The 72,089-nt window shown below is 41.1% G+C and overlaps 2 protein-coding genes across 2 annotated transcripts; both read right to left on the bottom strand.

Moving 5' to 3' along the window:
• Positions 1 to 7,799: 7,799 nt before the first annotated feature.
• LOC117517981 (odorant receptor 131-2-like) lies at positions 7,800 to 8,820 on the bottom strand. The gene has a single exon (XM_034179098.1). It carries the CDS (start codon positions 8,742 to 8,744, stop codon positions 7,800 to 7,802), a length of 945 nt encoding a protein of 314 aa, XP_034034989.1. The 5' UTR covers positions 8,745 to 8,820.
• Positions 8,821 to 20,661: 11,841 nt separating this feature from the next.
• ppme1 (protein phosphatase methylesterase 1) lies at positions 20,662 to 60,446 on the bottom strand. Its single transcript, XM_034178710.1, has 14 exons — positions 60,212 to 60,446; positions 44,672 to 44,765; positions 38,718 to 38,810; positions 38,538 to 38,595; positions 31,358 to 31,409; positions 30,802 to 30,956; positions 29,212 to 29,302; positions 24,159 to 24,224; positions 23,953 to 24,073; positions 23,733 to 23,862; positions 23,395 to 23,439; positions 21,554 to 21,618; positions 21,134 to 21,198; positions 20,662 to 20,952 (listed from the first exon to the last, which is right to left on the bottom strand). Exons 1-14 carry the CDS (start codon positions 60,295 to 60,297, stop codon positions 20,949 to 20,951), a joined length of 1,125 nt encoding a protein of 374 aa, XP_034034601.1. The 5' UTR covers positions 60,298 to 60,446; the 3' UTR covers positions 20,662 to 20,948.
• Positions 60,447 to 72,089: the final 11,643 nt, after the last annotated feature.

The raw sequence follows: 72,089 nt of genomic DNA, 5'->3' as shown, positions 1-72,089 counted from the left end.
CAGTAAAAGATCAAGGACCGTGACGTCGCCCGGTATGGCGGAGCCGGGGTCCCACCCTGGAGCCAGGCCTGGGGTTGGGGCTCGCGCGCGAGTGCCTGGTGGTCGGGCCTTAGCCCATGGGGCCCGGCCAGGCTCAGCCCGAAAGAGTGACGTGGGCCTGCCCTCCTGTGGGTTCACCACCTGCAGAGGGGGCCATGGGGGTCAGGTGCAAAGAGGATTGGGTGGCGGTTGAGGGCGGGTGGCCCGGCGGCCCGGTCCATGCTCACAGCCCCTGGCTGTTGGGACGTGGAATGTCACCTCGCTAGGGGGGAAGGAGCCTGAGCTTGTGCGGAAGGTTGAGAGATACCGACTAGAGATAGTCGGGCTCACCTCCACGCACAGCTTGGGCTCTGGTACCCAACTCCTGGAGAGGGGCTGGACGCTTCATTCTGGCGTCGCCCATGGGGAGAGGCGGAGAGCTGGGGTCGCATTCCTTATTGCTCCCCAGCTCAGTCGCCAAGTGTTGGAGTTCACTCCGGTGAACGAGAGGGTCGCGTCCCTACGCCTTCGGGTCGGGGACAGGTCTCTCACCGTTGTCTCGGCCTATGGGCCGAGCGGCAGTGTAGAGTACCCGACCTTCCTGGAGTCCCTGGGAGGGGTACTAGATAGCGCTCCGACTGGGGACTCCATTGTTTTCCTGGGGGATTTCAACACCCACGTGGGCGGCGACAATGAGACCTGGAGGGGGGTGATCGGGAAGCATGGCCTCCCCGATCTGAACCCGAGTGGTGTTCAGTTGTTGGACTTCTGTGCTAGTCACAGTTTGTCCATCACAAACACCATATTTGAGCACAAGGGTGTTCATAAGTGCACGTGGCACCAGGACACCCTGAGCTGGAGGTCGATGATCGACTTTGTAGTCGTATCATCTGACCTTCGGCCACGTGTCTCAGACACTCGAGTGAAGAGAGGGGCAGAGCTGTCGACTGATCACCACCTGGTGGTGAGTTGGATCCGCTGGGAGGGTGGGAAGCCGGTCAGACCTGGCAGGCCCAAACGTATCGTGAGGGTCTGCTGGGAACGATTGGCGGAACCCTCTGTCAGCGAGGTCTTCAACTCCCACCTCCAGAAGAGCTTCTCCCAGATCCCGTGGGAGGTTGGAGACATGGAGTCCGAGTGGACCATGTTCTCCACCTCCATTGTCGATGCGGCTGCTCGTAGCTGTGGTCGCAAGGTCTCTGGTGCCTGTCGCGGAGGCAATCCCCGAACCCGGTGGTGGACACTGGAAGTAAGGGATGCCGTCAAGCTGAAGAAGGAGTCCTACTTATCTTTATTGGTAGGTGAGACCCCAGAGGCAGCTGACAGGTACCAGCAGGCCAATCATGCTGCAGCCCGTGCGGTCGCAGAGGCAAAAACCCGGGTCTGGGAGGAGTTCGGCGAGGCTATGGAGGAGGACTATCGGTCAACCTCGAAGAGATTCTGGCAAACCGTCCAACGCCTCAGGAGGCGGAAGCAGCTCTCCACCAGCACTGTTTATGGTGCGGGTGGGGAGCTGTTGACCCTGACTGGGGATGTTGTCGGGCGGTGGAGGGAGTACTTCGAGGATCTCCTCAATCCCATCGTCACGTCTTCCAAAGAGGAAGCAGAGACTGGGGACTCAGAGGCGGACTCATCCATTACCCAGGCCGAAGTCACCGAGGTGGTTAGAAAGCTCCTCGGTGGCAAGGCTCCTGGGGTGGATGAAATCCGTCCTGAGTACCTTAAGTCTCTGGATGTTGTGGGGCTGTCTTGGCTGACACGCCTCTGCAACATTGCGTGGTGATCGGGGACAGTGCCTCTGGATTGGCAGACCGGGGTGGTGGTCCCTCTGTTTAAGAAGGGGGACCGGAGGGTGTGTTCCAACTATAGGGGGATCACACTCCTCAGCCTCCCCGGTAAGGTCTATTCCAGAGTACTGGAGAGGAGAATTCGACCGATGGTCAAACCTCGGATTCAGGAGGAGCAGTGTGGTTTCCATCCTGGTCGCGGCACACTGGACCAGCTCTACACACTCCATCGGGTGCTCAAGGGTTCATGGGAGTTTGCCCAACCAGTCCACATGTGTTTTGTGGATCTGGAGAAGGCGTTCGACCGTGTCCCTTGGGGCACCCTGTGGGTAGTGCTCTGGGAGTATGGGGTCCGGGGTCCTTTGCTAAGGGCTATCCGGTCCCTGTACGACCACAGCAGGAGTTTGGTTCACATTGCCGGTAGTAAGTCAAACCTGTTTCCAGTGCACGTTGGCCTCCACCAGGGCTGCCCTTTGTCACCGGTTCTTTTCATTATTTTATGGACAGAATTTCTACGCACAGCCAGGGTGTAGAGGAGGTCTGGTTTGGGAACCACAGAATCTCGTCTCTGCTGTTTGCAGACGATGTGGTTCTGTTGGCTTCGTCAAATCAGGACCTTCAGCGTGCGCTGAGAGAGAGAGCTGAGTAGGGGGGCAAAGCTCTCGATTTACCGATTGATCTATGTTCCGATCCTCACCTATGGTCATGAGATTTGTCTCATGACCGAAAGAACAAGATCACGAGTACAAGCGGCCAAGATGGGTTTCCTCTGCAGGGTGGCTGGGCGCTCCCTTAGAGATAGGGTGAGGAGCTCGGTCACTCGGGAGGAGCTCGGAGTCGAGCCGCTGCTCCTCCACGTCGAAAGGAGTCAGTTGAGGTGGCTCGGGCATCTTTTCCGGATGCCCCCTGGACGCCTCGCTGGAGAGGTTTTCCGGGCACGTCCCACTGGGAGGAGGCCCCGGGGAAGACCCAGGACACGCTGGAGGGACTACATCTCTCGGCTGGCTTGGGAACGCCTTGGGGTTCCCCCGGAGGAGCTGGGGGAGGTGTGTGTGGATTGGGAGGTCTGAGCGGCTTTGCTTGAGCTGCTGCCCCCGCGACCCGACTCCGGATAAAGCAGAAGAAAATGGATGGATGGAAGTTTTTTTTATAAACTCAGAACATGAATATGTTTTTGATCACAACAGTAAAGGAACTATTTATAGAACAAGTTTTTTATAAACTCAGAACATGAATATGTTTTTGATCACAATAGTAAAGAAACTATTTATAGAACAAGTTTTTTATACACTCAGAATATGAATATGTTTTTGATTACAATAGTAAAGGAACTATTTATAGAACAAGTTTTTTTTTATAAACTCAGAACATGAATATGTTTTTGATCACAATAGAAAGGAACTATTTTAAAGAACAATTTTTTATAAACTCAGAACATGAATATGTTTTTGATTACAATAGTCAGTCAATTTATATAGCGCCAAATCACAACAAACAGTTGCCCCAAGGCGCTTTATATTGTAAGGCAAGGCCATACAATAATTACGTAAAAACCCCAACGGTCAAAACGACCCCCTGTGAGCAAGCAATTGGCGACAGTGGGAAGGAAAAACTCCCTTTTAACAGGAAGAAACCTCCAGCAGAACCAGGCTCAGCAAGGGGCAGTCTTCTGCTGGGACTGGTTGGGGCTGAGGGAGAGAACCAGGAAAAAGACATGCTGTGGAGGGGAGCAGAGATCAGTCACTAATGATTAAATGCAGAGTGGTGCATACAGAGCAAAAAGAGAAAGAAACACTCAGTGCATCATGGGAACCCCCCAGCAGTCTAAGTCTATAGCAGCATAACTAAGGGATGATTCAGGGTCACCTGATCTAGCCCTAACTATAAGCTTTAGCAAAAAGGAAAGTTTTAAGCCTAATCTTAAAAGTAGAGAGGGTGTCTGTCTCCCTGATCTGAATTGGGAGCTGGTTCCACAGGAGAGGAGCCTGAAAGCTGAAGGCTCTGCCTCCCATTCTACTCTTACAAACCCTAGGAACTACAAGTAAGCCTGCAGTCTGAGAGCGAAGCGCTCTATTGGGGTGATATGGTACTATGAGGTCCCTAAGATAAGATGGGACCTGATTATTCAAAACCTTATAAGTAAGAAGAAGAATTTTAAATTCTATTCTAGAATTAACAGGAAGCCAATGAAGAGAGGCCAATATGGGTGAGATATGCTCTCTCCTTCTAGTCCCCGTTAGTACTCTAGCTGCAGCATTTTGAATTAACTGAAGGCTTTTCAGGGAACTTTTAGGACAACCTGATAATAATGAATTACAATAGTCCAGCCTAGAGAAAATAAATGCATGAATTAGTTTTTCAGCATCACTCTGAGACAAGACCTTTCTAATTTTAGAGATATTGCATAAATGCAAAAAAGCAGTCCTACATATTTGTTTAATATGCGCTTTGAATGACATATCCTGATCAAAAATGACTCCAAGATTTCTCACAGTATTACTAGAGGTCAGGGTAATGCCATCCAGAGTAAGGATCTGGTTAGACACCATGTTTCTAAGATTTGTGGGGCCAAGTACAATAACTTCAGTTTTATCTGAGTTTAAAAGCAGGAAATTAGAGGTCATCCATGTCCTTATGTCTGTAAGACAATCCTGCAGTTTAGCTAATTGGTGTGTGTCCTCTGGCTTCATGGATAGATAAAGCTGGGTATCATCTGCGTAACAGTGAAAATTTAAGAAATGCCGTCTAATAATACTGCCTAAAGGAAGCATGTATAAAGTGAATAAAATTGGTCCTAGCACAGAACCTTGTGGAACTCCATAATTAACCTTAGTCTGTGAAGAAGATTCCCCATTTACATGAACAAATTATAATCTATTAGATAAATATGATTCAAACCACTGCAGTGCCTTTAATACCTATGGCATGCTCTAATCTCTGTAATAAAATTTTATGGTCAACAGTATCAAAAGCAGCACTGAGGTCTAACAGAACAAGCACAGAGATGAGTCCACTGTCTGAGGCCATAAGAAGATCATTTGTAACCTTCACTAATGCTGTTTCTGTACTATGATGAATTCTAAAACCTGACTGAAACTCTTCAAATAGACCATTCCTCTGCAGATGATCAGTTAGCTGTTTTACAACTACCCTTTCAAGAATTTTTGAGAGAAAAGGAAGGTTGGAGATTGGCCTATAATTAACTAAGATAGCTGGGTCAAGTGATGGCTTTTTAAGTAATGGTTTAATTACTGCCACCTTAAAAGCCTGTGGTACATAGCCAATTAATAAAGATAGATTGATCATATTTAAGATCGAAGCATTAAATAATGGTAGGGCTTCCTTGAGCAGCCTGGTAGGAATGGGGTCTAATAGACATGTTGATGGTTTGGATGAAGTAACTAATGAAAATAACTGAGACAGAACAATCTGAGAGAAAGAGTCTAACCAAATACCGGCATCACTGAAAGCAGCCAAAGATAACGATACGTCTTTGGGATGGTTATGAGTAATTTTTTCTCTAATAGTTAAATTTTATTAGCAAAGAAAGTCATGAAGTCATTACTAGTTAAAGTTAAAGGAATACTCGGCTCAATAGAGCTCTGACTCTTTGTCAGCCTGGCTACAGTGCTGAAAAGAAACCTGGGGTTCTTATTTTCTTCAATTAGTGATGAGTAGTAAGATGTCCTAGCTTTACGGAGGGCTTTTTTTATAGAGCAACAGACTTTTTCCAGGCTAAGTGAAGATCTTCTAAATTAGTGAGACGCCATTTCCTCTCCAACTTACAGGTTATCTGCTTTAAGCTGCGAGTTTGTGAGTTATACCATGGAGTCAGGCACTTCTGATTTAAAACTCTCTTTTTCAGAGGAGCTACAGCATCCAAAGTTGTCTTCAATGAGGATGTAAAACTATTGACGAGATACTCTATCTCACTTACAGAGTTTAGGTAGCTACTCTGCACTGTGTTGGTATATGGCATTAGAGAACATAAAGAAGGAATCATATCCTTAAACCTAGTTACAGCGCTTTCTGAAAGACTTCTAGCGTAATGAAACTTATTCCCCACTGCTGGGTAGTCCATCAGAGTAAATGTAAATGTTATTAAGAAATGATCAGACAGAAGGGAGTTTTCAGGGAATACTGTTAAGTCTTCAATTTCCATACCATAAGTCAGAACAAGATCTAAGATATGATTAAAGTGGTGAGTGGACTCATTTACATTTTGAGCAAAGCCAATTGAGTCTAATAATAGATTAAATGCAGTGTTGAGGCTGTCATTCTCAGCATCTGTGTGGATGTTAAAATCGCCCACTATAATTATCTTATCTGAGCTAAGCACTAAGTCAGACAAAAGGTCTGAAAATTCACAGAGAAACTCACAGTAACGACCAGGAGGACGATAGATAACAACAAATAAAACTGGTTTTTGGGACTTCCAATTTGGATGGACAAGACTGAGTCAAGCTTTCAAATGAATTAAAGCTCTGTCTGGGTTTTTGATTAATTAAAAAGCTGGAGTGGAAGATTGCTGCTAATCCTCCGCCTCGGCCCGTGCTACGAGCATTCTGACAGTTAGTGTGACTCGGGGGTGTTGACTCATTTAAACTAACATATTCATCCTGCTGTAACCAGGTTTCTGTAAGGCAGAATAAATCAATATGTTGATCAATTATTATATCATTTACTAAAAGGGACTTAGAAGAGAGAGACCTAATGTTTAATAGAGCACATTTAACTGTTTTAGTCTGTGGTGCAGTTGAAGGTGCTCTATTATTTTTTCTTTTTGAATTTTTATGCTTAAATAGATTTAGAGATTTAGAAATAGAATAGATAGAACCAGGAACCACAATTCTATTATTACACCCATGAGCGCATACATTTTCTCCATGGGTCTGATTCTAAAACACAAAGCTAATTAAAGTATCCAGATCTTTACCCATGTTTAATTGGTTCGTCTTTTTAAGCAATATTTGTTCCATTTTATAACCATCAACTGCTAACAAAGAACAACAAACATTAAATACATAGTAGTGTTTAGAACAAATTTTTATTTACGTAACAGAATGTGCTGGACACTAAAAAAAAAAGTTTTCATGGGGTTAGTGTGTATAGGTAAAATTTAACCGCCTTTTAGCATGAAAGGTTTTTGTTCTACATGTACACATCGTAACCAATGGTAACATAAACTGATAAGTTGTTGCAAGATGTTGATACAAAAATGTTCAAGATTTAAAAACAAAACAAAAAACAATGTTTGTGAAGTCATATTTGATCACAAAAGTGGAATTGCAATGTGTACTTTATTTCAATTTAAGTGAAATGAATTACTAATCCTCAAAAATATTAAATATTAAGTATTGTATGGACATTATTGAGTAGAATCTAAGTGAAATAGGAAATTTAGAACAAACTAAATGAAATAATTTGGAAGTCAAAAAACTTCTAAACCACTTAACTAAATGCTTTACTAAGCTTGAATTAGTCTTGCTATAAAAGTTCCAAGGCATTTAGTCAGTAATACCTGAGTTGGAATTACTTTAAAAAATACATGAAAATTGTTCATCTTTTTTGTTGCCATATTGTGTTAATAACTTCCCTTTTTTCTGCATCTTTTCCCCACATCTGTTTGGGGCAGACATTAGTAATGTGCTCCAAGCTTGATCAGTTGATTGGTTTTTGGGGTAGTGAAAACACTCTACAAGAACTGGAGATCAAACCCACTGTGACCCATCTGTTATTGGACAAACCACTCGAGGATTTATGTGACAGTGGTTATGGTACATCTAACAAAGCTGTAGTGGGCTGAGACATGGGCCCTGAAGGGAGTGCAGGAGAATAGAGTTGTATGTGGTGGAAATGAGAACGAGACAGAGGTGAGGGGTTACAAATTTGAAGAGAATAATAAAAATACATTTATTAAGAACATTTTTAACCAATTAGAACAGAATAAATTCATTGTCTCTCTCTTACCCCCCCCCGGCCACCCACACACACTCATTTCAAATGCTGTGACTTAGGTAATGGACAAACTGCAGTTTTGAGACCAAATGTGAAATAATACTTGAAGACACGCCTGAAGGCATCATCTCGGAGGCCGTATATAAGCGGGCTGAGACATTTAGGAAAAATGAGGAGGCTTAAAAAGAGGATATACTGAACATGAATGGCCTGTATACCGTGTAACGATTTCCAGACACCCTCAGAGTTGATCATATTGAACAGAGTGGTAAGGAGGCACAGGCACAGCTGCAGGAGGTGCAGCAGGATGGTCTTTAAGGCTTTAGCGCCTTTACACCCGACTTTAGACGAGGCTGACTTCACCGTAACTAAGACAGCTATGTATGTATAAATGATAATCATGCTGACTAACACAAAATACAACAATGTCAGTGTACTGTATAAGGTCATGTGACTCTGCAGCATGAACATGGATTGTGTGCTGCAGAAAACCTGCACAGTGAAATGCGTGTGTTTGAGACTGATGAACACGAACAGCTGCACAAGAGCGTCTAAAGAGACCACGGCCCACATGACCCCGATGGCGACACCTGTCCTCCGGGTGGTGGTAACCTCCGAATGCCTCAGCGGGAAACAGATGGCGACATACCTCTCCAAAGACATGATGGTGAGGTTGAGGGGAGACATTTTAACAAAGACGATTGCAAGCAGGGTGAGGAACATGCACATGTAATGGAGCATTGTGACCTTGGCTGCAGCAAATATGTAAAGCAACATGGCCACAACAAGCTGCAAAGAGTCGGTTAAGAGCAAATGGGCGAACAGAACATAACGTGAAGACTCCAGCAGCAGAGGCTTCCTCAGCAAGGCCACCAGCATGACTCCGTTTACGTACAGGAAGAGAAGGCACGGGACTACAGACAGAAAGACTTTGACCGGCGTGTGCAACGGCAGCATCTGGCTCGCTGTTGTGTTGTTCATGATTCAAGGGCTTGTGCAGCATCTGTGAAAGCAGTTCATATAAAACATTAACGTTATGCATTCAATCTACGACTTCATCCTGGATGTTGAAACCTGTCCAGGATGAGACTCCTGCAAGACACCAGTCCAGCAATTCCAAGAGATTTAAATAGTAAAAAAAATAACCTGTCAGAACATTAAAAAAATATCCTCCAAGTGCACAGTAAATGTGTGGCAGCTCTCTTACCTGTATGCAATCAGTGAATTTAAAAACACTTTAAATACATTTATTATTATATCTTTTGCTTTCTGCTTTGTTCCGACCTCATCATCATGAAGCCTCTGTGGGGAAAAAACACATTATGACTCAATCGTTGGCTCATCATCAACTTTTTATATGTGATCTATGCGCTTACATCATCACAAGTCTCCTTCAACAGCCAATCAAAACTCAGCAGATTTAATTTATTTTTTTGTTCATTATCACAGGTTATTAAAAATAAACCAACTTTACATTAAAGGTTATTGTATTCTGAAAATATTAAGTCTAATAATGGTGACCTTGAATTCTTGTTTTATCAAATAAATAAATTGAAATTCATCTGTTTATCTGCATATAGATGGACTATCTACTTTGAGGTTATATAAAAATACAGTGAATTAGAACACACAAATATATTCCTTCTTTACAGCAATCTGAGCACAAAAAAAGCAAAGCTATACAATGACTAGAATGGAATTCAAAAAGCACACACCGACACTAAAATTTGAAAGATTGAAATTCAGGATCAAAGAGAGAAATTTCTACAGGCCTTTGCTCAGGGTCCCTGCTGACAGCTCACTTTCTTTGATCCTGATCACATTCCTTTGATCCTGAACTTAGATCTATTACCTTCATTAAAGGACATTTTTGCTGCCGTTTTGTCTGTCTGTAGGATTGATCATAAACAGAATAACCCTGATCCTGATATGATGCTGTGATTCAGTATTGTAATCAAAATCATAATGAAAGGCAGAATGAGGATCAAAGGAATATGAATAAATGGCATCAGAACAAAGATCAAAGCACAAAGGCAACATCCACCTTTTGATCTGTATCTGCAAAACATTTTATTAATAGGGCAGCACAGTCTTGTTTGAACTCGTGCATGCTATTGTGGGATTTGACCGCTACCGGGGACAGCCTGCCATTGCACAACATAAGTACACAAAATGGTGTACTGTTTTGTTTTTTCGGCTGCAGTCACTGAAGCAGTTACAAAAAGTGCAGTTTTTTTCGGCCCCCAGTGGAGAAGTGAAGATGAGGCAAATGGGAGCAGAGTAGCTCCGTTCTCTCACCTGCAAAATCACCTCGACATGTTTGATCTCTGGGTCATAAACAAACCACAACACATCCGCTTTCCACCGCATTGTCACTTTTTCTTTGCCCTGTAATTTGCCCCAAAACTCAGAGAAAGTGCCATGTTTCTGATGGGGACATACAAGGGCTGTCCCCAGATATACAATTATTGCGTCATATTTTAAGCCTTTAGCGCCAGCCCTCAAACAAGACTGCGCTGCCCAGTTCTTCCTTGACCCAAGACCTCTCTCACCACCAAATCTTCATAAAATCCATTAATTTCATCTTGTTTGTTATTCTACTCACAATCTAACAAACTCACAGGAATGAAAACTCTAACCTTGACAAAGGCAATAAGACGCATGTGCAAAATTGTTTCCCTTTTACTCGTATAGTAAAATATGGTTGAAGTTTTATGTTAAATATTCTGAGTCCCACAGTTGTACCCAGTCGGTCTCTGTGTAGGCCTGGTCCTGGTGCCATCAGGTCTGAGAGGCTAAACAGAGCGGATACTGGTTAGTACTTATATGGGGGACATTTCTGGAAGACCGGGGGTTGTGTCCCTTTCTACAGGTGAAACTGGAGTTCCATCAGGTGCAAAACTTGTACCAAATATCAATGCGGATCCACGCTGGATCCCCTGTGGTGACCCTGAACAAAACAGGAGGTGCTGAAAGGACACCACCCCCACCACCACAAACAATAACATTGCAAGTCCCACAACTGTCTGCCATGCTGTACAACAGAATGGAAATACGGAATGTCTCATTTCTGTGATGTAACCCAGGGAGAAAAACAAAAGGGACGCCAGAGAGAAGACACTATCCCAGCATGCATTGTGCATGCCAACTGTAATTTGTGGATTTACATCAGTTTGCATCTCTTATACTCGTAAAAGCACTTTTTTATTGTCTTATACGGAAGGATCGACTTTTTTTAAAAACTTCATATTGTCTTGCGGTACGTTTGGTGAGTACACATTTCTTTTATTTTTGCTTGACAATTATTTTGGGGGACTTTTTCATACGCCCATTTGATTGAGTGGTGTCGCATTGAAAATCTACTGTTTTTACCCTACCACCATTTCGAGGTTGTTTATGATTGTTTTGCCTTTAGACTAGATCTACAACCCCTGGAAAAATTATGGAATCACCGGCCTCGGAGGATGTTCATTCAGTTGTTTAATTTTGTAGAAAAAAAGCAGATCACAGACATGACACAAAACTAAAGTCAAATGGCAACTTTCTGGCTTTAAGAAACACTATAAGAAATCAAGAAAAAAAGATTGTGGCAGTCAGTAACGGTTACTTTTTTAAACCAAGCAGAGGAAAAAATATGGAATCACTCAATTCTGAGGAAAAAATTATGGAATCACCCTGTAAATTTTCATCCCCAAAACTAACACCTGCATCATATCAGATCTGCTCATTAGTCTGCATCTAAAAAGGAGTGAACACACCTTGGAGAGCTGTTGCACCAAGTGGACTGACATGAATCATGGCTCCAACACGAGAGATGTCAATTGAAACAAAGGAGAGGATTATCAAACTCTTAAAAGAGAGTAAATCATCACGCAATGTTGCAAAAGATGTTGGTTGTTCACAGTCAGTTGTGTCTAAACTCTGGACCAAATACAAACAACATGGGAAGGTTGTTAAAGGCAAACATACTGGTAGACCAAGGAAGACAAAGCGTCAAGACAGAAAATTTAAAGCAATATGTTTCAAAAATCGAAAAATGTACAACAAAACAAATGAGGAACGAATGGGAGGAAACTGGAGTCAACGTCTGTGACCGAACTGTAAGAAACTGCCTAAAGGAAATGGGATTTACATACAGAAAAGCTAAACAAAAGGCATCATTAACACCTAAACAGAAAAAAACAAGGTTACAATGGGCTAAGGAAAAGCAATTGTGGACTGTGGATGACTGGATGAAAGTCATATTCAGTGATGAATCTCGAATCTGCATTGGGCAAGGTGATGATGCTGGAACTTTTGTTTGGTGCCTTTCCAATGAGATTTATAAAGATGACTGCCTGAAAAGAACATGTAAATTTCCACAGTCATTGATGATATTGGGCTGCATGTCAGGTAAAGGCACTGGGGAGATGGCTGTCATTACTTCATCAATAAATGCACAAGTTTATGTTGATATTTTGGACAATTGAAAGGATGTTTGGGGATGATGAAATCATTTTTCAAGATGATAATGCATCTTGCCATAGAGCAAAAACTGCAAAAACATTCCTAGCAAAAAGACACATAGGGTAAATGTCATGGCATAGGGTCAATGTCAATGAGCAGATCTGATTTGATGCAGGTGTTAATTTGGGGGATGAAAATTTACAGGGTGATTCCATAATTTTTTCCTCAGAATTGAGTGATTCCATATTTTTTTCCTCTGCTTGGTCTAAAAAAGTAACCGTTACTGACTGCCACAATCTTTTTTCTTGATTTCTTATTGTGTTTCTTAAAGCCAGAAAGTTGCCATTTGAAATGACTTTAGTTTTGTGTCATGTCTGTGATCTGCTTTTTTTCTACAAAAGTAAACAACTGAATGAACATCCTCTGAGGCCGGTGATTCCATAATTTTTGCCAGGGGTTGTATATTCGATATTTCCCCGTAAAAAACAATTATTGGGGAGTTTTATATTGTCTTGCTTTAAGACTGAATGTTTGTGGACTGAAATGATATTTTAGGGACTATTTGCAATGTAAGTAGGATCTGCATGATCAATGCAGCTGCAGTATGAGTGAATGGATGGAGGCACATGCAAGCCAATATTTAATCACGGGGCAGGGCTGGGGTCGGGGTTACCGCGACGACCCGCTCGCATGCTGGAGCCCGCTGATCTGAGCATGCAAAGCTGTATCTTGCATTCATTGCAGCTTACTTTTGGATGTTGAAACCTGGATGTATAAAACAGTAACATTACTAACACATAAAATCAATTTCAATTGAGAAATAGCTGTATTGCATTCACTCAATGCGCAGGATCGGACTGAAGGTGCTAGCGCTCTGTCTTATCTCTTATGTCACGGCACTGTCCTGGATGTACAACCAGTTTCCGCGGAGGGCCAGATTTTAGCTGCAAATTTGTCATTTTTAAACAAAGATTTCTCTGCTGAATTACAAATTTGGGCTTGCAGATTTTCTTTACTGCATTCACAAAGGTCTTATAAATACATATCAGCTATTTCTTTCTGCAATCTGACCACATTTATTTCAGTGCAGGTCTACTTTAAAATTGCAACCAAAACCCAAAAGATGTGAAAGAAAACAGAAAACCACCATTCAAATGGATGAAACAGACAGAATGGCAAAGACTCAGCCAGTGATCAGCTCCAGGGTGATCAAAGGTCTGAAGTTACCTGTGAGTACTGTAACAATTAGAAGAAGACACCTATGTGAAGCCACGTTGTGGGCAAGAAGCCCCCACAAAATCCTATTGTTGAAAAAAACATGCTGAAGACGTTACAATTTGCCAAACAACACATGACTGGATTAAAGAGAAATGGTGCAACATTTTGTGGACTAAGGAAAGCAAGATTGTTCTTTTTGGGTCTAGGGGCTAGTTTGTCAGACCCCCTAAAACTTAATTCCATCCACAGTACACTTGTGAAGATAGTGAAGCATGGTGGAGCAAGCATCATGATATGGGGATGCTTCTCATATTATGGTGTCGGGCCTTTTTTATCTCATACCAGGGATCATGGCTCAGTTTGAATACATCAAACTACTTGAAGAGGTCATGTTACCTTTATGCCGAAGAGTAAATGCCTTTGAAATGGGTGACATCAAGTGACATCAAAAATGCTGTTTCTGAGGCAAAACCAAGAAATGCAGAGGAAATGTAGGATGTGGTCTAATCGTCCAGACCTGGAACACCTGTTCACAGGTGCCAGAAGCTGGTCAACTCTGTGCAGCACAGATGTGAAGCAGTTCTCAGAAACAGTGGTTACACAACTAAATATATCCAACAGATATATTCAACACCTCTCTGTCCCAAGACAGAGTTCCGTCGTGCCTCAAGACATCAAGGATCATCCCTGTGCCAAAGACCTCTGCACCATCCAGCCTCAACGACTACAGGCCAGTTGCAGTCACCCCTGCTACTAGCTCTTAGCCGTTTTAGCATGGCGGCTTCTCCTGTCTCTCCCGTACTTTTCTGCTCTGGGTGTGAAATGTTTAGTTATTCCTCGGCCTCTTTTAGCAGTAACGGTACATGTAATAAGTGCAGCTTATTCGTAGCTTTGGAGGCCAGGCTGGGCGAATTGGAGGCTCGGCTCCGCACCGTGGAAAATTCTACAGCTAGCCAGGCCCCTGTAGTCGGTGCGGACCAAGGTAGCTTAGCCGCCGTTAGTTCCCCCCTGGCAGACCCCGTGCAGTCGGGAAGGCAGGCTGACTGGGTGACTGTGAGGAGGAAGCGTAGCCCTAAACAGAAGCCCCGTGTACACCGTCAACCCGTTCACATCTCTAACCGTTTTTCCCCACTCGACGATACACTCGCCGAGGATCAAACTCTGGTTATTGGCGACTCTGTTTTGAGAAATGTGAAGTTAGCGACACCAGCAACCATTGTCAATTGTCTTCCGGGGGCCAGAGCAGGCGACATCGAAGGACATTTGAAATTGCTGGCTAAGGATAAGCGTAAATTTGGTAAGATTGTAATTCACGTCGGCAGTAATGACACTCGGTTACGCCAATCGGAGGTCACTAAAATTAACATTGAATCGGTGTGTAACTTTGCAAAAACAATGTCGGACTCTGTTGTTTTCTCTGGGCCCCTCCCCAATCAGACCGGGAGTGACATGTTTAGCCGCATGTTCTCCTTGAATTGCTGGCTGTCTGAGTGGTGTCCAAAAAATGAGGTGGGCTTCATTGATAATTGGCAAAGCTTCTGGGGAAAACCTGGTCTTGTTAGGAGAGACGGCATCCATCCCACTTTAGAGGGAGCAGCTCTCATTTCTAGAAATCTGGCCAATTTTTTGGGATCCTCCAAACTGTGACTGTCTAGCGTTGGGACCAGGAGGCAGAGCTGTGGTCTTATACACCTCTCTGCAGCTTCTCTCCCCCTGCCATCCCCCTATTACCCCCTCCCCGTAGAGACGGTGCCTGCTCCCAGACCACCAATAACTAGCAAAAATCTATTTAAGCATAAAAATTCAAAAAGAAAAAATAATATAGCACCTTCAATTGCACCACAGACTAAAACAGTTAAATGTGGTCTATTAAACATTAGGTCTCTTTCTTCTAAGTCCCTGTTGGTAAATGATATAATAATTGATCAACGTATTGATTTATTCTGCCTAACAGAAACTTGGTTACAGCAGGATGAATATGTTAGTTTAAATGAGTCAACACCCCCGAGTCACACTAACTGTCAGAATGCTCGTAGCACGGGCCGAGGCGGAGGATTAGCAGCAATCTTCCATTCCAGCTTATTAATTAATCAAAAACCTAGACAGAGCTTTAATTCATTTGAAAGTTTGTCTCTTAGTCTTGTCCATCCAAATTGGAAGTCCCAAAAACCAGTTTTATTTGTTATTATCTATCGTCCACCTGGTCGTTACTGTGAGTTTCTCTGTGAATTTTCAGACCTTTTGTCTGACTTAGTGCTTAGCTCAGATAAGATAATTATAGTGGGCGATTTTAACATCCACACAGATGCCGAGAATGACAGCCTCAACACTGCATTTAATCTATTATTAGACTCTATCGGCTTTGCTCAAAAAGTAAATGAGTCCACCCACCACTTTAATCATATTTTAGATCTTGTTCTGACTTATGGTATGGAAATAGAAGACTTAACAGTATTCCCTGAAAACTCCCTTTTGTCTGATCATTTTTTAATAACATTTACATTTACCCTGATGGACTACCCTGCAGTGGGGAATAAGTTTCATTACACTAGAAGTCTTTCAGAAAGCGCTGTAACTAGGTTTAAGGATATGATTCCTTCTTTATGTTCTCTAATGTCATATACCAACACAGAGCAGAGTAGCTACCTAAACTCTGTAAGGGAGTTAGAGTATCTTGTCAATAGTTTTACATCCTCATTGAAGACAACTTTGGATGCTGTAGCTCCTCTGAAAAAGAGAGCTTTAAATCAGAAGTGTCTGACTCCGTGGTATAACTCACAAACTCGTAGCTTAAAGCAGATAACCCGTAAGTTGGAGAGGAAATGGCGTCTCACTAATTTAGAAGATCTTCACTTAGCCTGGAAAAAGAGTTTGTTGCTCTATAAGAAAGCCCTTCGTGAAGCTAGGACATCTTTCTACTCATCACTAATTGAAGAAAATAAGAACAACCCCAGGTTTCTTTTCAGCACTGTAGCCAGGCTGACAAAGAGTCAGAGCTCTATTGAGCTGAGTATTCCATTAACTTTAACTAGTAATGACTTCATGACTTTCTTTGCTAACAAAATTTTGACTATTAGAGAAAAAATTACTCATAACCATCCCAAAGATGTATCGTTATCTTTGGCTGCTTTCAGTGATGCCGGTATTTGGTTAGACTCTTTCTCTCCGATTGTTCTGTCTGAGTTATTTTCATTAGTTACTTCATCCAAACCATCAACATGCTTATTAGACCCCATTCCTGCCAGGCTGCTCAAGGAAGTCCTACCATTATTTAATGCTTCAATCTTAAATATGATCAATCTATCTTTGTTAGTTGGTTATGTACCACAGGCCTTTAAGGTGGCAGTAATTAAACCATTACTTAAAAAGCCATCACTTGACCCAGCTATCTTAGCTAATTATAGGCCAATCTCCAACCTTCCTTTTCTCTCAAAGATTCTTGAGAGGGTAGTTGTAAAACAGCTAACTGATCACCTGCAGAGGAATGGTCTATTTGAAGAGTTTCAGTCAGGTTTTAGAATTCATCATAGTACAGAAACAGCATTAGTGAAGGTTACAAATGATCTTATGGCTTCGGACAGTGGACTTATCTCTGTGCTTGTTCTGTTGGACCTCAGTGCTGCTTTTGATACTGTTGACCATAAAATTTTATTACAGAGATTAGAGCATGTCATAGGTATTAAAGGCATTGCGCTGCGGTGGTTTGAATCATATTTGTCTAATAGATTACAGTTTGTTCATGTAAATGGGGAATCTTCTTCACAGACTAAAGTTAATTATGGAGTTCCACAAGGTTCTGTGCTAGGACCAATTTTATTCACTTTATACATGCTTCCCTTGGGCAGTATTATTAGACGGTATTGCTTAAATTTTCATTGTTACGCAGATGATACCCAGCTTTATCTATCCATGAAGCCAGAGGATACGCACCAATTAGCTAAACTGCAGGATTGTCTTACAGACATAAAGACATGGATGACCTCTAATTTCCTGCTTTTAAACTCAGATAAAACTGAAGTTATTGTACTTGGCCCCACAAATCTTAGAAGCATGGTGTCTAACCAGATCGTTACTCTGGATGGCATTTCCCTGATCTCTAGTAATACTGTGAGAAATCTTGGAGTTATTTTTGATCAGGATATGTCATTCAAAGCGCATATTAAACAAATATGTAGGACTGCCTTTTTGCATTTACGCAATATCTCTAAAATCAGAAAGGTCTTGTCTCAGAGTGATGCTGAAAAACTAATTCATGCATTTGTTTCCTCTAGGCTGGACTATTGTAATTCATTATTATCAGGTTGTCCTAAAAGTTCCCTAAAAAGCCTTCAGTTGGTTCAGAATGCTGCAGCTAGAGTACTGACGGGGACTAGCAGGAGAGAGCATATCTCACCCGTGTTGGCCTCCCTTCATTGGCTTCCTGTTAATGCTAGAATAGAATTTAAAATTCTTCTTCTTACTTATAAGGTTTTGAATAATCAGGTCCCATCTTATCTTAGGGACCTCATAGTACCATATTACCCCATTAGAGCGCTTCGCTCTCAGACTGCGGGCTTACTTGTAGTTCCTAGGGTTTGTAAGAGTAGAATGGGAGGCAGAGCCTTCAGCTTTCAGGCTCCTCTCCTGTGGAACCAGCTCCCAATTCAGATCAGGGAGACAGATACCCTCTCTACTTTTAAGATTAGGCTTAAAACTTTCCTTTTCGCTAAGGCTTATAGTTAGGGCTGGATCGGGTGACCCTGGACCATCCCTTGGTTATGTTGCTTTAGACGTAGACTGTGTTTCATAATTATTGTATGGCCTTGCCTTGCAATGTGGAGCGCCTTGGGGCAACTGTTTGTTGTGATTTGGCGCTATACAAGAAAAAAGTTGATTGATTGACCCCCATCACCACAAAGTGCTTTGAGAGGCTGGTGATGAGGCGCCTGAAGCAGACCATCAATGTGACTGCCGATGAGCATCAGTACACGTACAGGCAAAACTGGTCCACAGCTGATGCCATCTCCACCGTGGGGCATCAGGCCCTCTCCCACACATAGAACAAGGACTCCTATGCAAGGCTGCTGTTCCTGGACTTCACTTCTGCATTCAACACCATCATCCCGCAGAAACTGGTGTCCAAGCTGGCTGAACTAGGAGCCCCCTCAGCACTGTGCAACTGGATCTTGTTAAGTTTGCAGACGATACAGCAGTAATCAGGCTCATTAGCCAAGGGGATGAAACAGCGCACAGGCAAGAAGTGGAGAACCTGACACGGTGGTGCGGAAACAACAACCTCATCCTCAACACCCAGAAGACCAAGGAGATAGTTGTTGACTTCCGTAGGTCAGCGCCCACCATCCACTCCACCCTCTACATCAACGGAGCAGCGGTGGAGAGCGTCTCCTCCATCAGGTATCTTGGAGTCCACCTCTCCAACACTCTCACCTGGCATCAGAGTGACGCGGCTACATGGGCTGCTAGTTGTTGCATTCACAGGGCATCCATCATTTCAAAGCGTCACGGAACATCGTCTCATTTCTGCTTAAAACAGCCTCGTTTCTGCTTAAAATTGACTTTAGAATGATTTAAGAGGTTGTACCTTGTCATCTGATGGTTAATAATCCCATTAATCCATTTGATCGCTTTGGGTGAAGAGTGTCTCAGAGCTCCAAAACGACGCCTGCGCAGTGGAGACAGGGCGGACCAATTTTTTTGGTTTTGGTCTGCGACACCGAGTTAACGACTGCCACCGGTGCAGTTGGTGGTGACATGCTTTGGCTAAAGACGGTCATTGACAACCAGTCAGTTGCTGCGTCTCACTCACACAGTATTCATGTTTATCACGCTACTACTAGTGTACAGTACACTGACTCAACATGGAAACAAGATTCATTTTAAAAATCTGATATTTTCAGTTCATTTGGTATGCAAATGCTGCATGTATTGTTTTTCAGGTCTGAAATGACATATGTAGTTGTTTCTAAGAAACAAAACAAATAAATCCGCCTTCCCTCACCACTTTGTTGGATGTCAAGGATAATTTTTTTTTATTTTTATTTTTTTAAAATGGGGCCTTACGGGAAAGAGTAGTAGAAGCTAGGCTTAGAAAACAGGTGAAGATCTGTGAGCAGCAATATGGTTTCATGCCGAAAAAGAGAACTACAAATGCAATGTTTATAGAGGAGGCCCGAAGGAGTTATATTGTGTGTTTGTGAATTTAGAGAAAGCTTATGACAGGGTGCCATGATTAGAGTTGTGGTATTGTATAAGGAAGTCTGGAGTGGCAGAGACGTATGTGAGGGTAATGCAGGACATGCACAGAGATAGCATGACAGCAGTGAGATGTACTGCAGGAATGACATTCAAAGTGGAGGTGGAATTACACCAGTCCTTTCTTGTTCGCAATTGTGATGGACAGGTTGACGGATGAGATCAGACAGGAGTCTCCATGGATGATGATGTTTGCAGATGACATTGCAGGTTTGAGTCTAGCCTGGAAATGTGAAGACATGCTCTGGAGAGAAGGGGAATGAAAGTCAGCAAGAGCAAGACTGAGTACGCGTGTGAATGAGATGGAGCCCAGTGGAGTAGTGCCGTTAAAAGGAGTAGAGGTGGTGTAAGTAGATGACTAAATCCAGTAGTGACATTACACAAAGTTTACTTGCAGCAACCTTGAGAACGAGCTTTCCGTTTTAATATATTGTGCAAAAATGCTGTTGCATCTTTTATTTAAGTAATGCCCATCTTACGAACACAGAAAAATGGCAGTAATTGAGAAAATTTCTACAAATGATGCAACTAAATTAATTCCTCGAGGACTGTACAGCGGCATTGTTTACACAGTCACACCATGTAATGATCACAACCATTTCAATTCTTTGGAGGATAGCTACTGTTCATCAATAATTCAAATGTTTGCACTGCACATCCCTACAACATAACTGTTAAGTCCTCAGAGGGATAATTAAAAATCGACATTTTATTCCCTGTAGTTCAAAATTATGCAGACAAAAACATATCTGCCAAAAGTTTTGGAAAACTGCAACTTTTTCCCCTCACTGTCAGTTTTCTTCCTGTTGAATCCTGAATTTATCAGTCAGTGAGACAGATAGTTCAAAGAACTTGAAAATAAACCATTGTAGCAAATCCTCTATCAGCTACACTCATGATAAAACACAATATACTAACATTTAAAATGATTATCAAGTCCTTTTAATACACATACCAAATATATAATCATGGATCATTTCTGTTGCTGCATCCATCTTTAATTAATTTGACCATTACAAACACATAGTGAAACTTAAGCAATCACACAAAAACAACATCGCATGAGAAAAATATTACATTTGAGAGATTAAAAAATATATATATAGGATAAGTACAATTAAAGTCCAGTGTCATGAAAAAATAAGGCAAAACTGAAAGTCAAAGACCTACACAATAAAAGCATGATAAGGATGATAATAATAACTCCATCATAACATTGTGTCTGTGAATCTTCATACACATCTATGGCTGCTGGCTGAAACCTGGAAATCAGCTGTGGAAAAATTTCAGAATTACAAAACAAACAAGTCAATATGTATATTTTTTCAGGCCACCATCTTTACCACCACAAGCACTGCATCAGAGTCTAAAACAAAACAATGACAGATAAATTATTTCATGCATTATGAACACTTTGAAAATAAAAAAATCTGCTTTCAATCATTTTTACTTACAAGTATCCTTCCTTATATTCTGTGAATTTGTGTCTGACCATAAACGCTGCTACAGCATCTGCTACCTGGTAAAAGAAGAGAGGAAAAAAAGACTTAATAAAAACAAAACAAAAATCCACCAACAACAAAATTACCAAGAAAGCATTCTCACGCTAAAGACAACCAAATGAACAAACAACTCCAGACATGTGGACAGAACCAGGTTTATTAGATTTTAATGTATGAAATAATAATTAATTATTTAGTAACTTGAAACTATCCTTTCATTAAAAGGTGGTCATACAGCCAATGAAACATGGTAGACCTTCAATCCTGACTGAAAGCGCAAAAAAATACACACAAAAAAAAAAACAAACAGAAGGAAAGCAACGGACACAGCTAATAAACATGGGCAACTAGAGATCTCTGAATAAAGCTTACTTTTTCGGGTGCGTCTTCATGGACAGCATGACCACACTGAGAGAGAACCTGCATCTGAAACTTCCCTGGAGACAAACAGTGAGACTTTGAATCATTGCAACACTAAACAGAAATGAATTAATGAATGAAAACTGTTTATTTCGAACATTTGATACAACAACAATTACAAGACAGATCAGTAAAGGACAACAAAAAAGTTCCTACTGTGTACCCAACATGTCCGAAAAGGGGTAGGGTGAAGCATCAGCTTATTTATCCCTACCCCTTCTTCCCCACAACCAGTAATACCCTTTGCCACATATACACATAGATTCCTACACATCTAAACCGATATTATATATATATATATATATATATATATATATATATATATATATATATATATATATATATATATATATATATATATATATATATATATATATATATATATATATATATATATATATATATATATATATATATATATATATCTATCAACATACACACACACATATATATATACACATACACATATATACACAAACAAATATACACCTACACATACCTACTTACATACAAAATACTATATATTTACAAGCCGAAGCAAAAAACAAAAACACCCTAACCCTCATTACCCTTCCTCCTCCCTATACCTAGAAAACAACATATTTTTGTACCGCTGTTTGAACTGGTTCATGCTTGGACATTGCTTGAGCCCCACTCCCAATCTGTTCCACATCCTCACCCCACAGACAGAAATACAGAAACCTTTTAATGTTGTTCGTGCCCACTGATGCTTTAAATTAAATTTCCCCCTCAGACTGTAATCCCCTGATCTGTTAAAAAAACATTTTTAATATTTGCTGGAAGTAAATTGTTTATTGCTTTATACACGATTTGTACTGTTTGAAAATGAACCAAGTCTGTGAATTTTAAGAATTTGGATTGCAAAAATAGTGGATTTGTATGATCTCTATAGCCAGTATTATGAATAATTCTTATAGCTCTTTTCTGCATTACTGATAGTGATTGTGTTGTACCTTTATAAGTATTACCCCATACCTCTGCACAGTACTGTAAATATGGTAAAACCAGTGAGCAGTAAAGAATGCGGAGTGAGTTGTGGTCCAGAATATGTTTCGCTTTGTTTAGAACTGAAATGCTTCTTGACAGTTTACTTTGTATATGTTTTATGAGTCTTCCAGTTTATCTTATCATCTATTATCACCCCCAGAAACTTATTTTCATGTACCCTTTCAATATCTACCCCCTCAACTTGTAACTGAACCTGTATGTCTGTATTACAATAGCCAAATAACATGTATTTTGTTTTACTTACGTTTAATGATAATTTGTTTGTCAAACCATATTTTCAATTTTCCCATTTCTATACTGATCCTCCTCAGTAACTCCTGCAAATCCCCCCCTGAACAAAAAATGCTTGTGTCATCTGCAAATAATACTAATTTTAATATTTTGGAAACATTGACAATATCATTTATATAAATTAGAAACAGTTTTGGACCCAATACTGACCCCTGTGGGACGGCACAAGCATTGTCCAAGCATGATGATGTATATTCCCCCAACTTCACAAACTGTTTTCTGTTACTTAAGTAGCTTCTCACCCAGTGCAACACCAACCCCCTAATCCCATACTGTTCAAGTTTACTGATTAATGTCATGATTGATTGTATCAAAAGCCTTTTTAAGGTCTATAAATATTCCAACTGAATGTAATTTGTGGTCTATGGCGTTTGTAATCTCCTCAACTGATTCTATTAATGCAAGTGATGTTGAACTAATGGGTGTGATGGAAGAAAAATAAAAATTATGCATTAAAATATTTTGCTCCTCACCTTGCATCTGTCCAATTGTAAGGTCTTTGTCAAGTCTGTCCACTCCTGTACAATGAGACACGATCAGGGTGTGATTTTGCAATGAAACACAAAAATGGGTGGGATCATCCAGCTCTTATGGCTGGGGTCAAACTGTCACACAGTATTTACAGAAAATTATAAAAAACATTTTTGGTGCTTTTACCTGAGTAAATAAATGAAATCAACTATCGTAACAACTTAACTTTTCACAACATATGAAAACTACCCACCTCTTGATGTCACATAAAATGCACCATTTATTTGCCTTTTACAGATTCAACAGCAATGTAAATACAAGTGTCTCAGATGACAATAACCTGCGAGCAGGAGCAGTTTGGGCACAGGGCAGGTGAGAAACAGGGCCGACAGTCCTCTGAACCAGCCTTCCCAGTATTTTTCTGTCTTTGACAGTTCAACTCGCCAGGTGAAGACAGTTTCCTTCTTTAACTGTTTGGAAGAAATCAACCTTTAACATTACTGGTAAGTCTCCCCAACACAAGCTTACACGAGAAGTACTAGAACAAAGAAATAGAAAACCTCTTGGTCGTCTTCCTTAATTTTCTTCTTGTTGGATTCATCCTCCAGTTCCTCATCCTCCTCGATTATTCCTTCACCAATGCTGCGACAGTCACCTGAACTGCTGGTAGGCTCTTCACATCTGGGAATGTCCGACAGCATTGTTGCATGTGTAAATATGTCAACTCTCAAAGTATGAATTAAATAAATAAATAAAGCAGACATACTTTTTCACTTGGCCTCTCATTGAAACTCGTGCTGACTCTAGATTTCGGAGCTGGCCACTTTTCACACTAGAACAACAGGAAATCTTTACAAACAAGCATAGAACTATTACACAAAGGAAACGTCACTGTCTTGGTAATCCAAATGTCTTACGCTGCATTCAGGCCGATAGCAACATAACAGTCACAGCAGAATTACTGTCACCTGCACCAGCAGACTTCAGGCATTGACAACAGAAGTAATAATTTTGCAGTGCTAATTAGATGGCAGTAACATACCTAAGCAACAGCAATTTAGATTTGTGCACATTATACTGCAGGAAACTTTGTATTTGCTTGATTAAGCAAATACAATAAATAATAAGATTTTCTTTCTCTTTTTGCTCTGTATGCATCACTCTGCATTTAATCATTAGTGATTGATCTCTGCTCCCCTCCACAGCATGTCTTTTTCCTGATTCTCTCCCTCAGCCCCAACCAGTCTCAGCAGAAGACTGCCCCTCCCTGAGCCTGGTTCTGCTGGAGGTTTCTTCCTGTTAAAAGGGAGTTTTTCCTTCCCACTGTCACCAAGTGCTTGCTCATAGGGGGTCGTTTTGACCGTTGGGGTTTTTCCGTAATTATTGTATGGCTTTGCCTTACAATATAAAGCGCCTTGGGGCAACTGTTTGTTGTGATTTGGCGCTACATAAATAAAATTGATTTGATTTAATATGCCACTGTCCAGCTTTGAGCACTGTTGACGATAAATCAACACTGCAACAGTTTTCGCAACATAGCTGAAATTTATGCGCTGTTGACAGTATGGACCGTTAAGAGTGGGACCGATCCAGTGCAATATCGAAATCGGCTTCTGATAGCAAGGTAATTCAAGTATCGGAACATGCTGATACAAACGCCAGCATTTTCCAATACTGGAGAGAAGCCACGTCTGTGAATCCTCTCAACTGCTGCATGCCCTCTGCTGTTTACTGCTGAGCATGATGACGCGAGGGGGGAGGGGGGGTTTCTCAGCCGAAGCAGAGCTGTTTCTTATGCATCGCAGCTGAGGGTTTTAAGCTATGGGTAGTGGCAAATTACCGCCCGCCTCAGGTTCAAATTGTTTGTGCCGCAAAGGACGGACTTTCCGAAAAAGAACTACAAATGCGTGCTGGAAAAAAGAAAAAAAATCTGCTGCTTCAGAGTCCTGAGGCGGTGAAACGCTATGAAACAGCAGCTCAGAGCAGAGCGTGAGCCTGGCTGATGATACATTTACAAATTTCCAGTTTATTTTACAGTTGAAAGGCTTTGTTTTTCCAAAAAAAGTTCCAAGTTTGCTCTTAGCAGGAAAACAGTGAGCAAGGGAGTGCGAGTGTGCGCAAGCGACAGAGAGAGAACAAGAGACAGAGAGGAGCAAGCGAGCAGGAGAGGACTTTTTTCCCCCGTCTGCATATATAGTAATGGTAAGTGCCACATTGGCAGAACCATTTATGAACATTAATACACATGTATGCAATTTATTCTTGCAGGACTGAAGGTATGTAGTGCATGAGTGAATGTGGTGTGCATGTGTGACCCCCATCCGCTCTTCCCGATCACCCTACAACATCCTACTCAAAGCCGAGTGACAACTTCTATCAGGAGGGACCGACCACCAAAACAACACAAAGACAGACAAAAATGAAAGACAAGTGGTGAAAGCAATACCTGTGAAGTGAGACATCGAGGAGACGGGGCCCCAACATAAAACATGCCGGAACAAACCACCACACATGAACAAGCAGTGACAGCGACAGTCTGTTGTCTAGTTAGTGAGCATTCATTCCCTAATCTAGGAAACCAGAGTCTTGATCCCCTTGAGAGCACCCAAAACTGAATTGTGGTGTCGGCCACGAACACGTGACCAGCCACACACACAGAGACCGAGATCACAGCTAAATATCCGATCAATACTGTGCCTGGTCGAGCCGCTGCTCCTCCATGTCGAAAGGAGTCAGTTGAGGTGGCTCGGGCATCTTTTCCGGATGCCCCCTGGACGCCTCGCTGGAGAGGTGTTCCGGGCACGTCCCATTGGGAGGAGGCCCCGGGGAAGACCCAGGACACGCTGGAGGGACTACATCTCTCGGCTGGCTTGGGAATGCATTGGGGTTCCCCCGGAGGAGCTGGGGGAGGTGTGTGTGGATCGGGAGGTCTGGGCGGCTTTGCTTGAGCTGCTGCCCCCGTGACCCGACTCCGGATAAAGCGGAAGAAAATGGATGGATGGATACTGTGGCTGGTGTGTTGGGCCAGGATAAAAGTACAGAACCCTACCATAAGACATGGACCACTCCGGGCGTCGGAAGCCATACGGCTGACCGCAAGTGACGACGGAAAAGAGCCCAGGACGCAGGGCCCCAGGAGGAACCAGGCGAGGACTTTTTATTTATTTATTTTTGCTCCAACACTTGTTTTGACAATGTAAATGTATGTTTCAATTGAAACTGAACTGAGAGAGACACAGAGGACTTAACTTTTACTGTAACACTTGCTTTGACAGCGGCACTGCAATTGAGAGAGAGAGAGAGATCTAGGCTTTCATCTTAGATGTACCTTCTGGCACATTGCAGCTGAACTTTCAGGTCTCCTTTTTAAGAAAATCCTCTTCTAAACACTTAATCATGAAGCTGTAAAACTGGGGGTACAAAATGCCCTCATAAAATCAACAATAATGATAATAATAATATTAAAGCAAACAGAGCTCTGGTATTGGAATAGTATCGATAACAGCAGATATCCAAATTCAGGTATCAGGATCGGATTGGAAGTGAAACATGTGGATCGGCGCATCCTTATATATTGTTGCTGTGTACAGTGTGTCAGACCATCTGCTACTCATCATCAACATGTAACTGCAGCATTACAATGGCTGCCAACAGAAATGAAAGCGAAACAGGGTAATTCGTGGCCAAGCAACCCCCACCGGGAGTAACTGAAGCATTCAAGTATAACTTGCACTCATGATCCAGAAAAGGACACACAACGGACATGTACACACACACACACACACACACAGCGCAAATTTTCCCATAGGTTTTTTTTTTTCTCCCAGGTTTGGTGGGCCTCACCGAACCCCCCAGTCCTCCAAATCCAAAGTGAGAGGTGTGGTGGAAGAAAAAAAATGTGTGGTGCTCAGAAATCAAAAAGCTAAACTAAAGTGATATGCTCATTATTTCTGAAATCCTGCCACACTCATGCAAGGCTTGACCATCAGTGGTTAAAAAGTGCTCTTTATAAAATGAGTATTTTTCATATTAACCACCACCCAGAGACACTGGTTGCACTGATGTGGAGCGCAGCAGGAGTTTATAATGTGCTGATGTCAGCTGACTGCTGTAATATCAACAAATAATACTAAGAAGATTATTGTGCTGTCAGATTACTAAAAAATACTCCACAGAAGATTGTGTGAGAGAATATCACAATCACAGCACTGTGGACGCACCAAAATGATTACTGACATGGATACTGAACAGGATTTTTTTGCTGGAGTTACTAACAATATTTCTAGCATGGCCGAAGTTCTTGTTAGCTTGGCAACTCACCAAGCGTGTAGGATAAACACACTGTATTTTGGAATCAGTCAGAGAGAGGTTATATTATATAAATAATGAATGTTTATGAGTTCAATGGTACAAATATTTCATGAGGTGAAAGCCGGAACATATGTTTCAACTCGGCGAACACCAAATTAAATATTCGTTCCATTGATAGAATGTAAAAACATTCATTATTTGTTTTATATAATGGCTAAAATAGATCCTTGTCATTTAATATTATATTAATTTATAAACAGAAAAAGGGACTTACATTTTTGTGCATCACTACTGCTTTGACATCAACAATCTAACACAAACTTTAAATAGGAGTCCAAAAACAATTCTGACGATGTAGTCCGTGATGCCGTGCACTGACTTCACGTACTTCAAAAAACAAAACAAACAAACAAAAACAAACAAACCAAACAAAAAAACTTGGTGTACTTCCTCACTCCAGCAAAAAAAAAAACAAAAAACAACAACAACAAAAACATCAGAAATTTGTCCAGCTTTTCATACCAACTTTTTTGAGAAAAAAAATCACTTCAGCCAGCGAGTTATTAACCAATGGAATATGCTCCCCGCTCACATAGTCACAGCAACTTCAGTTAATGGCTTCAAGAAGCAATTGGATAAAGCTCCGCGGAAGGCGGACGGGTGCTAAGAGCCAGAAGGCTTACTAGCCCGGCTACCGTGAGGGTTTTCCTCCCGGTACAGGTGAATACAGGTGAACTTCATGCCTCCAGACGTCTTACGGCATAGTAGATTTGTTTTTTGTCTGTGTGTTAGAAGAATTAGCACCGTCAATTAGCTCGTTCACATTATCAATCGTCAGCACAACAAACCCTGCCATGTTTAACTAAATGCTGCCCCCACTAGTGTGTGTGGGCAGGGTTCATAGCGTGCAATGGTACAAAACGTATGGAACCAAATTGCACGGTAAATGGAATGAATAATCCACATCACATGACATACAAAGCACCAATCAAATGACAAGGATCCACTCAGCCGTTATATAAACATTGTTCAACAATGATATAATGTACAGCATCCACAGTGTTTCAAGTGGCTCTGTTGTAATAGTGACAGATACCCCACATGGTCATAAAGTGGAGAAAGGTAGCACATGATGATGAGTATCAATTCCGGAATAAATTCCCATCCTGGAGTCACCAGCATAGAAACAACAAGCAAAATACAATAATAACAATAATTTGAGCTTTTAATGGTACATGCTGTGGAGGTGCAGCACTCACAGCCACTGCTGGCCAAGTTTTTCCTCAGTCTTCTCGTTGAAAAAGACACGTGGTTTAGTGTCTGCTGCACACTATCAACTTGTGACTACAACATAACACTCAAAGCTAAAGGTCTGGCAAAATATGGCAAATGCTTCAGTGCTCCTCCTGCTTTTATATGCTAGCAAAAGATAAATCACTGAAGAATATACCCGCATTAAAACTTCCTAATGTTGTAGCACGATCACCAAATATTTAAAAAATGTTCACCTCCATTCGATGGCATTCTCCAGAGATTTAAAGGTCTTTGGGCGACTCCTTAGGAAATTCTGCATACTGTTCAAAGCATCCATTGCAGTACCTGAACACAATTTACAAGCCAATAAATACAGTACATCTAATTATACTGAGTCAAACAACTATGAGTCCTTTTAAAGAAGTCTGCTAACATTACGCTGCCACTTTCAACTTAAACCTTCCATAATAAAAGGTTTTACTGTTTTGACTTTAAAATTATTTTATTGTGAAGCACATTTTGACAAAAAAAAAAAAAAAAAAATGTAATCAGCAGTAGATTTTACATTTTGACTTTTGCTGCTAGCAGCAGAGAAAAAGATTTGTGTTGGAGATGCTTTCGTGAAGCTGCCAAGTTAAAGTGCCAAATGCCTATACAAAATGTGTATTAGTTTAAGCAGAAGTAATTCTCCCTGCATATTATTCTCACTGCAGTTGCTAGCTTGTTTGGTTCACTCTCATGTAAGCAAAAGTGCAGGAAGACAAACTAGAATCCAACCAAAATTTCTGCTGAACATTTGTATGAGCATTATTTTTGTCGATATTACAAGTTTTTTATTTTCTAGAATAAACAATGCAGAAAAACACTTGGGCTGTTGGACATTATAACATTATTATGTAGTTTGTTGAGCAGAGGGTGTGCCATCTGCATTATTTCCAAAGCTGTCAATCACAGCTGGCACTCCCATCACCCCTTGGTCACATTAGGTACAAAAGGCTTAGGCAAAGTGACCAGCTGCCATTAATTTTGAGTGGGCGTTTTACAGCAACAAGTGACAAGACACAGATAGGTACTGTGACAGAAATCAAACCCAGGTCTACATATTGACAGTCCAAATACTATACCACTGAACTGCCAGCTTGTCCGTTTACACATACGGTGCACACGGAAAGTGTTCACAGCGCCTCACATATTTTCTACATTTTGTTATGTTACAGCCTTATTCCAAAATGGATGAAATTTCCCGCCCATCCCCCTCAAAATTCTTCGCACAATACCCCATAATGACAATGTGAAAAAGGTCTGTATGAAATTTTTTACAAATTTATTTAAAAAAAACAAAAAAAAAAAAACTAATCACGTGTACGTAAGTATTCACAGCCTTTGCCATGAAGCTCAAAATTGAGCTCAGGTGTCTCCTGTTTCTACTGACCGTCCTTTAGATGTTACTACAGGCAAATTAGAGCACAAACCAAGCATAAAGCTGCATCAACAAAGTGTACTTATGTACATGTGATTTCTTAGTTTTTTATTTTTTAATACATTTGCAAAAAAAACAAAAAAAAAAAACAAACAAAAAAAAAAAGAAAACTTTTTTTCATGTTGTCATTATGGGGTGTTGTGAGTAGAATTTTGAGGGAAAAAAATGAATTGAATCCATTTTGGAATAAGACAGTAATGTAACAAAATATGGAAAAAGTGAAGTGCTGGGAATACTTTCCGGACACACTGTATAATACAGACTTTATCAATACCAACTGAATTCATAGCTTTTACTAAACTCATTTGTTTCATAATAATAAAGTGAAAATGCAAGTGGAATAATTTAAATTATAAGTGCTTACCCTCTACAACATCAATGACACAGAGGCCCAATAAAGATGGTATATGATTGGCAACGGCTGTGTGAACAGCAATGGCCCCACCCATGCTGTGTCCAATGATCATGATTGGCGGCGGGTTTTCCCCATAGAGTGCCTCCACCACTTTACCAATGTCCCTTGTGAAGAAAGAGAAAGATGTGTTAATCTTCTGATATTAGCTTTTTTTTTTAATTCAGACTGCAGTAGGCTGTTTTTACCAATGTCCATAAAGCAATTTAGAAATAATTCAAAATTTAAAGCTGATTTGCAGTAATGCGGGGAGAATATAAACATCCAAAACACTTTCTTTCAGCTGTAATCAATTGTAAAAGCAAGACAAATGAAGAACTCATTAATACGTGACAAAAGTGAGCGAGGAATCAACATTACCAGATGAGATCATTAACCTCACAGGAAAAGTGTTCTCTGGATTTTCATGTAATGCAAGTCTTCTACAGTGAATCTGTAACTGGCTTTCACACACCTACTGTCTAGATTCATCATCTACTGGATTCCAAGTATGTCTGACAAAACTTACTTGGCCATTGTGTCTGCAGAGAGGTCTTCAGGATTTTTTACTTTGGTGTCACCTGCATGTGATGAGAGACAATAACACCAGTCATTCGATTATACCAAATAATGGAGTTATTCTGTGCCATTCTGGCCAATGTGCTTGCTAATGGGGAAGGAAAAAAAAAATCTCTTGTGCTTTAGATGACGTCTGATGAAATGGCACTATATAAATACATTTAATACACCATTTTCCAGACTATAAGTCACTTTTTTAACTAGTTTGGTAAGTCCTGCAACTTAATACAAGAAAAAAAAAAAGCTGTAGTAGCATCTACATCCACAAGATGGCACCCTCTACATAAATGACAAGTTACTCCTGCATAATAAGATACTGTAATTACCATCCCAGAGCAGAAAATGGCAGTCGTGCACCATTAAGCTGGAGGCCAACTGCTGTAAAAGCAGCAGAAAAGAATAAGAGCACCTTTCTTCGGCTTACAGAAAGAGTGAATTTAATAAATCATGCTCTCAAAGTGAAAGACTTTGTTCTTGGATAAAAAGGGGGACAATAGCCTTTATACAACTCGGCACAACACTTGTTTGGACTGAGTGAGACAACAAGAATGGTAAAGGCAGGACAGCTAGACGGGGCTGCCACAATGAGTTGACTAGTCACAATTACATTGACTATCAAAATAGTCGACGACCAATTTAATAATAGAGGTCATCACTGGCAATGGACCTCATACGTTTGGGAGCATTTTAGCCAAATTAAAGAGGGAAAATGTACAATGCAAAATCTGCAAGGCATAACTAGCATTCCATGGCAGTATAACGGCGATGCACGAGCACCTGAGAAGGAAGCATGTTGTGGCTGATTCAGAAGCTGACAAAGAGGGACAGTTGTCTCAGTAAGCTAACTCAGTAAGCTAACTGGCTAGTTAGCCAATAACATTAATGTCTATAGTGAGCGACATATGTTGATAGCTGTAAACGTTAACATTAATGATGGCGATTTCATTAGCCTTAGCACACACGTTATGTGTTTGCTGGAACGTTATAACAATCAATCAATCAATCAATCCATTTTTTTATATAGCGCCAAATCACAACAAACAGTTGCCCCAAGGCGCTTTATATTGTAAGGCAAGGCCATACAATAATTATGTAAAACCCCAACGGTCAAAACGACCCCCTGTGAGCAAGCACTTGGCTACAGTGGGAAGGAAAAACTCCCTTTTAACAGGAAGAAACCTCCAGCAGAACCAGGCTCAGGGAGGGGCAGTCTTCTGCTGGGACTGGTTGGGGCTGAGGGAGAGAACCAGGAAAAAGACATGCTGTGGAGGGGAGCAGAGATCGATCACTAATGATTAAATGCAGAGTGGTGCATACAGAGCAAAAAGAGAAAGAAACAGTGCATCATGGGAACTCCCCAGCAGTCTACGTCTATAGCAGCATAACTAAGGGATGGTTCAGGGTCACCTGATCCAGCCCTAACTATAAGCTTTAGCAAAAAGGAAAGTTTTAAGCCTAATCTTAAAAGTAGAGAGGGTGTCTGTCTCCCTGATCTGAATTGGGAGCTGGTTCCACAGGAGAGGAGCCTGAAAGCTGAAGGCTCTGCCTCCCATTCTACTCTTACAAACCCTAGGAACTACAAGTAAGCCTGCAGTCTGAGAGCGAAGCGCTCTATTGGGGTGATATGGTACTACGAGGTCCCTAAGATAAGATGGGACCTGATTATTCAAAACCTTATAAGTAAGAAGAAGAATTTTAAATTCTATTCTAGAATTAACAGGAAGCCAATGAAGAGAGGCCAATATGGGTGAGATATGCTCTCTCCTTCTAGTCCCTGTCAGTACTCTAGCTGCAGCATTTTGAATTAACTGAAGGCTTTTTAGGGAACTTTTAGGACAACCTGATAATGAATTACAATAGTCCAGCCTAGAGGAAATAAATGCATGAATTAGTTTTTCAGCATCACTCTGAGACAAGACCTTTCTGATTTTAGAGATATTGCGTAAATGCAAAAAAGCAGTCCTACATATTTGTTTAATATGTGCTTTGAATGACGTATCCTGATCAAAAATGACTCCAAGATTTCTCACAGTATTACTAGAGGTCAGGGTAATGCCATCCACAGTAAGGATCTGGTTAGACACCATGTTTCTAAGATTTGTGGGGCCAAGTACAATAACTTCAGTTTTATCTGAGTTTAAAAGCAGGAAATTAGAGGTCATCCATGTCTTTATGTCTGTAAGACAATCCTGCAGTTTAGCTAATTGGTGTGTGTCCTCTGGCTTCATGGATAGATAAAGCTGGGTATCATCTGCGTAACAATGAAAATTTAAGCAATACCGTCTAATAATACTGCCTAAGGGAAGCATGTATAAAGTGAATAAAATTGGTCCTAGCACAGAACCTTGTGGAACTCCATAATTAACTTTAGTCTGTGAAGAAGATTCCCCATTTACATGAACAAATTGTAATCTATTAGACAAATATGATTCAAACCACCGCAGCGCAGTGCCTTTAATACCTATGGCATGCTCTAATCTCTGTAATAAAATTTTATGGTCAACAGTATCAAAAGCAGCACTGAGGTCTAACAGAACAAGCACAGAGATGAGTCCACTGTCCGAGGCCATAAGAAGATCATTTGTAACCTTCACTAATGCTGTTTCTGTACTATGATGAATTCTAAAACCTGACTGAAACTCTTCAAATAGACCATTCCTCTGCAGATGATCAGTTAGCTGTTTTACAACTACCCTTTCAAGAATTTTTGAGAGAAAAGGAAGGTTGGAGATTGGCCTATAATTAGCTAAGATAGCTGGGTCAAGTGATGGCTTTTTAAGTAATGGTTTAATTACTGCCACCTTAAAAGCCTGTGGTACATAGCCAACTAACAAAGACAGATTGATCATATTTAAGATCGAAGCATTAAATAATGGTAGGGCTTCCTTGAGCAGCCTGGTAGGAATGGGGTCTAATAAACATGTTGATGGTTTGGATGAAGTAACTAATGAAAATAACTCAGACAGAACAATCGGAGAGAAAGAGTCTAACCAAATACAGGCATCACTGAAAGCAGCCAAAGATAACGATACGTCTTTGGGATGGTTATGAGTAATTTTTTCTCTAATAGTTAAAATTTTGTTAGCAAAGAAAGTCATGAAGTCATTACTAGTTAAAGTTAATGGAATACTCAGCTCAATAGAGCTCTGACTCTGTCAGCCTGGCTACAGTGCTGAAAAGAAACCTGGGGTTGTTCTTATTTTCTTCAATTAGTGATGAGTAGAAAGATGTCCTAGCTTTACGGAGGGCTTTTTTATAGAGCAACAGACTCTTTTCCAGGCTAAGTGAAGATCTTCTAAATTAGTGAGACGCCATTTCCTCTCCAACTTACGGGTTATCTGCTTTAAGCTACGAGTTTGTGAGTTATACCACGGAGTCAGGCACTTCTGATTTAAAGCTCTCTTTTTTAGAGGAGCTACAGCATCCAAAGTTGTCTTCAATGAGGATGTAAAACTATTGACGAGATACTCTATCTCACTGACCTCTAGTAATACTGTGAGAAATCTTGGAGTCATTTTTGATCAGGATATGTCATTCAAAGCGCATATTAAACAAATATGTAGGACTGCCTTTTTGCATTTACGCAATATCTCTAAAATCAGAAAGGTCTTGTCTCAGAGTGATGCTGAAAAACTAATTCATGCATTTATTTCCTCTAGGCTGGACTATTGTAATTCATTATTATCAGGTTGTCCTAAAAGTTCCCTAAAAAGCCTTCAGTTAATTCAAAATGCTGCAGCTAGAGTACTGACGGGGACTAGCAGGAGAGAGCATATCTCACCCGTGTTGGCCTCTCTTCATTGGCTTCCTGTTAATTCTAGAATAGAATTTAAAATTCTTCTTCTTACTTATAAGGTTTTGAATAATCAGGTCCCATCTTATCTTAGGGACCTCGTAGTACCATATTACCCCATTAGAGCGCTTCGCTCTCAGACTGCAGGCTTACTTGTAGTTCCTAGGGTTTGTAAGAGTAGAATGGGAGGCAGAGCCTTCAGCTTTCAGGCTCCTCTCCTGTGGAACCAGCTCCCAATTCAGATCAGGGAGACAGACACCCTCTCTACCTTTAAGATTAGGCTTAAAACTTTCCTTTTCGCTAAGGCTTATAGTTAGGGCTGGATCAGGTGACCCTGGACTATCCCTTGGTTATGCTGCTTTAGATGTGGACTGTGGGGGGGTTCCCATGATGCACTGTTTCTTTCTCTTTTTGCTCTGTATGCATCACTCCGCATTTAATCATTAGTGATCGATCTCTGCCCCCTTCCACAGCATGTCTTTTTCCTGGTTCTTTCCCTCAGCCCCAACCAGTCTCAGCAGAAGACTGCCCCTCCCTGAGCCTGGTTCTGCTGGAGGTTTCTTCCTGTTAAAAGGGAGTTTTTCCTTCCCACTGTAGCCAAGTGCTTGCTCACAGGGGGTCGTTTTGACCGTTGGGGTTTTTCATAATTATTGTATGGCCTTGCCTTACAATATAAAGCGCCTTGGGGCAACTGTTTGTTGTGATTTGGCGCTATATAAAAGAAAAGTTGATTGATTGATTGATTGACTTAGAGTTTAGGTAGCTACTCTGCACTGTGTTGGTATATGGCATTAGAGAACATAAAGAAGGAATCATATCCTTAAACCTAGTTACAGCGCTTTCTGAAAGACTTCTAGTGTAATGAAACTTATTCCCCACTGCTGGGTAGTCCATCAGAGTAAATGTAAATGTTATTAAGAAATGATCAGACAGAAGGGAGTTTTCAGGGAATACTGTTAAGTCTTCTATTTCCATACCATAAGTCAGAACAAGATCTAAGATATGATTAAAGTGGTGGGTGGACTCATTTACTTTTTGAGCAAAGCCAATAGAGTCTAATAATAGATTAAATGCAGTGTTGAGGCTGTCATTCTCAGCATCTGTGTGGATGTTAAAATCGCCCACTATAATTATCTTATCTGAGCTAAGCACTAAGTCAGACAAAAGGTCTGAAAATTCACAGAGAAACTCACAGTAACGACCAGGTGGACGATAGATAACAAATAAAACTGGTTTTTGGGACTTCCAATTTGGATGGACAAGACTAAGAGTCAAGCTTTCAAATGAATTAAAGCTCTGTCTGGGTTTTTGATTAATTAATAAGCTGGAATGGAAGATTGCTGCTAATCCTCCGCCCCGGCCCGTGCTACGAGCATTCTGACAGTTAGTGTGACTCGGGGGTGTTGACTCATTTAAACTAACATATTCATCCTGCTGTAACCAGGTTTCTGTAAGGCAGAATAAATCAATATGTTTATCAATTATTATATCATTTACCAACAGGGACTTAGAAGAGAGAGACCTAATGTTTAATAGACCACATTTAACTGTTTTAGTCTGTGGTGCAGTTGAAGGTGCTATATTATTTTTTCTTTTTGAATTTTTATGCTTAAATAGATTTTTGCTGGTTATTGGTAGTCTGGGAGCAGGCACCGTCTCTACGGGGATGGGGTAATGAGGGGATGGCAGGGGGAGAGAAGCTGCAGAGAGATGTGTAAGACTATAACTACAACAAATAACAGCGATGTCATTTTTGAATAGGAAATGTGATAACCCTAATATTTTATAACGCTAAGTTACAGTGCTAAAAAAATATGTTCCTCATCAATAGACGACTCTGTTACCAAGCCAACAACATGCACACCTCAGCAAGTAAATATCCTGACTGAAGCAATCCTCAACATGTTGGTGACTGACATGAGACCCCTGTCCATGGTTGGCAATCAAGGTTTCAAAGCGATGATCAAGCAGTTCAACCCACAATACAATAACTACCTACCAGGCCAATCAAATGTCACCACAATGGTGGAAAAGAAATATGATTCAACCTTTGACAAAGTCAGTCTCTTTCTGACTCTCTCAATTTCAGTTTGCTTTATTGGTATGAATGTATTAAAACAATAACACAGTAGAATAAATAATTAATTAAATAATCTAATAAACAATAGCAACTTTCAAAGAAATAACGGCTGCATGCTGGTGCGATAAACCGCAATTTACACATGATCCGATTAGTCGACTAATGGCAAAAATAATCGGCGACTCGTCGATTATCAAAATAATTGTTTGTGGCAGCCCTACAGCTAGGTGATGCCAAGGTTATTATAGTTTACAAATGTCTTACAAAAGTGGTTTCAAACATTTAATTGGGCACCGCAGTCTCGTTTGAGGGTGGGCACTAAAGTGGTAAAATATGACGCATGATATAATTTTTCTACTTCCAGGGGGAAAAACAAAACAAAAAAAAAACAGCATTTTCTCTGAGTTTTTATATGCAAACAAAGTGAAAATGCAAAGAAAAAGTGATGATGCAGTGGAAAGTGGACATGTGTTGCGGTTTGTTTATGACCCGGAGCTCAAACATGTCGAGGCGGTTTTGTAGGCGAGAGAACCTCTGGTTAGCTGTGGTGGCTAACACACTTACCAACACGAGGTTTCTCATTCGCCCCATCTTCCCTTCTCCACTGGGGGGGGGACCTTCGCAACTGCTTCGGTGATTGCAGCCAAAGACAAAACAGTACACCATCTTTCCGCGTGAAGTGATGATGCTGTGTATATATTACACTATGGGACTGGCTGTCCCCATAAGACAGACTTCGAGGTCTGGGTATGAAAAGTGTGACATTTCTGTGAAAAAAAAATCCTGTAGCTGCCACATGATCTGAACATGTACTCCTCTCACCCAGTCCTAACAAGTGTTGCATCAAGCAGTATCAAAAGATGCAGTTTACTCAGACTTCTTTGTACAATTACATTTATTATCCATTACCATCTATTTAATTACACTGCAGGATTATGATGATCTGCTCAGTGGTGACAAGAAATCAAATTAGACGAGTTCTTTTTGCCGCCTAACATAACATTAATGAGTCTGTTTGCTTCTGTTTGGGAATGTGACATTTGCATTATAAATAATGCACAGATTAAAGTCATCTTACTTTTTGCTGCATGAAGCACCATGTTTCAAAAAATAAATGCAACTTATAGACTGGTGCAGCTTTTATGTGTGTTGTTTTTTTCTTTCCTCTTAATGACACATTTTTGGACTGATGCAACTCAGTCTAGAGCAACTAGGTAAGTTCCTTCAGCTTCTACAGCCCCAAAATATGTAATTTACCGTGAGCTCGTAGGTCCATAGCCACCACCCTGCAGTTGATCCTGCTGTATATGACAGCCTACAAAAACGTACAATAAAACATCAAATAATGTGCATAAAAAATTTAAAAGATAGAAGAGGTTGATTTGGCTTTTACATGAAACCTGCAGGTATTAGAGTTTACTGAGTCTGGAGGCTCACAGTGAACACAGCCCAGGAGAGAGCAGAGTGACCACCTCCGTGGAGCAGGAGAAGCACAGGACCATGGGAACCACTGCAGTAAACTCTAAAAATGTGAAAGGTAGTCAAGGAAAGGCATACAAGCACTGCACAGGATTATAGGGCAGGATCAGTTTCCGTGATTCTCTACAGTACTACCAGAGCTCATGAGCAAGCATGACATATGTGCTACATAGTAATACAAGAAGATGGTCAAAGTACACTGCCATCTTGTGAAGTTTTAGGATTTCAAAGGGTTCATTGCAATGCAGTGTAACCATCAGTGTACCATTCAGATGCCGCACTTCAGGGAGACGCAAAGGCTTAGTTCTTAAAAGTATGTATAAGGTTCAGAATTACTAAAACCGAAGCCATCCTGGTCAGCACGCCTCACCAGACCAAATCATCACCTATAGCTAGCATCATCTTCTCTGGCTCCAATATCCCTCTCTCATCAGTAGTCAGAAATCTTGGTGTGAAAATGGACCCCCAACTGACTTCTGAAAACTCTAATCAACCACCTCTGCAAGACCTCCTTCTATCACCCCCGAATCATCTCCAAACTCTGCCCCATTCTCTCCCTCTCAGATGCTGAAAAGCCGGTCCATGCCTTTATCTCCTCCAGACTGGACTACTGTAATACACTTATCTGGATCCCTACCAAGAGCCTACAGAGGCTCCAATACATCCAGAACTCTGTGGCTAGGATCCTGATGAGAGCAGGCAAAAATAAGCACATTACCCCCATCCTTCCCTCACTCCACCAGCTTCCTATCCACCAGGATTGAAAACAAGGCCTCCCTCCGCACATACCAATGTATCTATGGACATACCCCCCCCCCGCCCCCCCGCCCCACCTCAAAGAACTCCTCAACCCACAAAATACAACACGTTCCTGCCACTCCACTCACTTAAATATCCTCCACACATCCAGAACCAGGCTAAGGACCATGGGAGATAGGGCCTTCTGTGCTGCTGCCCAATGCCTGTCTAATGCCCTCCCTGACACACCGAGGGCACCACAATCCATTGACTGTTTTAAAAGGAGTCTAAAGACATTTCCATCCATCCATTTTCTTCCGCTTCTTCCGGGGTCGGGTCGCGGGGGCAGCAGCTCAAGCAAAGCCGCCCAGACCTCCTGATTCACACACACCTCCCCCAGCTCCTCCGGGGGAACCCCAAGGCGTTCCCAAGCCAGCTGAGAGACGTAGTCCCTCCAGCCTGTCCTGGGTCTTCCCCAGGGCGTCCTCCCGATGGGATGTGCCCGGAACACCTCTCCAGCGAGGCATCCAGGGGACATCTGGACTCCAAGCTCCTCACCCCATCTGTAACAGAGCACCCAGCCACCCTGCGGAGGAAACTCATCTTGGCCGCTTGTAATTTCAATTTCAATTTATTTTCATTTATATAGCGCCAAATCACAACAGTTGCCTGAAAGCGCTTCACACAGGTAAGGTCTAACCTTACCAACCCCCAGAACAACAGTGGTAAGGAAAGACTCCCTCTGAGGAAGAAACCTCAAGCAGACCAGACTCAAAGGGGTGACCCTCTGCTTGGGCCATGCTACAAACATAAATTACAGAACAATTCACGGACGAATATACAAGAAATGCTATTGGCGCACAGGACAGGAGGATCACCAACACGAATACAACTCCCATCTCTGGATGGAGCTGCACCTTAAACAAAGAGAAAAAACAGAATCAGGCATCAGAAAGACAAAAAAAAAAAAATACTGTATAATTTGCCAGCATTAAACAAGAAAAACAGAGAAATACTAAGGTGACTGCCGGCCACTAGCCCTAAACTTTACTAAAAGACACAGAATTTAGGTAAAGTTGAGGCCGCAGTTAGGCTCCAATTACTAATAAATGAATTAAAAGAGTAAAAAGCGTAAAACAAAAGTGTACCAGTATGCTAACCATATGAAAGGGAAAATAAGTGCGTCTTAAGTCTGGACTTGAAAATCTCCACAGAATCTGTTTTATTGACACAGGGAGATCATTCCACAGAACAGGGGCATGATAAGAGAAAGCTCTGTGACCCGCAGTCTTCTTATTCACCTTAGGGACACAAAGTAGTCCTGCACCCTGAGAATGTAAAGCCCGGGCCCGTACGTAAGGTTTAATTAGGTCAGCTAGGTAGGGAGGTGCCAGTCCATGAATAATTTTATAGGTTAGTAGCAGAACCTTAAAATCTGATCTCACTGGGACAGGAAGCCAGCGAAGGGATGCCAAAATGGGTGTAATGTGGTCGAACTTTCTGCTTTGTGTCAAAAGTCTGGGTGCACCATTTTGAACCAATTGGAGACCCCTAATGCCAGACTGCGGTAAACCAGAAAATAGAACATTGCAGTAGTCCAATCTAGAAGAGATAAATGCATAGCTCAAAGATTATTCTCAGTAAGATAGTCTACGAGCTGCCGTGACACCACTTTTTCCAGAATTTTAGAGAAAAATGATAGATTTGATATCGGTCGATAGTTTGTCAATACACTAGGATCAAGATTAGGTTTCCTAAGTAATGGTTTAATCACTGCAGATTTGAAACATTTAGGAACAGATGCAGAAGTTAAAGATTTGGCCCAAGAGTGGGCCACAGGTCCTTAAACAGTTTTGTTGGTATAGGATCAAATAGGTTGTGCTTTTTGTTGACATTATGAGTTTTGTCAGCATGCCTAGTGAGATACTATCAAATTCTGTCAGTCTAGGTAATACCTCAGTAGTGGCGCCCACCTCAATAGCAGGGTGTAGTGGCTGGGTTAAGGCATGCCTGGATATGTTTAACCTGATGTCTTCTATTTTCTTCCCAAAGTAATCCAGGAAATCTTGTGCTGTAAAAGGAGAGCGAACTACAGGTGGATGTCCATGCATAAGTGTTGCCACTGTGTCGAACAAGAGCTTTGAGTTATGCTTGTTTTTGTTGATCAAATCAGAGTAGTAAGTCCGCTTTGTAGCCAATAATACATGCTTATAGGCTAAGATAGCATCACGCCACGCAAGGTGAAATACTTCTAATTTTGAATGACGCCATTTCCATTCTAGACCTCTTGCTTTATGCTTGAGGTCACACAGATAATCAGTGAACCAAGGTGACTGTGATTTGGGGGAGCGCAGTTTTAACACAGGTGGTGCAATCATGTCGAGTGTAGTTTTGAGCACCGAGTTCAAACTATCCACAAGTCTGTCTACTGACTGGGTATTTGTCAAATGTGAAGCTAAGACATCAGGCAGTCTAGCTTCAAGTTCAGTCTTAGTTGAGGAGTTGATGCATCGCCATAATGATATATAAGGTTGTTGTTCTACTAAACACGGCAGCGAAACTGTAAACTTAATAAATGAGTGATCAGACACCACTGATGTAAGAGGCATGATGTCAATATTCGTGACAGCAATACCACGTGCGAGAACCAGATCCGGGATATTTCCACTAATGTGCGTCGAATCCCGAATGCATTGCCGAAATCCTAATGCATCCACAATTTCCATAAATGATTTGCAGAGGGGATCAGAAGGCTTATTTATGTGAATGTTAAAGTCACCAATGATCAGAATATTATCTACACTAGTTGACAAGTTAGAGATGAACGCACCAAAGTCATCTAAGAATTCAGAATATGGGCCAGCAGGCCTATATACAGTGACAAAGTAATGTTGTTGTACTCGCGATCTTGTTCTTTCGGTCATGAGCCAAATCTCATGACCATAGGGGAGGGTCGGAACGTATATTGATCGGTAAATCGAGAGCTTTGCTCCCCTTCTCAGCTCTCTTCAGTAAAGACATTTCTTTTTAACAAAACTTATGGTCTCTCCTCTTCGATGCTTATTTTAAATTCTTTCCATTTTAAAATATGACTGCTTGCCTTGTTTTTTGCTTTTATCTTTTTAACCTGTAGCCCTTCGAAAACTTCAATGAAAAGGGCACTATAAATAAAATGTATTATTATAATTATCAATTAAAATGCTCAGATGAAAAAATGAAGGAAAAAAGAGAATTTGGATATTGCTACTGTAATTGTAACTGATTGAAGTTAGTGTCAAACCACAGACAGCATAATAAAAAAAATTGATAATCATCTGGAGATACACCCAAATCTGAATCAACAGTCAGATCAAGGGTTGGGTATTGAGAACCGGTTATTTTCAAGAATTGTTAAGAAATGATTTGATCCACCGACATCAACAGCCTTTTTGCTTAACGATTCCCTTATTGGTCCTTCAGAGCGGCCGTTGTTTTTGAGGGTGTTTTATCGGGAAAATGACAGGGTGAGATGGAAATGATTGATCTGCTGTGGCGACCCCTAACGGGAACAGCCAAAACACAAAGAAGAAGACTCTACGTTGATTACAGATGCTGCAGCAGGTCTGTAATCAACCGCTTTTGCAGCGAGGCTCTGCTTTGAAGCTTGAAACGAAGCAGTGCACCGACCTGCTGATTCGATGGTGACGGTTCTTTGCTGCGCTGCTTTTCAGAAGCAGCAAATCCGCTTCTTAACCCCTCTGAAAGCCATTTAAATATGTCAATCATGAGTCACTTTTGTGTGGATTAAAGTCACTAACTGGGATTCCTGTCTTGTTGCGAGAAAGACACAGCTCCAAACGCTGCGCCGCTCTCTGCCGAGTCAAGTTAGAAAGATAGAGTCCGCTCGGAATTAATAATCTCAAAGTCAATTGCCATTTATATCAAATGACACCGCTTTCCAAATGTTGTAATACAACCAATAAACTGCAATCGAAATCTAAATGTTTTTTCGTCCCAACATGAGATGTCCTGCGCCGATATGCAGCAGTCGGCTGAGCTCAGCTCAGAGGAATGGTGTGACATTCATGCCAAAATGTCTAAAAGGAAATGCTTTTTCCAAAAACTACAGATTTCGTTTATTTGTATTTATGGCCAGAGATCAAGGATCCACCATGCAGTAGGGATATGTACAAGTAGGCAGCGCCCTCGATTAGGTTCTGCATAATTGCATGTGACCGCATTTCCGAGAGCTGCACAGGGAGTTTCCTGGGATTCCCATTGCTATTGGAGGGATACCTCGATCTATTTTTAGGTCGATGACATAGAATAATTACCCAGCTCCCACCTCATGTTCAAATTTTCGTCACAAGCAATCGGAGAGAGAAGTTACCTGATTTCTTGTTTTTGCTTCGTCAAAGTCACTTAAATTGTACGGGAAGGAAGGATAGGGAATAAAAATCAATGTATACGGAATAAAGAGTAAGTATTTCTCTTCATTTTCGCTGAATTTCATAGATTAGCCGTTTCACAAAGATTCTGGTCGATCGCCAAAATCCAGTGACTGCCAGTGTTGAGATGATATACCATTTAGAATGAAGGAGAGGTGGTAATCCACCATTCCTGAAAAATTTATGCAGATATCTTGGATATTAAGGAAGTTATGAGAAAAGATATGAAGGAACAAGCCCAACTTGGTCACAAAGGTCCCATTGTTTCATCTATTCATTAAGGCCAGGAAAACAAGCACAAAAACACCCATAACTTCGCTAATATTTGAGATAATCACATGATTTTGGTGTAATTTTAAAGAGTTTTTCGTGTTCTTTCTGAATTCACAGGCAGATTTTATATTGCATGGGACAGAATTTTTTATACACATCCCTACAAGTAGATTTTATTCAAGTCCAGAGATCAAGGATCCAGTGACCAATTTCATATTTATTTACTTTAAGACTCAATAAAATGTTGTTGACACAGAAAACCAGTAAAGCCTACTTTTAGTACAGAGAACATTCACAAGAGGTATTGATAAGGGAATCGATAAGGAATAGGATCGATAAGTGGAATCGATATTGATAAAATCTTATCAATACCCATCCCTAGTCAGATCTGAATACTTTGCATGACTAATCAAAATGAAGTATCAATAAAAACATCCTGTTATGCAGACATGCAGATGCAGCTATTAAGGATATATCTTTGCCATTGTCACTTTCCACCTCAACGTCTTCCATGGTTTCAAAGTAGTGACTCCAGGGCAGGGGGGAGAAATCCCTCTTCCTTCCGGGTCTGTATATAACAAAAGAGAAGAATGTGAACTAAATCTCTAATGTCCAAAATGAATAATTAAAAAAACAAACAAGAGCAATCAGATATTTCTGAAGTCTGCCAAGCCGGATCTAGATCACCAAAATTCAGTGGAGTCTTCCATGGCCTAATATCGATCTGTGGTGCAAATCTGGTGAGAATCCATGAAGTAGTTTTGACATAATCCTTCAAAGCCTATATAAAGTGAAATCTTGATTCAAAATCTGGATCACTTCCAAAATTAATGGAGTCTTCCATGCCCTAATATTTATCGGTAGTGAAAATTTAATCAAAATCCATGCAGTAGTTTGATGTAATCCGGCTAACAGAGACAAATAACTAACTAAATGCTGATTATTTTATTACGTCTTGGTGGACGCAATAAAAATTAAAATGTGTGTCAGTGAGGGCAAACTTTGACACAAAGTCGGGGTAATGAGCTAATGATTACATGTCTCAATCACGTACTGAATTAGAAGTGTACCGCCTTTGGGTGTTTTAAGATTTAAGTCATAAAATAAATTGTTTAGCACCATTATCATTTTATTTATTAACCTTTAAATAGGGGTTAATTATATGAGACATTGCCAGTATGATCAAAACTCACACTGTCTCAGTTCCCCTGAAGGGGTAAATTTCAAACGGCGAACAGACGGCCTTGACCTACGTTCTGTAGTGATCTATGCAATCTATGATAGCAACATCATAGATAATGTGGAAGCTTTCCCTGACTTGTGTGAGGGATGCTGGGAAGGACATGGCAACACCCAATTAGAGTAGAGAGGCACGGTGATGTCAGCTGACTGCTGTCTGGAACAAAATAATCCAACATGGAGAAGAACGCTGTGAAACATCTTATTTCTGTATAAATCAGTTTCTCATATATTTTGGAAAAGTTAGTGAGAAATAAACATTCTAAATGTAAAGACAGTTTTTGAAATCAGATAACACCTCTAAAGTGATTTCCAAGACATCTTACTGATGTTAAGCCCCGTCACACATAGCAAGAATGTGCAGGAACCATGCCTGACACAGCAAATATTGCCATAATCCGACACAGTCGGGAGGAAAAGAGGCATGGTCAGCAGTGTCAGAACAGATCCAGATTAGCTTGTCCACAGCTGCACGATGGCATCCAAACCGCATGTAGACAACAGGTAGATGACAGACTGTTGTCAGATGGCCATAAAAGGCGCTGCAGACTGCCCGATGTCCAAACATCTGAATGGCAAACACGGGCCCAGAGTGGGAGGCAGTGCTGTATTCCTCATGCACACATGCATGCGTGTGTGTGGCACACGTGTGCTCCATGCACACGCGTGGGGCTGCAATTATCACTCAGCCGTGTGTGTGTATACGTAATGCTGCATGAGTAGCACACGGTGCTTTGGGTTCGATAGCCGCTGTTCACATTCACTGCACATGATAATTCATAGTTATTGTCACGATAAAGCATGCCACATACATTTCAACAGTTTCTTTGCACTCCGGGAGGGGGTGTGTGGACATTATTATTCTTGGCAGATGCAGGTCATACCAGCAGGCTTTGCTGTGCCAGCTCCATCTCGAGGTTCCCTCGTATGCGCTCAAATCGTTTTGGATCCTGTTTTGCCACCATCAGAAAACTGCAGTCAGATGATCCTCAGATTACACATGGACCGCTGTCGGATAGGTGTCCCATCTCGACAGCGCCCGAGGGGTTTTGAACATGTGCATCACACTCGGGGCCGCCAGCTGATTTTGACCAACTGTGACGACTTCCGCAGATGGCTGCCAGAACGTTTTGTAACTGAAATCCGACACTTTTCGGATGTGCACCGGTTTGTCATTCTGACACCATTCTGCGTGATTCTGGCTATGTGTGATGGGGGTATTAGCGTGCACACAAGGTTGAAAGTTAACTTCAAAACTAGGGGTCAACCGATTATCGACTGGGCTGATTACCACCGCCAATATTCAGCATTTTTCCAGATATCGGTATCGGCCATTTAGACTGGCCAATATGCCAGTTTATTTTTACAGCACTGCATGTAGCAACTCAATGGTCGCAAAGTTCCATCTTCATGCCTACATTTTTTAAAAACAGATCATGAGTCACTGACTAGCATTTCTTGAGGCCACAGCACTGTGTAACAGCAGTTCAGAGCAAAACAGAGCACAGCTCTCTGTCTGCTTGAGTGAGAAAAAAAAAAATTCCATCAAAATCCTTCATTAAATAATCCAGAGGTCCTCCTGTGTCCATAGCTGCAGCTACATTCAGAAAATGAAGGTTTATTTTGCAGTCCCAAAGGTTTGTCTTTCCAAAAAGTTCCAAGTTTGCTCTAAAGAGAAGAAAACAGCAAAGACATGTGAGCGAGGAGAGAGAGGAGATGAGGGGTTCACTCATTTTCACATGAAAACAAAAATTAATAGTTTTCATTATAACTGTTTACTATTTACAAAGGATTATGTGAGCCTTTGTAAACAGCGGACTTTAGTGCTAAATGCTCATTAAAAGCAGCAGGGCAACTTATTTAAATGATCATCTTCAGCCCACAGCCTCACTTACTGAAACAGGAAAGTGTGAAAAACTGATTCAGAAAGTTTTTCATCCAGGTTTCATCCTTAAAAGAGCAGGTTTGACAATCAAATCAGTCCGGATTCAGCTTCTGTTCAAATAAGACAATTATTAAAGGGGTTATATTGTATATAAAAAAGAAAGTAATGCAATCCCAATAAACAACCAAAAAAAAAAAAACAAACAAACTCAAAATGACAGGAAAAACTGCTTGTCTGACTGGATTAAAGCTACTGTGTGTAAATTTACATTTACAGTCAGTGTCACAGTGTTAAATTACCTGACACAGTTCTCTGCCTCATTGAATTAAAACTACTGTGTGTCATTTTTGAAGACGACAGCAAAGGCTATGTCAATTATATATTAATGAGTTTTTAACCTGTTCAACATTATGACTTAGCATATCACAAATATGAAATATGCATCATGTTTAACTTAAACTGCCCCACATTGTGTTTTTTTTTTTTTTTTTTTTTTTACACAGCAGATTACAAAACATTACAAAATTATTTTAATTAATTCTGCCTGCTGACGTGTGAAGAGCCCATCATATTGGGCCAGTGGCCCCTGACTTCAGGCACTGAGTGGCAGTTAGCCCATACCCATCTTTCAAAATATGAATAGTTGCTTTCTGGTTTACAATAAAGTCCCTCCCACAGCACTACTTGATTTGTTAGATGTCACAAGTTCAGCCTGTCAGTGCTGCAGGCTGCTGTCACACAGACTGACATAGAAGAAGATAGCAGTGTGCAGACTGGAGCTGTGCCAGCTGTATTTATTTATTTGTTTAACTTCATAATAATATTATATATAGCTCCTTGCCCTTTTTGTGTGAAGGTCATGCTGAAAGGTTCTGTGAATTAAACATATGCTGCAAAACATTTGAAAGAAAGTTTTGTGTCAAGAGAAGGGATGGGTATTGATAAAATTTTAATACCATTATCGATTCTGCTTATCGATCCAATTCCTTATCAATTCCCTTATCAATACTTCCTGTAAATTTTCTGTGTTCTACAAGTAGGCTTTACAGGTTTTCTATGTCAACCACTTTTATTGAGTCTTAAAGTAAATAACAAACTGGTCACTGGATCCTTGATCTCTGGACAAAAATGAACTCTGCATGGTGGATCCTTGATCTCTGGACATAGATAGAAACAATAAAATCTGTAGTTTTTGTCAAAAGCATTTCCTTTCAGACATTAATGGCAGGAAAGTCTCTCCATACAGCTCAGATGGTTGCTGGAGTCCGCACGTCTGCAGCCATAAAGTCTTGGGCTGCTGCACGTCAGCGCAGGACGTCTCATTTTGGGAGGAAGAAAAAAACATTTTGATCGATTACAGTTTATTGATTGCATTACAACATTTGGAAAGAAGTGTCATTTGACTTAAACGGCGATTCATTTTGAAGTCATTAATTCCGAGCGGACTATCTTTCTAACTTGACTCAGAGAGCAGCGCAGCGTTTGGAGCATTGGAACTGAGGACAATTCTCGTTTCTTTCTCACAAGACAGGAGTCCCAGTTAGACACTTTAATCCGCACAAAACTGACTCAGGATTGACATATTTTAAGGGCTTTGAGAGGGGTTAAGAAGCGGAGTTGCTGCTTCTGAAGAGGAGCGAAGCAAAGAACCAAGGAAACAGCGGATCAGAGCACTGCTTCACTGGATCAAGGTTCAAAGCAGAGCCGCACTGCAGAAATGGTTGATTACAGATCCACTGCAGGGTCTGTAATCAACTTAGAGAAATTATAATTTTCCTGACAAACACCCTCAAAAACAACGACCGCTCTGAAGGACCAATAAGGGAATTGTTAAGCAGAATGGCTATTGACATCGGTGAATTGAATCATTTCTTAACAATACCCGAAAAGTACCGTTTCTAGATACCCACCCCTAGTCAAGAGTGTATTTAACAAAATTTTGACACGTTTTTGACACTTTTTATTGCAGGCAAATATTTGCCTCCAAAGCTGGTCAATAATGGGTATCAGCCCTTAAAAATCCCTATCAGTCCACCACTATTAAAAACCTCACTCATGCAGATCATTTGTAAAGTGTCACGTAACAAAATAATTTATAGAGCCGCCAATTCTTGCTTAGACAATGTGGTGAGTGTAAATGAACTGTAAGCAGATTTAAGCTCCTCTCACAAAAAAGGCATGTGCGTGGCAAGCAGTGGTGGGCACAGTTCCGCTAATCCGCTAATTTTCGAAGCTAATGTTTTCATTATCGGATTAGGTTTTCAGATAACTTTGAAAACTATCAGCAGACAATTACCTTCCAATAAATTTTGGTCTGATAATTTTTTGATTGCTAACATATTTTTGCAGTCTTAGTGAATAAAGCTTTAACAGTTAAAAACATTTGTGAAGTCTGACATCAAAGATTTTAGTGCCTACCTGTTAAACGTTTTGTAGCAGATGTGCAGTTCTATCCTCTGCAGTCAGAGGAGAACTGGTCACAGAAAAAAAACATTTTTCTTGACACCATACTAACTTGCCGGCAATATCACCCAAGTCATCCAGAGGCATACAGTTTTAACTGGTACAAAACTTCAGAATTGGTGCATTATGTAAAATTAAAAGATGTGTTATATTTTAACTTTGTACAAATGACAGAACTGTCATTAATGGAGTCATTCTATCAAATCAAAATAACTTTATCCGTTAGGAACTTCATTTGCAGACAAAGCGCCAGCACAAGCAGAAACACACATTTCATACATGATAAAATTCCACAAAAATCAACACTTGATCAACACTTAATAAATATAATTACAAAAGCCAGTAAAAGCCAAGCACAGCCTGCTTAAAGAACTAGTCACATTAGCTGCTGTTCAGCAGGCGGATCGAGGTGGGCAGGAAACTGGAGGTGGCCCTCTTAGTCCTAAGAGGCAGGGACCTGAACCTGCGACCTGATGGTAAGATGATGTTGTAGTGCTGGTGCAGAGTGTGAGTGAGGTCTGTGGAGATCTGCATGGCTTTCCTCACAACTCTGTGGTTATAGATGGAGGTGAGTGAGTCCTGCTGCTGTCCAATGATTTTGCTGCTGATATTGATGACTTTATTGAGAGTGTTACGATGGGTGAGACTAAGTGAACCAAACCAGGCTGTGATATTGAACGTGAGGATGGATTCTATGAAGCATTTATAAAAAACTACAAGAACTGAATGGTGAACCTGTAATTTGCGAAGTTTACGGAGAAAAAAAAAAAAAAGGCGCTGTTGACATTTCGAGAAGATTTATTCTGTGTTGAGTTGAAATGTGAGTTTGTTATCAATTATTGTACCTAAGTATTTGTATGAGTGGACCTTTCCTATTGCTTTATTGTTAACTGTAAGTGTGGGAGTGGTGGAGTGTCCATGGTGGAAAAGGACAACCATTTCCTTGGTCTTGGATACATTTCAATCAATCAATCAATTTTATTTATATAGCGCCAAATCACAACAAACAGTTGCCCCAAGGCGCTTTATATTGTAAGGCAAGGCCATACAATAATTACGTAAAAACCCCAACTGTCAAAACGACCCCCTGTGAGCAAGCACTTGGCGACAGTGGGAAGGAAAAACTCCCTTTTAACAGGAAGAAACCTCCAGCAGAACCAGGCTCAGGGAGGGACAGTCTTCTGCTGGGACTGGTTGGGGCTGAGGGGAGAGAATCAAGAAGAAGACATGCTGTGGAGGGGAGCAGAGATCAATCACTAATGATTAAATGCAGAGTGGTGCATACAGAGCAAAAAGAGAAAGAAACACTCAGTGCATCATGGGAACCCCCCAGCAGTCTAAGTCTATAGCAGCATAACTAAGGGATGGTTCAGGGTCACCTGATCCAGCCCTAACTATAAGCTTTAGCAAAAAGGAAAGTTTTAAGCCTAATCTTAAAAATAGAGAGGGTGTCTGTCTCCCTGATCTGAATTGGGAGCTGGTTCCACAGGAGAGGAGCCTGAAAGCTGAACGCTCTGCCTCCCATTCTACTCTTACAAACCCTAGGAACTACAAGTAAGCCTGCAGTCTGAGAGCGAAGTGCTCTATTGGGGTGATATGGTACTATGAGGTCCCTAAGATAAGATGGGACCTGATTATTCAAAACCTTATAAGTAAAAAGAAGAATTTTAAATTCTATTCTAGAATTAACAGGAAGCCAATGAAGACAGGCCAATATGGGTGAGATATGCTCTCTCCTTCTAGTCCCCGTTAGTACTCTAGCTGCAGCATTTTGAATTAACTGAAGGCTTTTCAGGGAACTTTTAGGACAACCTGATAATAATGAATTACAAGAGTCCAGCCTATAGGAAATAAATGCATGAATTAGTTTTTCAGCATCACTCTGAGACAAGACCTTTCTAATTTTAGAGATATTGCGTAAATGCAAAAAAGCAGTCCTACATATTTGTTTAATATGCGCATTGAATGACATATCCTGATCAAAAATGACTCCAAGATTTCTCACAGTATTACTAGAGGTCAGGGTAATGCCATCCAGAGTAAGGATCTGGTTAGACACCATGTTTCTAAGATTTGTGGGGCCAAGTACAATAACTTCAGTTTTATCTGAGTTTAAAAGCAGGAAATTAGAGGTCATGCATGTCTTTATGTCTGTAAGACAAGCTAATTGGTTTGTGTCCTCTGGCTTCATGGATAGATAAAGCTGGGTATCATCTGCGTAACAATGAAAATTTAAGCAATGCTGTCTAATAATACTGCCTAAGGGAAGCATGTATAAAGTGAATAAAATTGGTCCTAGCACAGAACCTTGTGGAACTCCATAATTAACCTTAGTCTGTGAAGAAGATTCCCCATTTACATTAACAAATTGTAATCTATTAGATAAATATGATTCAAACCACCGCAGCGCAGTGCCTGTAATAAAATTTTATTGTCAACAGTATCAAAAGCAGCACTGAGGTCTAACAGAACAAGCACAGAGATGAGTCCACTGTCCGAGGCCATAAGAAGATCATTTGTAAGCTTCACTAATGCTGTTTCTGTACTATGATGAATTCTAAAACCTGACTGAAACTCTTGAAATAGACCATTCCTCTGTAGATGATCAGTTAGCTGTTTTACAACTACCCTTTCATGAATTTTTGAGAGAAAAGGAAGGTTGGAGATTGGCCTATAATTAGTTAAGATAGACAATTGATGGCTTTTTAAGTAAAGGTTTAATTACTGCCACCTTAAAAGCCTGTGGTACATAGTCCACTAATAAAGATAGATTGATCATATTTAAGATCGAAGCATTAAACAATGGTAGGGCTTCCTTGAGCAGCCTGGTAGGAATGGGGTCTAAGAGACATGTTGATGGTTTGGATGAAGTAACTAATGAAAATAACTCAGACAGAACAATCTGAGAGAAAGAGTCTAACCAAATACTGGCATCACTGAAAGCAGCCAAAGATAATGATACGTCTTTGGGATGGTTATGAGTAATTTTTTCTCTAATAGTTAAAATTTTATTAGCAAAGAAAGTCATGAAGTCATTACTAGTTAAAGTTAAAGGAATACTCGGCTCAATAGAGCTCTGACTCTGTCAGCCTGGCTACAGTGCTGAAAAGAAACCTGGGGTTCTTATTTTCTTCAATTAGTGATGAGTAGTAAGATGTCCTAGCTTTACGAAGGGCTTTTTTTTTTTTATAGAGCAACAGACTCTTTTTTCAGGCTAAGTGAAGATCTTCTAAATTAGTGAGACGCCATTTCCTCTCCAGTTTACGGGTTATCTGCTTTAAGCTGCGAGTTTATGAGTTATACCACAGAGTCAGGCACTTCTGATTTAAAGCTCTCTTTTTCAGAGGAGCTACAGCATCCAAAGTTGTCCTCAATGAGGATGTAAAACTATTGACGAGATACTCTATCTCACTTACAGAGTTTAGGTAGCTACTCTGTAAGACTTCTAGTGTAATGAAACTTATTCCCCACTGCTGGGTAGTCCATCAGAGTAAATGTAAATGTTATTAAGAAATTATCAGACAGAAGGGAGTTTTCAGGGAATACTGTTAAGTCTTCAATTTCCATACCATAAGTCAGAACAAGATCTAAGATATGATTAAAGTGGTGGGTGGACTCATTTACATTTTGAGCAAAGCCAATTGAGTCTAATAATAGATTAAATGCAGTGTTGAGGCTGTCATTCTCAGCATCTGTGTGGATGTTAAAATCGCCCACTATAATTATCTTATCTGAGCTAAGCACTAAGTCAGACAAAAGGTCTGAAAATTCACAGAGAAACTCACAGTAATGACCAGGTGGACGATAGATAATAAATAAAACTGGTTTTTGGGACTTCCAATTTGGATGGACAAGACTAAGAGTCAAGCTTTCAAATGAATTAAAGCTCTGTCTGGGTTTTTGATTAATTAATAAGCTGGAATGGAAGATTGCTGCTAATCCTCCGCCTCGGCCCGTGCTACGAGCATTCTGGCAGTTAGTGTGACTCGGGGGTGTTGACTCATTTAAACTAACATATTCATCCTGCTGTAACCAGGTTTCTGTAAGGCAGAATAAATCAATATGTTGATCAATTATTATATCATTTACTAACAGGGACTTAGAAGAGAGAGACCTAATGTTTAATAGACCACATTTAACTGTTTTAGTCTGTGGTGCAGTTGAAGGTGCTCTATTATTTTTTCTTTTTGAATTTTTATGCTTAAATAGATTTTTACTGGTTGTTGGTGGTCTGGGAGCAGGCACAGTCTCTACGGGGATGGGGTAATGAGGGGATGGCAGGGGGAGAGAAGCTGCAGAGAGGTGTGTAAGACTACAACTCTGCTTCCTGGTCCCAACCCTGGATAGTCACGGTTTGGAGGATTTAAGAAAATTGGCCAGATTTCTAGAAATGAGAGCTGCTCCATCCAAAGTGGGATGGATGCCGTCTCTCCTAACAAGACCAGGTTTTCCCCAGAAGCTTTGCCAATTATCTATGAAGCCCACCTCATTTTTTTGGACACCACTCAGACAGCCAGCAATTCAAGGAGAACATGCGGCTAAACATGTCACTCCCGGTCCGATTGGGGAGGAGCCCAGAGGAAACTACAGAGTCCGACATTGTTTTTGCAAAGTTACACACCGATTCAATGTTAATTTTAGTGACCTCCGATGGCGTAACTGGGTGTCATTACTGCCGACGTGAATTACAATCTTACCAAATTTACGCTTAGCCTTAGCCAGCAGTTTCAAATTTCCTTCAATGTCGCCTGCGCTGGCCCCCGGAAGACAATTGACTATGGTTGCTGGTGTCGCTAACTTCACATTTCTCAAAACAGAGTCGCCAATAACCAGAGTTTGATCCTCGGCGGGTGTGTCGCCGAGTGGGGAAAAACGGTTAGAAATGTGAACGGGTTGGCGGTGTACACGGGGCTTCTGTTTAGGGCTACGCTTCCTCCTCACAGTCACCCAGTCGGCCTGCTTTCCCGGCTGCTCGAGATCTGCCAGAGGGAAACTAATGTCGGCTAAGCTACCTTGGTCCGCACCGACTACAGGGGCCTGGTTAGCTGTAGAATTTTCCACGGTGTGGAGCCGAGTCTCGAATTCACCCAGTCTGGCCTCCAAAGCTACGAATAAGCTACACTTATTACAAGTACCATTACTGCTAAAGGAGGCCGAGGAATAACTAAACATTTCACACCCAGAGCAGAAAAGTGCAGCAGAGACAGGAGAAGCCGACATGCTAAACTGGCTAAGAGCTAGTAGCTGCGCTAAGCTAGCGGATTCCTAAAAACACACAAAGTGAATAATGTGTAAATAATTTAGAGGTGATTCAGCAGAGGGAGTGCTTTAGTTAAGGCACGTGAAGATTACACTGTGAAACAAATCGTTATCTAGTTAACTAGATCAATCTAACTGCGCAGATTAAACAGCTAACAGATACAGCAAAACACCAGTGCTCCAGAACAGGAAGTGATACAATACCGCAGTGAGAGCCAACCACCAGTAGAGGCAAGCAAGAGGTTTGTTTGTTTGGATTTAAATTGTTTGTTTAAATCCAAACAATTGTCTCTGCACCACAGTGAAAAAATGTCAATTTCAGCCTGTAGAAGTCCATCTGTGTTAGTGGAGTCCATGATATTGTGTGTCATCAGAATATTTGATATATGCTATTCCGGGGGTATTGCTCCTGCAGTCAGTGTACAGAGTGAAGAGAAGTGGAGAGATGACTGAGCCCTGGGGTGAACCTGTGGATATTGTCCTGATCGAGCTGAGATGACCATTTACCCTGACCCTCTGTTCCCTCCTAGAGAGGAAGGAGAGAACCCAAAGGATGAGGTGAGGGTTGGTGTTCATCTTGAGCAGCTTACGTCCCATGAGATGTGGTTGCAGGGTGTTAAATGCACTTGAGAAGTCCACAAAGACCAGACTGACATGGGACTTGGGCATTTCCAGGTGAGTGATGGCACCATGCAACAGGGTCAACACTGCGTCATCCACCCCCCCTATGTGGCCAGTATGCAAACTGGAGTGGGTCAGAATGCACACCAACATCAACCTGCAGCTGGGCCATGTCGAGCCTCTCAAAGCTCTTCATGACCAATGACGTCAGTGCTACAGGCCAACAGTCACTGCTGATAGTGGGGTTGCTCTTCTTTGCCACTGAACAAATGATGGAAGACTTCCAGAGGGAAGGGGATGGAATGTTCAGACAAGGAGCAATTCAACAGTGTGCAGAGGACACTGGCCAGCTGACCACTGCAGGTTTTAAGGAGGCGCCCGCAGATCTGATCTGGTCCAGGGGCCTTTTCCGGTTTTACCTGCCTCAGGGTGCGCTCCACATCACCAGGCAGTAGCTGCAGGTCAGGAGTAGTCTTGGCCATGGAGGAAAGCTGAGCAGAGAGCTCCTCCCTCTCCTATCTGGATTAATTTGATTTATAAATCAAAACCATAAGTCAAAACTGCTTTATTTTCCAAGATCTCTGCCTCACGGGGGGACCGCTACATGCCGTTAAGAAATAATGACTTTTTTTTTGTGGCAACCTGGCGGTGAGGCTCCTTTTGCTGAGATAGAGTTGCACTTAATGCCTCTCAACTGCTTCACTGCTGCAAAATACGCAGCAAACAGAAGCTTCCAGCAGTGGGCAGAGCACACAAAGACAGAAGTGGTGACTCACTGTTTGGGTTTGTGATGATGGTGTTAAAACTCAAAATCGGCTAGTTAGTAGCTGAGTGTGTACCGGAGACAATACTGAAAGTTAACGGTTAGCTTTAGCTTTCGATAAATTTTTGGGTGGTTTATCAGTTTAGCTTTATAAAAGATAACTTTTCAGTTAGCCGATTAGCTGTTATCAAAGCTAACTTTTTGGTTAGCTGTGCCCACCACTGGTGGCAACCATTCGTGTCCTACACTCACCACCAGTACCAGCAACTGCCAGCATGTGTGGCATTCATTGGTCTTTAACATAGTTTGTAAAATTTGAGAACAGTCTGTTGCTTCCCAGCCCATGTTCAATCAACTTTGTGTCTGCTTTTCCCATTTAATTATAGATTTGGAGTTTCTGAACAACCTGGTGCTTTCTAGCCTCTCACACAAACAGCACGTATGGCATGTAAGGGGCAACCACGCAACAAGTGAAGGTGAGTGGCGAGTGTTCTGAACATAACCAAAACATGTGTTACACTCTGACAAGTGTTGGGAATTGGGTGGTGTTGTGTGAAATGTTTGTGGCGAGTAGTGGCATGCTTGTGATGGATAATGACAAAATGAATGGTGAGTGCTACATGTGCCAACCAACCAAGCCAGGGGGAAAGGGGACATCACATTATACAGTTTCAAGGTGGAGCGGCGCAAAAAGGATATTCTTAAAAACAACAAGAACTAAGTCCTATACAGACAGGCCCTGAGGTCCACTGGTTTTGGTGTTTATCCACAGATTCTGTAGTGTGAAGTAGATGAGAGATGGCAGTCCAACACTGGTCAGTTCCCCAGCCAATACAGATGCCTGTCTCCAGCTGGGTGGACTTACACAATACAGACAAAAAGGAGAGAGACGGGCAGTGTGACCTGGAATCAAACCAAGGCCTACATATTGGAAGCCCAACTCCTTATTGCTCAGAGTTACTTCCAGACATGTAATTTCACTTGGGGGATGTTTTACATTTGAAATCCTTCACTGCACTCCAACATGAAGTTGTGACTGGTGGTGGAATAGAAAAAAACTTACGCTACCCCCAGTTTCTTCAATCACAGCCACAAAAGCCTAAAATCCTTCAGAGTTGTCATGGTGTCTTGGTGTTTTACTTCACTAGTCACAGTCAGTTTTTGAGAACTGCCTACATAAAGTCCACACATATTCAGTAACTCAGAAAAGTTCATGTATCCATTCCACAGATCATTTTATTAATGCACGCCAGCTGATGCTGCGCAACACCTTGTGGCCTCGCTTATATTCAAACACAAACATTGATGGGTGATCACAGTTTCCATGTAAACCAAGTTTGACAAGGATAGTTTACACAAATATATCTGCTCAGATGAAGTTACAGCAATTGCATAATAAATTAATAATGTCAAATCAAAGTAATGTTGCTGGATGTTCCAATGACAGGAGATACAAAGTGTGTCTGAGTCTGACACTAGTGTATTTTGTTGTTGAATTTGTACCAAGACAAGAAGCAATGATATATCTTTCGCTTTCAAGAATACAACCCATGGCAAAAAATTATAGAATCACCGGCCTTGGAGGATGTTCATTCAGTTGTTTAATTTTGTAGAAAAAAAAAAAAGCAGATCACTGACATGACACAAAACTAAAGTCATTTCAAATGGCAACTTTCTGGCTTTAAGAAACACTATAAGAAATCAGTAAAAAAAAATTGTGGCAGTCAGTAACGGTTACTTTTTTAGACCAAGCAGAGGGAAAAAATATGGAATCACTCAATTCTGAGGAAAAAATTATGGCATCATGAAAAACAAAAGAACGCTCCAACACATCACTAGTATTTTGTTGCACCACCTCTGGCTTTTATAACAGCTTGCAGTCTCTGAGGCATGGACTTAATGAGTGACAAACAGTGCTCTTCATCAATCTGGCTCCAACTTTCTCTGCTGTTGCCAGATCAGCTTTGCAGGTTGGAGCCTTGTCATGGATCATTTTCTTCAACTTCCACCAAAGATTTTCAATTGGATTAAGATACGGACTATTTGCAGGCCATGACATTGACCCTATGTGTCTTTTTGCAAGGAATGTTTTCACAGTTTTTGCTCTATGGCAAGATGCATTATCTTGAAAAATGATATCATCCCCAAACATCCTTTCAATTGATGGGATAAGAAAAGTGTCCAAAATATCAACATAAACTTGTGCATTTATTGATGATGTAATGACAGCCATCTCCCCAGTGCCTTTACCTGACATGCAGCCCCATATCATCAATGACTGTAGAAATTTACATGTTCTCTTCAGGCAGTCATCTTTATAAATCTCATTGGAACGGCACCAAACAAAAGTTCCAGCATCATCACCTTGCCCAATGCAGATTCGAGATTCATCACTGAATATGACTTTCATCCAGTCATCCACAGTCCACGATTGCTTTTCCTTAGCCCACTGTAACCTTGTTTTTTTCTGTTTAGGTGTTAATGATGGCTTTCATTTAGCTTTTCTGTATGTAAATCCCATTTCCTTTAGGCGGATTCTTACAGTTCGGTCACAGACGTTGACTCCAGTTTCCTCCCATTCGTTCCTCATTTGTTTTGTTGTGCATTTTCGATTTTTGAGACATATTGCTTTAAGTTTTCTGTCTTGACGCTTTGATGTCTTCCTTGGTCTACCAGTATGTTTGCCTTTAACAACGTTCCCATGTTGTTTGTATTTGGTCCAGAGTTTAGACACAGCTGACTGTGAACAACCAACATCTTTTGCAACATTGCGTGATGATTTACCCTCTTAAGAGTTTGATAATCCTCTCCTTTGTTTCAATTGACATCTCTCGTGTTGGAGCCATGATTCATGTCAGTCCACTTGGTGCAACAGCTCTCCAAGGTGTGATCACTCCTTTTTAGATTTAGACTAACAAGCAGATGTGATTTGATGCAGGTGTTAGTTTTGGGGATGAAAATTTACAAGGTGATTCCATTATTTATTCCTCAGAAATGAGTGAGTCCATATTTTTTTCCCCTCTGCTTGGTCTAAAAAAGTAACCATTACCGACTGCCACAATTTTTTTCCCTGATTTCTTAGTGTTTCTTAAAGCCAGAAAGTTGCCATTTGAAATGACTTTAGTTTTGTGTCATGTCTGTGATCTGCTTTTTTTCTACAAAATTAAACAACTGAATGAACATCCTCCGAGGCTGGTGATTCCATAATTTTTGCCAGGGGTTGTATATCTTCTGTTGGATGTCTATTTAAGCATCTGTGCAATTACAGTTGCAATACTTAAGCAATAAAAGGAAAAAATAAAATATTCCTTACAAAACAAGATGTAATACGCCTTTAGCCTAATTTGGATCCATAACGCAACGCACGCGTGGCACTCAGAAGTTGACGTTTCTGAAATGATCAATGACTTGCTTTAATAAAACTGGCCGAAACTGGACATTCCGAGTTCCCTGTCAGCCACTGAACGCATCATAAATTACTGCTGCTGTTTGTGACATTGTGCGTTTTTTATCCACAATACTTGGATGAAGCCCTAAAATATCAACCTACTGAAGCCAGTTACATTAAAAAAAAAAAAAAAAAAAAAAAAGAAGGACAGGACTTGAAACACCTTTTCACCACGTTTTGTGATCAAATACTCTGACAGCAGTAGCAACATTAAAGCACCTAATATTTACTCAGAGCTCCGTTTGTCGTCAGGGCTCAGAGGGACTGCTGACAACAACTGCAAGAAATAAACGTCCTGTACTGTTCGACAACATGCTAAGATGCTAAATGACTCACCCCATTCTCATTTTGGAGCCGGATTGATCGCTTCCTGCCACCGGAGGCCTGGAAGCTAACAGGTTTAAATGCAACCGTTTCTCCATGTTGTCCAAACCAGTTTCGGTCTGTCAAGACCTGTTTAACGCGACCTCCCGCTTCTTTCCTCGGACTCCTGCAGTGGCGCTACACGGGCATTGAATAAATTAAAGCTAAACCTTAAATTATCCAGCCTCCTGCTGCTGCTGACTGCTGCTGCTGACGTCGTTCTTCTTCTGTCCTCTTATTTATTTTTGGAGGATTCCAAACACCACCACCTTTTGGACTGGAATGTTGTTGCAAACTGATTTTTTTTTTTTTTTTTTTTTTTGTCACATTCAACAAAATTATTTTTTTTAAATACTGTGTTGCAGCATAATGCTGCTATAAACGTTTTCCAGGTTAACTGCAATTTGCTAAATTATAAATTATAAACTCATACTCTCACGCACGCCATTAGTTTCGCTTATGACAAGCTAAAAGTGGATGCTCTCATTTTCGCCGAACAACTCTCCAGTTTCTGGGTATTCCGTGTTAGTACGCGCACGCGACCGACCTGCTTGATAAATTCCTGCGCAAACGGTAGTTCCCAGATAATTGTGATATATTCCTGTGAGATAATGAGTATATCTCATCTAAATTAATTCTAAAATTTACCAGTAATAAAATTATTAAGATAACTGAAGTTTTAAGAGTGGCCGTAATAAACATTTAAGAAACTTAAGGTTTATGTGCAACTTCACCTGTCAATAAACATTGACACGATGGAGTTTGATGCGGAATAGTTCAGAAAGATACGATTGGAATGTTTTGATTACCATTTACAGTTGGCAATGAAAGACTTGGGTGTTAACTTTGTGTTAAAGACAGAACAAGAAGCTGCACTGAAAGATCTATCTGGGAAGAGACACATTCTGTGTGTTTTGGGTCCAACGAGATCGGCACGCTGAGCAGGGTGGCGAAAGTAGTCCGGTGAGCTCAAGTTGTGGGCACGAGCTATCCCACAATGCCAAAATAGCAGAGATGTCGCTCCAACGAGAGCGGCACGCTGAGCAGGGTGGTAAGAGCATGTATAGAGTGCACTGAACGAGGCCCCATTTAGCAGAGCACGTGATGTCGTCCTTTTGATCCGGACAAGAGAACAATGTTCTGAAACACAGGTGTTTCAAAGGTTTGAATGCGCTCTGGAACAGTGTTTCAAGTCTGCATTACCAATAAATTGCAGTAACAAGAAAAACCTTTGGTACCATCCCCAGCAACATTTTCTACCTATTGTTGAAATTTTACTTTGCCATTCTGTTGTGTATTTTGTCCGCGGTTGCTAGCTTGTTAGCTGATGCTAATGTAAAGGCGTGTGCCAGTGCACCCCTGACACACACAATGTGCACAGTGTGCAGCAGGTGACAGACAAACTACATGTAAATTCAGCCATTCGCCCTATTGAGGTTTCAAATCTCGCAAATTCTTGCAAATGTTCAGAGTTCGCCGCTCTGCGAGATGTCATTAACACTGAGAAATGCATTGAGATGGTCTGATCAGGCTGCACACAGACAACAGCATTAACATCGCAACATAAAACTCTTTGTATATTGTGCCTCAAACTCTGGTGAATATATTATCTGGGTTTTTAGACGTTGTTATTGTGTTCGTTTTATGTAAACACGTGAGAAGCTCAGGTTGTTCCTCCGGTATTTTCAATGGGAATCGCTGTGAGCCGTGATTGCTTCCTGTTGATGTTGTTCTGGGGGAAAGTGAAATTTGCTATTTAAAGCCCTGCTTATTGTTGTCCATTACAACACTGTTTGTCCTATTTGTTCCAGAGTAATATATATAAAATGTCTGAAATTCGGTTTGCGTTTATTAAATTCTACACAGATTAAACGTAACAGACATGGATTATTTGGAATATTTGTTTTAACAAGTTTTCAGGGTCTCATGCAGCAGTCTCTTAATAACATGATGAAAAGCATAAAAAAAATAATTTTGGTAGTATAATGTTCATTTGCAATTGTCGTCATGTGGATTCTCTATGTTGTTTAGACTGTAGTGACTCTCTGGCGTGCAAGGGATTACAGCCCGCTCTCACGTTTTTTTTCGTGCCCCCGCATTTCGTGGCCCTTTTTTTATTTTGCTATTTATAATCTTCCCCTCCTCCTTACTTTAACCATAACCATAGTGTAAGTGTGTACCCCCCCCCCCCGTTAACCATGTCTCCCACAGACCCCCCCTTCACCCCACATTTTGTGGCCCCCATCATAAAATGAATTTGTGTCTCTGTTACAAAAAGCACCCCATTGTCATAACCCTGTCACAAACCCATAGATTTATGTACTTTTTGTTCCCCAGTTCCACAACCTGCCGTGAGACTGGGTTGGGGACAGTGTTGTATAAAGTACCGGAAAATCACACTTAAGTAAAAGTACAGATACCCTTTAAAAAAATGACTTTGGTAAAAGTTCAAGTCACCGATTGAAATGCTACTCAAGTAAAAGTCTTAAAGTATCTAGTATTTATTGTACTTATGTATGACAAGTAATGTGCAACTAAATGTACTCAAGTATTGAAAGTAAAAGTACAAGTAAATGTTAATAAAAATGGACTAATTTTTTTTTTAAATAAAAGTTTATCTAGGCTTGTAAATGACTGGTAGTATTAGTCAAAAGACTGAAAATTGTGCACATCACACAAAAACACTTCAGAAACAAGGTTTCAAAACCTGAACGAGAGTAGGCTACTCACTAGGTGTTCACAGGAAACAGTTATTTATTTCTATATGTATTTATTTATTTTCATTGTTACATGGTTTTATCTTTTCTGTTGTGTTTTGTTTCATTATGTTCTTTTTGTCTCTTTCTCTAAAATTGTATTGTAACATTATTAGTCTATTATTGACTATTATTGTCTATTATGTAGACTATTATTGTTGTTGCTATATGAATAAAAATAAATTAAAAAAATACAATTTGACTCTTTTACAACAATGAACGCTGAGCCAATAATTATACAGAAAACAAATCAACACAAACGTGCTGATGGAACAGCTTAATGCTAACTTTAACATTGAAAATGCCATAGACATGCTAACGCATTAGCATCGGTCTTGTTTTTAAGTTATAAAATAATCTATCAACTGTTTCAGAAGACCATAACAGGTTGGTTTAACATAAAAATATTAAATATTACTCACAGACATATGCTCATATGGTTTTTAGCGGGCAAAAATTAGGATAAAGCGAAATTAAACAATCAATCCACGAATCATAGATCGAAGCACTGCTTCGACCTGTGAATCACTGCTGTGATTGGTTCAAGGTTCAAAGTAAAGCCGTGCTGCAGAAAAGTTGATTACAGACCTGCTGCAGGTCTGTAATCAATGTAGAGAAATGATCATTTTCCTGACAAACAAATGCGCAACTGCAAAAAAGCCTACTGGACATGTCTCATGACAAATCGGCCTGACTTCGTTGCAGTCACTAGTAATCAGTGGTGTCTCTGGGTGAAAACACGACTTTTTTCGTGTGTGTGTGTTTTGTAACGAGTAACGGCATGGCGAATAGAAAATGTATCGGAGTAGAAGTATGCAATTAAGGTCGGAAATGTAGTGAAGTAAAAGTGAAAGTAAGCTAAATTTAAAAAACTCAAGTAAAGTACAAAGTCTCCAAAATGTACTTAAGTACAGTAGTGAAGTATTTTTACTTCATTACTATACGTACAACACTGGTTGGGGATTATGGGATATCTCAATAGGGTGAATAGCTTTTTGCAATTACGTCCGGCAAGGATGTAATAAAATCATCAGCATTTATTTATTTATTCTGTCTGTTAGCAAGATTACATCAAAACTACTGCACGGATTTTGACAACATTTTCACCAAAGATAGATATTAGGGCATGGAAGACTCCACTGAATCATGGAGGTGATCCAGATCCAGAATGGTGAATGTCAGAAATTTCCGATTGCTCATGTTTACTGTAATCCATTCCGGGTTCCACTAACCACCCAGCAGGTGACAGACATGTCTATGGTATATTACATAGGCAAAATAAAGTTGCTCTTGCAATTGGCCTGGTGAATCAAAGTTCACGAGCACTGAATCACTTTATTCTCATTGTGTACTCATTTAATTTGAAGAGTTACAAGATCAGAACATTGAGTAATTGCTTACTGGCTGGGATGGACTAACTCACACACCCACTTGGCTACATTTTTTTTCAACAATCTCTACCACCAGCACAAGGAATAATAAAGAGAGCAGCCTCACAGCTGTTTCAGTGAAAGGAAACTGGAAACATGAGGGCTCGCACTTGTGGGTGCTGTTAAGCTCAAAGTGACGTAATGGCTAACTTTATTTTTAGTGCAGTGGTCTTTATTTATAGTTTAATGGAGACAATCTGTTGCACTGAAACAGGATTCATGGCAGTCAAAGAGCAAAGTGTGTGTTCAGGTTTTATTTTGCACTGCAGACCGGTTCCAGCCAGACCCCTGTCATGGGTACTTCTGCGTCATGAGAGATCACAGTGTGTTCTGATGACGCAGGTTTCCATGTTAGGGTGAAGACAATGGGGGAAGGAAACCAGCCCCGACTATTAAATATTAAAGATGCATTCCTCTGTCAATGCCTCCAAAATAAAACCCAAATACACAGTGACACCAACATAACATATAAAAGGCAAAGCCTTGGACTGAACATTGACGTAGCTTGATGTAAATATATCGTGCTGATTGTATGTGATTGTCATACACCATAGTTCAAAACTGCTTGGGTGTATGAATGTCTTTCTTGAGATGAAGGTACTTTAAATAGACACCATTTGTTAATGATAAACTATTGAAGGCTTTAATGGTACATATATGTGGGTTTATTAATAGTTCATTCATTAATGAATAGGGTTCATAGATAATTGGCAAAGCTTCTGGGGAAAACCTGGTCTTGTTAGGAGAGACGGCATCCATCCCACTTTGGATGGAGCAGCTCTCATTTCTAGAAATCTGGCCAATTTTCTTAAATCCTCCAAACCGTGACTATCCAGGGTTGGGACCAGGAAGCAGAGTTGTAGTCTTACACACCTCTCTGCAGCTTCTCTCCCCCTGCCATCCCCTCATTACCCCATCCCCGTAGAGACGGTGCCTGCCCCCAGACTACCAATAACCAGCAAAAATCTATTTAAGCATAAAAATTCAAAAAGAAAAAATAATATAGCACCTTCAACTGCACCACAGACTAAAACAGTTAAATGTGGTCTATTAAACATTAGGTCTCTCTCTTCTAAGTCCCTGTTGGTAAATGATATAATAATTGATCAACATATTGATTTATTCTGCCTTACAGAAACCTGGTTACAGCAGGATGAATATGTTAGTTTAAATGAGTCAACACCCCCGAGTCACACTAACTGTCAGAATGCTCGTAGCACGGGCCGGGGCGGAGGATTAGCAGCAATCTTCCATTCCAGCTTATTAATTAATCAAAAACCCAGACAGAGCTTTAATTCATTTGAAAGCTTGACTCTTAGTCTTGTCCATCCAAATTGGAAGTCCCAAAAACCAGTTTTATTTGTTATTATCTATCGTCCACCTGGTCGTTACTGTGAGTTTCTCTGTGAATTTTCAGACCTTTTGTCTGACTTAGTGCTTAGCTCAGATAAGATAATTATAGTGGGCGATTTTAACATCCACACAGATGCTGAGAATGACAGCCTCAACACTGCATTTAATCTATTATTAGACTCTATTGGCTTTGCTCAAAAAGTAAATGAGTCCACCCACCACTTTAATCATATCTTAGATCTTGTTCTGACTTATGGTATGGAAATAGAAGACTTAACAGTATTCCCTGAAAACTCCCTTCTGTCTGATCATTTCTTAATAACATTTACATTTACCCTGATGGACTACCCAGCAGTGGGGAATAAGTTTCATTACACTAGAAGTCTTTCAGAAAGCGCTGTAACTAGGTTTAAGGATATGATTCCTTCTTTATGTTCTCTAATGCCATATACCAACACAGTGCAGAGTAGCTACCTAAACTCTGTAAGTGAGATAGAGTATCTCGTCAATAGTTTTACATCCTCATTGAAGACAACTTTGGATGCTGTAGCTCCTCTAAAAAAGAGAGCTTTAAATCAGAAGTGCCTGACTCCGTGGTATAACTCACAAACTCGTAGCTTAAAGCGGATAACCCGTAAGTTGGAGAGGAAATGGCGTCTTACTAATTTAGAAGATCTTCACTTAGCCTGGAAAAAGAGTCTGTTGCTCTATAAAAAAGCCCTCCGTAAAGCTAGGACATCTTTCTACTCATCACTAATTGAAGAAAATAAGAACAACCCCAGGTTTCTTTTCAGCACTGTAGCCAGGCTGACAAAGAGTCAGAGCTCTATTGAGCTGAGTATTCCATTAACTTTAACTAGTAATGACTTCATGACTTTCTTTGCTAACAAAATTTTAACTATTAGAGAAAAAATTACTCATAACCATCCCAAAGACGTATCGTTATCTTTGGCTGCTTTCAGTGATGCCGGTATTTGGTTAGACTCTTTCTCTCTGATTGTTCTGTCTGAGTTATTTTCATTAGTTACTTCATCCAAACCATCAACATGTTTATTAGACCCCATTCCTACCAGGCTGCTCAAGGAAGCCCTACCATTATTTAATGCTTCGATCTTAAATATGATCAATCTATCTTTGTTAGTTGGCTATGTACCACAGGCTTTTAAGGTGGCAGTAATTAAACCATTACTTAAAAAGCCATCACTTGACCCAGCTATCTTAGCTAATTATAGGCCAATCTCCAACCTTCCTTTTCTCTCAAAAATTCTTGAAAGGGTAGTTGTAAAACAGCTAACTGATCATCTGCAGAGGAATGGTCTATTTGAAGAGTTTCAGTCAGGTTTTAGAATTCATCATAGTACAGAAACAGCATTAGTGAAGGTTACAAATGATCTTCTTATGGCCTCGGACAGTGGACTCATCTCTGTGCTTGTTCTGTTAGACCTCAGTGCTGCTTTTGATACTGTTGACCATAAAATTTTATTACAGAGATTAGAGCATGCCATAGGTATTAAAGGCACTGCTCTGCGGTGGTTTGAATCATATTTGTCTAATAGATTACAATTTGTTCATGTAAATGGGGAATCTTCTTCACAGACTAAGGTTAATTATGGAGTTCCACAAGGTTCTGTGCTAGGACCAATTTTATTCACTTTATACATGCTTCCTTTAGGCAGTATTATTAGACGGTATTGCTTAAATTTTCATTGTTATGCAGATGATACCCAGCTTTATCTATCCATGAAGCCAGAGGACACACACCAATTAGCTAAACTGCAGGATTGTCTTACAGACATAAAGACATGGATGACCTCTAATTTCCTGCTTTTAAACTCAGATAAAACTGAAGTTATTGTACTTGGCCCCACAAATCTTAGAAACATGGTGTCTAACCAGATCCTTACTGTGGATGGCATTACCCTGACCTCTAGTAATACTGTGAGAAATCTTGGAGTCATTTTTGATCAGGATATGTCATTCAAAGCGCATATTAAACAAATATGTAGGACTGCTTTTTTGCATTTACGCAATATCTCTAAAATCAGAAAGGTCTTGTCTCAGAGTGATGCTGAAAAACTAATTCATGCATTTATTTCCTCTAGGCTGGACTATTGTAATTCATTATTATCAGGTTGTCCTAAAAGTTCCCTAAAAAGCCTTCAGTTAATTCAAAATGCTGCAGCTAGAGTACTGACGGGGACTAGAAGGAGAGAGCATATCTCACCCATATTGGCCTCTCTTCATTGGCTTCCTGTTAATTCTAGAATAGAATTTAAAATTCTTCTTCTTACTTATAAGATTTTGAATAATCAGGTCCCATCTTATCTTAGGGACCTTGTAGTACCATATCACCCCAATAGAGCGCTTCGCTCTCAGACTGCAGGCTTACTTGTAGTTCCTAGGGTTTGTAAGAGTAGAATGGGAGGCAGAGCCTTCAGCTTTCAGGCTCCTCTCCTGTGGAACCAGCTCCCAATTCAGATCAGGGAGACAGACACCCTCTCTACTTTTAAGATTAGGCTTAAAACTTTCCTTTTTGCTAAAGCTTATAGTTAGGGCTGGATCAGGTGACCCTGAACCATCCCTTAGTTATGCTGCTATAGACGTAGACTGCTGGGGGGTTCCCATGATGCACTGTTTCTTTCTCTTTTTGCTCTGTATGCACCACTCTGCATTTAATCATTAGTGATCGATCTCTGCTCCCCTCCACAGCATGTCTTTTTCCTGGTTCTCTCCCTCAGCCCCAACCAGTCCCAGCAGAAGACTGCCCCTCCCTGAGCCTGGTTCTGCTGGAGGCTTCTTCCTGTTAAAAGGGAGTTTTTCCTTCCCACTGTAGCCAAGTGCTTGCTCACAGGGGATAGTTTTGACTGTTGGGGTTTTAAAGCGCCTTGGGGCAACTGTTTGTTGTGATTTGGCGCTATATAAAAAAATTGATTGATTGATTGATTAAAAGGCATTCATGAAAACATCACTGCTAAGCAGAATATCAAAAACAGAAACTTCTGTATTCTTGAGATCGACAGATGTATTGAATGATCAGTGTAATTTACAACAACAGTAACTTTTATGTTGCCAGCATTAATGACTGAAGCTCCTCACCATCTCACCGGGTCATTTAGGTCCTTCAGACTTTTTTTTCAGTAAAATGGTTCTGGGGAGCATTAGCATGGCAAAAATCTTTCAGCCCCAACCAGGGATCTCTTGACCGAGCATTCTGTCTGTGATGTTTTAGCAATGTGCTTAGCAATACCTGTAACTGATCTGATGCAGAAGCAAACAGGAAGTGATGTTCTCTTTTTTCTTTTTTTTTGCTGCTACCGAATCAATTGTTCCCCAATGCTATTTTAGATCATATCATGTGACCTTCAGTTCTAGAGGTCCTTAAGGTGGATGAAGCAGACACTGAACTGACAAGGAAGCAAACCGGAAGTGATGTTGCCACGACCAAATCTTTTTTTTTTTTTTTTTTGCCATGACCGAATCAGTTGTTCCTGAATGTTATTTTGGATCACATCATGTGACCTTCAGTTTGAGGGATCCTGAAGGTGGATGAAGCGGACACTGAACTGACAAGGAAGCAAACCGGAAGTGATGTTGCCATGACCAAATGTTTTCTTTTTTTTCTTTTTTTTTTTTTTTTTGCCGTGACCGAATCAATTGTTCCCAAACGCTATTTTAGATCACATCATGTGACCGTCGGTTCTAGGGCTCCTTAAGGTGGATGAGGCCAACACTGATCTGACGAGGAAACAAACCAAAAGTGATGTTCCGCGATCTGATGTGGAAGGAAACCGGAAGTGACACTGTCGCAACCGGGTGCTCATGGTGGATAAAATGGATGGTGTGGCACATGTGACCATTCAAAATGGCGGCGCCCATGGTTCTAGCGGTCCTCATGGTGGATGATGCAGATGGCCCAGTTGGATTTATTTATCCTTTTGTCATCAACTTTGACCTTACTCGATGTTTGGTATTAACTGCATTTGGATTGTTTGGATTATTACCTGGAATTACACTGAAGGAATTTGAGGTGTAACCTAATATTCTTTGCATATATCATCAAATGACTTCAATATTAAGACACTGTATATGATTAAGCCTTCTGACAGTCATAAGATGGCTTATTGTATATATGTATGTACAAGTGTCTGTAAAAAATTGTATTTTTGTAAAATTTTTGAAGAAAAAAAAAGAAAGAAGATAAGAATGTACATTAGTTATGTCCTGCACAAGGATGGCTCCATTAACCTTTCAGGGTTGGGGATCAAAGGTCGAGATCATAGAACAATTACATGATTGCATGATGGAAAGTGTGGCCTTTCAAAATATACCATTGCATTTGACCTTGAGTGACCTTGAACGTCACAATGAAGGACGCTCAAGCTTTGATTGATTATGGTGGATAAACGTTTCCAAATACAGCCATAGTCATCATTAATCATAAGCAGGAGGTCACATGTGAGCTTTCAAAATATTTCATTGCATTTCACCTTGAGTGAACTTTTGTGACCTTAAAGGCCATATTCAAGAATGCTAAAACTTTGAAGTTAAATGTGGCTAAATGGAGCCCTTATCGTTTACATCCCGCCGTAGGCAGACGTGTCGCGGGCCAGTGACATCATCACCTCTGCGACAGTGAGGCTGCAAACGCTGCACCCAAGTGCTTTCTTTACCATCTCTACCCACTTTCAAGCAGTTTGTTGAGTGTAAAACAAGAACAACTTGAGGGAGGAGTGGATGGGGATGAGAACCATTGCTGGTCATGTTAAGAAGACAGACCAGATGGTAGAAGGAGACCTACATGAGGCCAACGAGTTAAACCTGTCCTTCAACAGGCCACCCTTCCCCCTGCTCCTCTCATTGCTCCCCCCCTCCCCTGTGGACTCACCTCACACCCCTATTATTACCAGCACTCCCCTCCCTCCACTACTCCCTCATTCAACTTGACGCCTCCCATCACCTTCACTGCTGATGGTGATGGGAGGCGTGATGATGTGTGAAGAGAATTTAGTTGCCTGTGTCCAAAGCTGTGGATCCTGATGGCCTCAGCCACAGAGTACTGAAAGGATGTGCTATCCAGCTCTGTGGGATTTTCCGGCACATCTTCAACTTGAGCCTGAGCCAGATGGTTGTTCCTGAGCGGTGGAAACCCCAAACACACTTAATGACTACAGACCTGTGGCCCTAACATCACATGTTATGAAGTCACTTCAGAGGCTCGTCCAGAGGCACGTCTGCACAGTCATCGAATCATCATTGGACCCCCTGCAGTTTGCGTACCAGCCCAACAGGGGAGTGGAGGATGCCATCATCTTCTCACCTGGAGGAGGCAGACAGCACTGTGAGATGTTGTTCTTTGACTTCTCCAGTGCGTTCAACACCATCTGGCCTGACTTGCTTAGCGATAAGGTGGAGGCTGCACTGGTAGCCTGGATTACCAACTACCTCACAGGCCGCCCACAGTATGTGAGGCTTCGTGGCATTACATCCAACAATCATCAAGAGCAGCATGGGGGGCACCACAGGGGATGGACCTGTCTCTCTTCCTGTTCACACTCTACACCTCTGATGTCAGCTTCTAGTCACAGTCCTGTCACCTATAGAAGTTGTCAGATGACTCTGCCATTGTGGGCCACATCGGTATTGACCAGGAGGCTGAGTACAGGAGTGTGGTGGACAGGTTTATGGAATGGTGTGGACTCAACCACCTGCAGCTAAATGTATCTAAGACCCAGCAGCTGGCAGTGGACTTCAGAAGACGGAAGACCCGTCCGAACCCTGTTACCATCAATGGAACAGAGGTGAACATTGTGGACTACCACAAGTACCTGGGTGTCCACATAGACGACAAGCTGGACTGGACTGTAAGCGCAGATGCTGTGTATAAGAAAGGTCAGAGCCGACTGAACTTCCTCAGGAGGCTCAGATCTTTTAATGTCTGCAGAAATATGTTGCTGATGTTTTATCACTCAGTGGTCTCCAGCGTCATCTTCTACGCTGTAGTTTGCTGAGGCAGCAGGTTGAAGGCAGCTGGCACAAACAGACTCAACAAGCTCATGAGAAGAGCTGGCTCTGTACTGGGGGTCGAACTGCATGGAGTCCATGGTGGAGGTGTCAGAGAGGAGGATGCTGAGGAAATTGTGCAGCCATCTGGGACAACACCTCCCACCGCCTGCATACCACAATGACGTCCTGTCAGAGCACCTTTAGCTACAGACTGAGACCACTGAGGTGCACCAAAGAACACCACAGGATGTGAATGAATGAATGAATGAATGATTTTTATTCAGCACGCACGCACAGACAAAATCTCTC

Source organism: Thalassophryne amazonica, chromosome 9 (assembly GCF_902500255.1).
Source record: "Thalassophryne amazonica chromosome 9, fThaAma1.1, whole genome shotgun sequence".
Taxonomy (NCBI): Eukaryota; Metazoa; Chordata; class Actinopteri; order Batrachoidiformes; family Batrachoididae; genus Thalassophryne; species Thalassophryne amazonica.
The sequence above is the reverse complement of the archived record's forward strand: the minus strand, read 5'-3'. Positions and strand labels throughout refer to the sequence as shown.

Coding starts and splice junctions, on each gene's coding strand:
- ppme1 (XM_034178710.1), bottom strand. CDS start 60,297: ATGGAGAAACGGTTGCATTTAAACCTGTTAGCTTCCAGGCCTCCGGTG. Junction 29,303..30,801: donor TGTCATTGATGTTGTAGAGG/GTAAGCACTTAT, acceptor AATTGTGTTCAG/GTACTGCAATGGATGCTTTG. Junction 24,225..29,211: donor GAGAATGCCATCGAATGGAG/GTGAACATTTTT, acceptor CTGTTGTTCTAG/TGTGAAAAGTGGCCAGCTCC.
- LOC117517981 (XM_034179098.1), bottom strand. CDS start 8,744: ATGAACAACACAACAGCGAGCCAGATGCTGCCGTTGCACACGCCGGTC.